Source organism: Xiphophorus hellerii, chromosome 13 (genome assembly GCF_003331165.1).
Source record: "Xiphophorus hellerii strain 12219 chromosome 13, Xiphophorus_hellerii-4.1, whole genome shotgun sequence".
Taxonomy (NCBI): Eukaryota; Metazoa; Chordata; class Actinopteri; order Cyprinodontiformes; family Poeciliidae; genus Xiphophorus; species Xiphophorus hellerii.
In genome coordinates, this window is record NC_045684.1 from 23,217,710 (window position 1) to 23,278,657 (window position 60,948).

The 60,948-nt window shown below is 40.2% G+C and overlaps 4 protein-coding genes across 8 annotated transcripts; 2 read left to right on the plus strand and 2 right to left on the minus strand.

Moving 5' to 3' along the window:
• Positions 1–9,348: 9,348 nt before the first annotated feature.
• Positions 9,349–32,313, minus strand: LOC116731729 (SNF-related serine/threonine-protein kinase-like). Of its 2 annotated transcripts, XM_032581560.1 has the most exons (9): positions 32,018–32,313; positions 31,760–31,898; positions 26,345–26,711; positions 25,670–25,888; positions 23,480–23,726; positions 15,989–16,130; positions 13,880–14,092; positions 13,480–13,617; positions 9,349–12,137 (listed from the first exon to the last, which is right to left on the minus strand). In XM_032581560.1, exons 3-9 carry the CDS (start codon positions 26,465–26,467, stop codon positions 10,814–10,816), a joined length of 2,406 nt encoding a protein of 801 aa, XP_032437451.1. In that variant the 5' UTR covers positions 26,468–26,711; positions 31,760–31,898; positions 32,018–32,313; the 3' UTR covers positions 9,349–10,813. The 2 variants fall into 2 exon arrangements, with proteins under 2 accessions (XP_032437451.1, XP_032437450.1); XM_032581559.1 differs by lacking the exon at positions 31,760–31,898.
• Positions 32,314–36,379: 4,066 nt separating this feature from the next.
• rpl14 (ribosomal protein L14) lies at positions 36,380–40,499 on the minus strand. 2 transcript variants are annotated; one of them, XM_032581565.1, is made up of 6 exons: positions 40,476–40,499; positions 39,172–39,273; positions 38,987–39,081; positions 38,472–38,571; positions 37,287–37,340; positions 36,380–36,475 (listed from the first exon to the last, which is right to left on the minus strand). In XM_032581565.1, exons 1-6 carry the CDS (start codon positions 40,482–40,484, stop codon positions 36,416–36,418), a joined length of 420 nt encoding a protein of 139 aa, XP_032437456.1. In that variant the 5' UTR covers positions 40,485–40,499; the 3' UTR covers positions 36,380–36,415. The 2 variants fall into 2 exon arrangements, with proteins under 2 accessions (XP_032437456.1, XP_032437458.1); XM_032581567.1 differs by lacking the exon at positions 40,476–40,499 and adding an exon at positions 39,783–39,876.
• On the plus strand, positions 40,253–45,856 carry LOC116731731 (uncharacterized). Of its 3 annotated transcripts, none has more exons than XM_032581564.1 (7): positions 40,253–40,385; positions 41,298–41,388; positions 41,924–41,949; positions 44,403–44,443; positions 44,520–44,896; positions 44,976–45,117; positions 45,403–45,856. In XM_032581564.1, the coding sequence occupies exons 3-7, from the start codon at positions 41,933–41,935 to the stop codon at positions 45,444–45,446; spliced, it is 621 nt and encodes a 206-aa protein (XP_032437455.1). In that variant the 5' UTR covers positions 40,253–40,385; positions 41,298–41,388; positions 41,924–41,932; the 3' UTR covers positions 45,447–45,856. The 3 variants fall into 3 exon arrangements, with proteins under 3 accessions (XP_032437455.1, XP_032437453.1, XP_032437454.1); XM_032581562.1 differs by having other exon boundaries at positions 44,976–45,104; positions 45,401–45,856; XM_032581563.1 differs by having other exon boundaries at positions 41,298–41,373; positions 44,976–45,104; positions 45,401–45,856.
• Positions 45,857–49,182: 3,326 nt separating this feature from the next.
• LOC116731730 (uncharacterized) lies at positions 49,183–52,928 on the plus strand. Its single transcript, XM_032581561.1, has 5 exons — positions 49,183–49,424; positions 49,582–49,601; positions 49,683–49,797; positions 49,900–50,076; positions 51,629–52,928. Exons 1-5 carry the CDS (start codon positions 49,422–49,424, stop codon positions 52,253–52,255), a joined length of 942 nt encoding a protein of 313 aa, XP_032437452.1. The 5' UTR covers positions 49,183–49,421; the 3' UTR covers positions 52,256–52,928.
• The last annotated feature ends 8,020 nt before the right edge of the window (positions 52,929–60,948 follow it).

A 60,948-nucleotide genomic window follows, 5' to 3' on the forward strand; every position in this document is an offset into this window, starting at 1 on the left:
ATGCATTTAATAATATTTTCAAATTTATTGATATTTTCAAATTTATTAATATTTGTTGATGCTCTCATTAAGCAAACAAAATTAACAATCCCACAGCAATACGGACAGTTTTGGGGGGTTTTGAACATCACTAATTGGACTTTGTCGTCACAACAATAAATCAAAATTCTTATCGTGGTAAGAAATTGATCACGACAAGTGATAAACGATACAATAAAGGCCAAACCCTATTCACACCGACTGAACTTTTCCACATTTTGGCATTAGTGTGCAGTTTGCTTTGCTTTGGCGCCCCTAAAATAAAATCTAGCGCAACCAGTTGCCTTTAAATCCCAACAAATTAGTACAATTACCTCCACTGCCGCATTTGTGTAAATCTCTCTGGTTTGGTAGAGCACATTAGTGAACCAACAACTTCAGCTGGACCAAAACAAACCATCTCATAGAAAGATGTGAAGTCATATTATTTAGCAACTTCCCAGCGTTGAGCGTCCCTCAGAGCTCTGGTCAATCCATCATCCAGCAATGGAATAATTAAAGCACAACCGCAAACCCACCGAGACGTGACCTTTGACCTTAACTAAACGGGCCGTGAAAGACGAACATTAATCAGAGGAGTGGTCAGGAGCCCCGTGACTTAGATGGAGGAATGTGTTGAAAGGGCAACTATTAGCTGTTCTACCCGCAGATTTTTCCTTTTATGCAATAAAAATTTGTACTTATGAGTTGTGCTGGAGAAGGTGGTGTACACAGATGAGAGCAAAACTGAACTCGCGAAGCGCTGCGTGTGGCAGAAGCACGGTGACACACGGCGGTGGCAGTATCATGGGGTGGAGATTTTCTTTAGCAGGAATTAAGAAACAAGTCGGATTTGATGGGAAGTAAGAAAAGTGACATCTAGACAGCATACCAGTTTGACACTCAGAAGAAAAAAAAATCAATAAGGCGACACCCCCAGCAGCTTTCAACTTTTTGTTTTACTTTGCCACAGCAAAACTCACGTGGACGTTCAGACCAATTCACAAATTGGCGCCAACAGCAAAAGGCCAAGCAGAAATTTCCCCCAACTAAGCATTTCTTCATTGGGAAATATCTTTTTTCCTTCCAAAACTAAATTGTTCTTTTATATATTTTTTTGTTGTTGAAGGGAACCATTTTTAGGATTCAACATTCCTTTTCCATTAATACCTTTCTGGAATTGTTTTACTTCCGAGTAGAAAAATCCCAAAGTTCATCACAGTGGATGGGCTAATGCTAATTTTACAATTTTTTTTAAAAAAGGCCCACACTGGTATCAGACACATACATGTGCATGACAATATCATTTTTTCTGTTTTGTTCATTCTAGTGTGTCACTTTGGCATTAAAACCAAGGATTTAAAGAGTTGAAAAATTTCCGCTTTTAGAGCAAACGGTCTGAATGGATTTTATTTAGCGCTTTCAGAGCGAAGGGGGCTGAATCAAAAGCATGCCACACTGTTCAGATTTTTTATTTTACACAACACTTTGATAGCCAATCCCTGTGAACTATGTAGCCATGTGACAAAATGTGAAAAACGTGCAAAGCCTTCCCATTTGTAAATTTGAGAGAGGAAATCATTTCATTTTATAAGAATGAGCGTGTTCCAAACTGTGCTTCTTTTTTGTTTTAAGATAAAAAAAAAAAAATGTGACAATCATTCAGTCAAAGAAGAATAAATCATTGCACTAGTTTGCCTGCGAGTCACTGACGATATCTACAGTCCAGACGTTTATTTTTTTAGCTTTTGCCTCACAAACGCAGCAATCAGAGCGACAGTTGCACAATATCAGAGACATCTGATGCACCAAGTCTTTTTTTTCCAGCCTGCATTTCCGATAAGTTCACTCATCACCACACCACAGATCAAATAGCAACAGAAGAAGAAGAAATGTTCTGGGATATTATGCAGCGAGGGCACTTCACAGCGCCGCGCTGCTCTCAAATTACACCAAAAGGCGACAGGCTCTCTTAATGATTGCAGCATTTAGATTCTGACTGAGTGCATCAGGAAAGGCTAAACAGCCCCCACTGCCTGCCAGCTGGCTGCTTGTTCTGCGCATGATGCACGGTGCAGAAAAAAAAAAGGGGGGGGGGGGGGTTTGGATGGCGATGATTTCTCTTCAGCTCGCGGGAGGAATGAAAAGAATCCGAGGAAGCGTCGACGCTTTTCTGTGCCGATTCATAAAGTCGAAAGTGCTGATTGGTGAAACCCTGCGGAGCTGCTAATTTCTACTCTCTCATCGCTGAAACTTGCAGATCTGACTTTGGCCCCCGAGCTACGCTTCCTTTCACCGGGCACATTTCCATGTTTGGCCTCGCTCGTCAGACCTCGCATGCTTTAATCGAAATTGTTTCAATGTCCAGTTGAAAGCTAAAAGACTGATCTGCCTGTTTGATACCTTTTCCCTCCTCTCTCAAGTGTTTGGGGGTGTTGCTGCGTAAAAGAAAAAAAAGAGCAGCATAACTTATAGGCGTTTTGGAGACAGAAAGGGCACAAATTCCTCCCAGAAAACATTTCACAGAGAAGAAAAGGAAGCCATTTTGACACAATTGCTACGTAACTCTACACAGAGGTTCGAAAAAGTTATTTTCCCCACATTTCCCTCCCACTTTACTCATTCATTGTGTATTTATGGGGACGCGACAAATTAATGGATGGATGGACGTTTTTAAGACATTTTTATAAATAAAGCTGAAAGGTGTGGTGTGCATTTTTCCATCAGTCTGACATTGAAAACTGGAAGTCAGTGCAGAGAGGAAGTTGATGGCTCTAATTGTGTGACTTCTGGAGGGAACTGGTTGCTCTAGGATTTATTCAGGAACATTGAAGTAACGGATGGAGCTCAATACAGGACAATCCTGACAAAGCAAACAAACAAACAAACAAACAGTTAGAGGCAGCGAAAGACTTGAGGCTGAGGTGGAAATTCGTCTTCAAGACGGACAATTAGTCCAAAAATACATGCAGAGCTGAATTGGAAAATTTGAGATCAAAGCAGAATTGTGTATAAGCACGGCCTAGTCAAAGTACAGAAGTAAATCCAGTTGAAATCCAGTAGCTAGCCTGTTAAACTATTGGTCACAGAATTGCTCCATCTAATCTCACTGAACTTGAACTTTAATTGAAAAACATCTGCCGCTTTAATTGAAATGAAAAAGCATCTAGAAAGGATTGGTACACCTGCACGCCGCACTTTTAAGATTTTCCTTGTAAAAATTGGTGAAAACTATGTTTTTCTTCTACTTCACTATTAGGAGTTACTTCGCGCTTCTCTGTCAAACCAAAAGCAAACGTCCTTCGTCAGCCGGGTTCTCGTTTTTTTCTGTTGTTAAATCTTCGCATATGCCCTGTGACTGAGTTTAAATGTTTTCCAAAAAAGAAAGAAAAAAAAAAGGTTTCAACAGCACTGTGTCTGGGATGAAATCATATGAGAATCTTAATTGCAGCTCACTGCTATTGATCCGTAGATGTGCGTTTTGCTAAAATAGCTTCATCTCTCTTTTTTAAAATGATTTAATAAACTCCCTCACATACCTGAAAAGTGTACGGTTTGCAAAACAAAAAGGTACAAAATGATGTTGCGTAACTATTTTTTCCTCCCCACTACATACAAATAAGTGAATAAATCTAATTTGAGAATAATCTCCTAACCTTAACAGGGTGTGTGTACATTTGGGATTACTAGTGTTTTGTTGCTTTTGGCACCTTTCTGCTTCGAAACTCAAACGCCTCACTCACCAAACATGTCCTCTGCTTACGAAACACAGTAAAACAACAGATATGCGTGTTTTTATCTTTTCTGTTTTCATAGCAACAGTTGCCTTTGCTATGTTAAATACTGAGCAATTAGACTGTGGCATCACTCTGCAGGCGCTTTCCTCTCACTCGGTTTGAGAATTCGCCAACATTTTCACATCTGAACACGGAACCTCATGAGCTCTGAGCGAGAGACGTCCGAACAGCAGCGGGACGTTTTCACATTAGTGGTCGTTAGCAGGAGCCTGTGGAAACGCAGCGCCTTGCAAAAGTCTACCCTTCATATTTCATCGTGCTAAAACCACAAAACCTCACTGTGTTGTTGTGGTTTTCATGGGATGGACCGCAAAGTATTGCATGAATGACGCTTCTTTTTCTTTTCAGTTTATTATGTAATTGTTTCCATTTTGGTCTGTTTTAATACTTGGCTGAATCACAAGATGGGATGAGCATCAATTATCCGGTCTGGTCACAGATTTTTTACACTGCACTTTGACTAGGCCATTAGTCATTTCATCTTGTGATTGCGGTATTAGGTAAGATCAACTTTTTTGAGCTCTACGTCATGTTATAATGTTGTTCCGTCGTTGTCGTGTTATTAAAAAGAGTGCGCTGAGTCAAACTGTATCATCGTTATTCAGGATCACCAAACGTGCAGCTGGGGCTTCATCACAACAATCAGAGTCACCTGGACTACCTGAGCCTGACGCGCTTTTATGATGTCATCACAGGTGGCCATTTGTAGTTTTTAACCATGCGTAACATTAACACCTCAATCGTCAACAACATAATTGTTGCCTTGATTGTTTCATGTGTGTTTGAAAAAATAGAGGTCCTTTAATCTCCATGGCAACCACTGAGCGGCACAAAAATGTCCCCTCCGAGGACGAAGCTCCTACTCGGAGATGCAGTTTCAGGGTTCCAAACTTCTGCCTCACAAAGCAGCCACTCCCCCACTGGGCTCCTTCAGACTAGCCAGCATCAATTAGCAAACGCCTGCTGGAACTGCGCATCGGCCGAACTCATTGCACGAGCTACTACAAAGTGAAACGCTGGTGAAAATGTTGTTAAAGTCATCATAGAGGAGCCATGTTGTGATGACTTGCTGAGGGCGGAGTTTCAGACAGAGCAGGAGTTTCTTAAAGAGACAGAGGCCCAATTTCAAGGTGTTAAATTAGGACGTCAAGTAGCACTTTTAGAGTTTCTTGATAGTGCCATTTTATAGCTCAAGGTGGCTATAAAATGCATAGCACTTCCCCTTTAAAAAATGATATTTGTTGCTGCTTCCCCTGTTTTTTGTTTCAGGTTGTGACATCTTTTTGTTTAAGAGATTCCATCTCTCGTTCTGGCTCGCGTCCGGGTCCCCGGCTCGCCCTTCTCTGGCAGATGCCGGGTTCTCATTGCGCGGCCCGAGCAAACAGAAACTTTGCGTTCCGCTCTGGCTAAACCCAAAGCACAAACAGACACGGACAGGCATCAACCACAGACACTTCGCACACCGAACGCCTGTCCTGGAGGAGATGAAGAAAAGTGCGTTGATGTGTGCGAGGCAGCTGCCTGGACACCAAAAGTCAGCCTTGCTAGCGTAAGAGATGACTGAGGGAGTGTTTCATCCGCAGCAGCGATGGCAGCCTGATGGCAGCTGTTAAGCCTCCACAATCAGCTCCACTGGCAGTCAGATTTAATGTCCCGCTGACAGACACACACTTCAAACTGGAGCCTAACCCACACACAGAACAAACACAGCGCATGCCGGCAAAACCGCCCTTCAGCAATCAAGTGGTGTAGCGCTGTTGTGAGGCGTTTCACAAAACAATGCAGCTATTTTCGTTGCAATTTGTCATGGAACCAATGAAAAACTTTAATGCTCGCTGGAGACATATGAGCTAATGCCCATGGGGGGGAAAAAAATCACCTAAAAGATTAAAGGACATGAGCTTCCTGAAGAAGATATTGCTGCATCTCCAGCCCACTCTATTGTCCCATTAACACAAACTGGATCCAACAGCTCCCTGTCTTCAGCCTGCAGAACCTGAAGCTATAGCTTTGGTAAAAGATTTGGGTTTGACAGGAACATTTCAGTAATATACAATGTTTTTGTCAATAAAAATAATCTACAGTTAACACCTGAAGCTGTTAATAAAAGGAAAGTATTCACAAGTCTTCAGCTTTCCTACATTTTGGGAAAGTATCCTCAATTTATTTGTTTAAAAAAAAAAAATAGCACATGCGAAATCTAAAACCGGGAATTGTGTGTGTCTGACATACACATTTCTCTTTTTATGAGTTTTGACAAAGGAAAGAACATGGATGTTTTGAGCTGAAAGCCTGATAAGTAAGAAAATGATCCCCTTAACCATCATTACAAAAACCTACAGTATTGCATAATGAACAGTACAATAAACAACATTTTTGAAATGCTAAAATCTGAAAATCTAATGTGTATACTGAGGTTTTTTGAAGATTCCATCAAAGCTGACAGGAAAGTAGATAAAGTGGAAAGGCTGTCATACAACTACCCATAAATTGTTATAAAATTGTGCAGTGGGAAGAGTTTATACTTTATATAAGCTTGGTTAACATAGCTGGGCTTCAGGTATTAACCTATAAATCACAGGTTAGTTCTTCAAACCATGAGAGCAGGTCTTGAACATTTTAAACTAGTTGAAATTATTAGTTTTACCTGTCAAACATGAAGGTCAAAAAAGGTACAACAAAGATGTCCACTATTTTGTAGTAGTTGCCAACTAGAGAACCAAAACATCCACAAGTCTGGACTTTCCAGGTATTGCTAGTGGCTCGTGGTTGATAGTAATTGTGTCTGATCAACTGGTGCATTATTAGGTTAAGGAAGCAGCAACCAAAATGTCTGACCAGAACGAACTAACAGGTGACTATAGCCCTCAGTATCAAAGACATTGAATATACGCCCATTCAGCTTGCCATACCGACCACCACACTAATGATAAGCCAGTTTGCAGGCTATTTGCCAGTTGACATGGCAAAAACCTGCTGAGATATATAAATCACGTGATTTTATAGATGCATGTGATAAAACGTCTGAATCTTTGTCGTGTACGAGGGGGGGAAAAAATCTCACTACTGGATTTTAATCTACTACTTCAGGAAAATACTATCATGAATTTGTAGACAAACAGCCTTTTTGTACATGCGGAAGACGTTTTCATTCCTTGTATTGTTTGCTCTTTTTTTTTTTTAGCTTTGTACACCTACATCTGGCTCCATAGTGGCTACATTGTCTCAATGTGCTTTGTCTGCAGTTTGTAAAGTGGATTTTTATGGGTTTTCCACTGAATGCAGCAGAAAGCTGCGGCCGAAAAGCTGCGATACGAGTGCAGCTTCCTAACTTATAGCTCAAGAGTCCAAAGCTTCATACATCAACCACAAAGGCTACGTTTGGCTCATTTAACCCCTTCAGGTCTCACGTCCACCGGAGTGGACATGGTTTATTTTGGAGCATCTTCAGACAAGAGAAGCATTTCTATGAAACTAGACAAGGGGAGGAGTAAGTGGCTATTTTCCATTAAAAATATCAATTCAGGTTCATGGTAGCCTAATGAAATTGCTCTCAATATAATTTAAAGTGTTTCCAGTGATAGTATCTGAAATTATTTTCTATTATCAAATAATATAGTTGTTTTTTTTTTTTACTAGAATGTCCGTCGGAATCAGGAGTTGGAATATTAGGGAGAAAGTATCTGTAAGCATTTTATAGCTTATTTGACAATTAATACAATTTTTTTTTTTTTTTTGTATGTTTTTCTTGATCTACTTGTAAAAAGTGCATTTTCTCTATATTTCGTCGCTGAAGGGGTGTACAAATGAGCAGGACAATTTTTTTATTGTTTTGCTCAGTAGAAAAAAATCAGGTATGACGGGATTAAAACTCTCTACTGTTAAAGGACGTCAACCGTAAAGTGTTTGTTGACGATAACGAACGTTAGCTAGCAAAAAAAAACAAAAAAAAAACCCCAGCACAGAACAAATGTATTTCCCCTTTGCAATCTAAACCGTAAATTACTGCCAAGACGTAAGACGGTTAGTGTCGAAAAGCGCCGTTTTTAGTGAAATATCCGGTAATTCTGTCGTGTTTTGCAGCTGCGAGACGCTTTTAGAACGATGGGACGATCCGAGTGCAGCACGTGCCTCGGTGCGCACGTAACATCCGGCCTCTGACACGGTTCCCTCCGTGCTCCATTCACAGGTTTGGAAGCCACCTGACAAATTTGTCGCCTGCGCACTTTGTGTGTATCCAAGTGTCTTTTTTGTGCCCCTGTTAATGTAGGGGTTGCGATTGCACTTGGCATCATGAGTCTGCGTGTGATTTGTGAGTGTGTGTGTGTGTGTGTGTGTGTAAGCCAGTTCGTCACATGGGTTCATAAAGCGGCCCGAGATCTCATCTGGTTTGATCTGATTTCCTCCCAGCTGGCTGATGTGGGACAGTAGCCCAGATGTTGGAGGGATTATGCTGCTCCCCTGTTTGAGGAGAGAAGCGCTGGAACCATTCAGGAAAAATAAACACACACAGATGTACTCATTCAATATGTTTTTTCTTCTCTCTCCCTGTTTAAGCGTTACGGCTTAATGTCTTCATGTGTTGTTACAATTAAAAAACAGCTTTTTTCAGTGTAATAATAGTTGGTGGCTAAAGCACGGCTGGTCCACGGTTGAATGAGGCCATGGGCAAATGTCTTTTGGGGCCCCTCTTTGAGATTTGGTGGCATCTGGGAGAGCAAACAAGAAAATGGGCTGCGATTAATTTTCATTGTGAAATGCAGAGTGGTATTTAAGTGTGGCACATTAATTTCAGTAACATCTGCTGACAAACTCTGATTTTACAGTAAACACGTTAGCAAGTTTAACAGCTTTTGTTTTTAGAATTTGAAACACATATGTAAAATGTGCAAAACGTGCAATCTATCAAATCAAATCAAAGATGCTTTTGAGCACCCCTTAGTGGTGTTGGGACCCTAAGCAGTTGTTTTTCTTGCATATGCCTTGAGCTGTCTCTCCCAGTGAGTGCCATGGTGGAAAAAATTGAACGTACACGCAGTACGCCAGCGTAAGTAGAACCTTAAAGCTTCATGTACCTTTTGAAAAATTTTTTATATATTTTCTAACATATTTGTTGAAATTGTCACTATGTCCTGACAAAAATTATTTTTAAAAATTCAAGCTACTCCCAGTGGTCCCACTGCCATTTGCAAAAATACACTGCTCCCGGTCAGAAACAGCCAATCAGAGCCAGAAGGAGTGTTATAGTAGTGTGAATCATGCTTGTGTATGCGCTGCTCACACCTTTACCTCACACAGCAGGTACCGCCGTTCAAGATCAAGATTGTCGGTGTGCTGCGGTTGTGCTAATGGCGGAGAAACAACCAAAAGTCAAAGGGAAACTGACGATTTCTTCAGTTCTCTGCTGAGGGGGAGGAGCTTTGGAAGGAAAAGGGGAGGAGCCTCGCTCAAATTTTCCACAGTTTTCTCAGAACCCCCTACTGCAGCTGTCAGGACTGAACTCTTATTTGAGGAAAAGCCAACAGCTCTTAGACATCATTCACATCATTTTTATTGTAATAGATCTCTATCATATACATACAGTACAATATGCTTGAGACAGATTTTTATGGCACATCCATTGTACATTTTGCAGTTGCTGGTATTGCTGTGAGGTTACAGTAAAGTGACCACTTCTATCCGTTTACTTAGGTAGAGACAACAGGTGGTTTTGACCTCGTGGGTGAGAAATGAGGGTTGCTACAGCAAAAACACATGCACTGTCATCGGTTTATATATTCCACTAGGGGTGGGTCGCACATTCAGTTACAGAGATCAACACTTGGGTGGGCGGGGTAGTGTTGTTGTGTTCTTGTAAAAACCCCCTTTTTCGTTGTAGTCTTGGAATACGCTACAGCAGTGGCTACTGTGCTCCTGGAGAAACTACAGGATGGACGCGGTCTGTGTCTGCACCCAGAGTTTGATTTTATTTTGTTGTTTGTTTGTTTTGTTTTTTGTCCCCTTCCTCACGCGATCGAGGGCCGCTTTTGAGTTTTCAGAGCTGCCTTTGCCAAGTTTAAATTTCGCTTAATGTTCTTTCTTTTTTTTTTTTGCGAGCGTGTAAAAAAAACCCCAACAGCTCTTGACGATGCAGTAGGAATGACAGGATAATGGCGTACAAGGATCTAGCATTCGGGTCTCTACTGCGATACGACTTTACCATTAATACTACGGGTACGGAGTACTGTCGGGCTATTCACATATGTACAAAATCTGCAGAGATTCAACAGCAAAAAAAAAAAAAACCCAATAAAAACACAAAAACCAAAGTGTGTGTTTTCTTTCTGCAGGCCATGTTCAAGATAAATAAAACATCTAACAATGATAAAAAATATATCGTGTGCCTCCATCATGCTCAAGTGCCGTTATCCGTTTTCGCCCTGTATTTTTCCCTCGTTCAAATGAAAACGGACGTTCGATATTACGATAATAAAAGATTGTCTAAAAAAACATTAAAAAAACATTTAAAAAAAACACAAATCATGATATGTAACACAATACTAAAGTTTGCCAGCTTTCAGTCGTCAGCTTATTTTAGTGATCTAGGTGCGAACACTGTGTACATACAGTAGAAGAAGAAGTGTGAAGAAGCGGAGCGGTTCGGAGCTCCTCCTCTATCTGCTTCTATTTTTAAAGACTCAGATTAAACACACCGTCAAGTCAAAACGTCCCCTTAGTGTTCTGTTTAATATTACTGAAAGTGCTTCACGTACCTACGCGCCGTCTCCTCCGTGGAGACTTTTTACGTCTCCAAATGTGCAATTTTGCCGTTTGGGTTCCCTCCCAGCGACCCACCGTTAGGTGTTAATCAACACCAAACAAGAACGAAAAAAAAAATAATCAAATTAAATCAGTGTGAACTCACGACAACCGGTCGTTGTAAGCTGAATAAAAAGCAGGAAGAGAAGTGATTTGAACGGGAGAAGGGGGTGGAGTGTGACTGACACAGCCGCGTGGGGCTATATGACCTGGCAGCAGCTGTGTGGGGTCGGGGTGCAGAGCAGGCCCTCCTTGGGGCCACGGTGAATGTTGACCGACAGCGTCTTCTCGTTCAGAGGCATCTGCAGCGCGCGGTTCTTTATGTTCCTGTGGTTCTCCCGGGCCAAGTCCAGCTCCCCCAGTCTCAGGGTTCCTGAGCAGGGTCCGTCCAGCAGGGGGTCCGCCAGCACGTCCCCCAGTGGCGGCTGGTGGTAGAAGTTCCCCTTTGGCGACGGCCCGCCGAGCAGCGACACTTTGTCCAGGCTGCCGGTGGAGCCGCCCATGCACATCCGCCACATGGGGCGCTCTTGGGAGTCGGCCCCAACGCTGCTGCTGACGCCGACGCTGCCGCCGGAGCCTCCACCGCCGCCTCCTCCTCCGCCTCCACCTCCGCCCGTCAGGTTGTGGAACTGAGAGCTCAGACACAGACTCATGAGTTTTAGGCTCTCCACCAGCCCACTGGCTGCTTTGGCCGTACCCTTCCCCTGTACTGACCCCGACCCCGGACTGGCACAGTTGGGCGGACTGCCCTGTCCTGCCCCTCTTTTTTCTCCGTCCCCTTTCCTGTCTTCCCTATCGTCCTCTTGTCCCACCACAGTCAATGCGTGAGGTTTAAAATGACTCTCTGTCTCTTCGTCACTCGTCTCTGAGCTGGGGGTAAAAGTGGCGTTTGTTGGCGTCTTAGGAGAGGATATTAGCGTTGATGGAGATGGAATTCTAGAGTTCAAATTGAGGCTAAGACTTGGTTTAGGAGGACCAAATCCACGTAATTCTCTACTTTCCTCCTCTTCGTCGTCTTCTTTGTCTTCCTCGTGGATCTGGTTTAGAACCGGAGCGCTCATTCGAGAAGTCATACGATTGCTAGAAGAAGACATGGAGGAAGAGGAGCAGGAGGCTTTGGAGCGAAGCACTACTTGCGAAGGCAGAGCAGAAGGGGGCAAGCATTTATCCTCCGCTCCTTCTTCTTCCTCGTCCTCTTCGACGCTGAACAGACTGGGACTTCGTGGTTTGCACGGTCCCACAGACCCCAGGGAGCCCAGCCTGAGGGGGTTGGAGTGGGGCTTCGCCAGGGGCCTCAAACTCTTCTCCTGATTTTGTCGTGCAGCCTGCGGTTGGCTGGAAGGTGGCGTCTGGATCTCCTGCCGCTGACTGAGGTCCAGCAGTGCGGTTTTAGGTCTAGGACCTTTGTGGAGGCTCTCAGCGCTGCGGGCGGGGGACTGGGGCCCTCCAGGGTGGGATATGGCAGGACCTCCAATCCCGTCACTGACTTCCTGGTGAACATCTACTCTGGTAGGCCAAGATTGCCTGTGAAGGATTGCACACAATAATGTTAGTGAAAAATACACAAGAAAGGTTATTTACGTTGATCTCAGATGAATAATTAAAGAGAATAAAATCTAATATCAGCTTAGCATGAGAGATGCTAGCAAAGAAAACACAAATGTTCCATGTTCAAAAGCTAAAAGACAGAACCAATAAAAAAAGCTAGCATATAAGTGCTTGTTCAAAGTAGTTAAAAAAAAAGAAAATAGAAAAATCATTTTACCTCAAGCAAAACCACAAATTTAACCTAAGAGGCAACTTCAAAGCATTTCCAGTCCTTTGACGTAGCCAAACAAATCCATTTTCTGGCTTGAGCTAGTGCATGCTAACAAGCTGTTAGCTTCTTTCAGAGAAAAACGTTTCTTTTCCTAACCTATTGTTCAGTAATATTAATAAAAGTTAACAGTTACATCCTATGTCGTTTATCTGAGAGGTTTATGGGCAAACTAGAAAACAGTTTCCTATTCACTATTACTATATAGTTTACATTGAACTATTCCTTAATAAGTGGTGCTGGACCAACAGCTGAGCCCAGCTCTTTATGCTAAGCTATGCCAGCTAGAGCTTAGCTTGCTCTCAGATAGAAATGATTTCACCAGCATATTCTTTAAGAGCATTAGTAAACAAATAGGCTAACAGAGTTCATTTTTATGAATACAGCTTAAAAATGTATATTTACAAAATATATTTTATATTTGCATTAGCTGATGTTTGAAAATGCAAAATAAGCACTGTTCCAGCACTAGCTCTTAGCTAACTCAAGAATACACATGGAAATGGGAAAGTTTCAGTTTGATGCTTGATGCTTTTTTTTAGCAATAATAATAATAATATACAGTACATAGTAATACTTATTTTTAAATACTAATCTTTAACATAGAGAATTACATTCAGCACCCGTGATTATTACTAAACTTTGCTAGGTAGCTGGTTAGCTGCTTCCAAGCTAATTTCACAAACACATCGATACTAATAAAAAAATGTAATGATTTCATTAATTAAGTTTGTATCATAATTTAAATGAAAATCTTTTCTGATTTAAGGTCAACGCTTCAACATGTCTTTCCCTCTAAATGAATAAACAGTGTTGCTTTTTCTTCTTCACTGTTTCTCTCGTCCGTCTGCTCTTCAATCCCCGCTCAGCAAACAGCTCTGCCTTTCCATCTTCTGTCGGATTTACTTTCTGGAGATTGACTGTACGCGACGTTGCAGAGACAGCTCCCTGTCCGCTTCAAGAAACGCGGACCTCCAATACGCGTGTGTACGTGTGTGTGGGCGTGTGCGTGTGTGCGTGTGTATGACGATGTGGGAAGTATGTATTTACCTGAACTGGGCCTTGCTTGGGCTGGGCGACCGCGTCTGGCTGTGCTGCTGCTCTTTCTCCTGCCTGTCCCTCAGCATCCTCTCCGCCAGCAGGAAGTAGGTAGCTGTGATGTGGTTGTATTGGTTCGACTCCAGAGCCCTGAGACAGTAGTTACAAAACCTAAATCAAGAATTCCCCTCGCATATCAACTTTTTCTTCTACTTTTCTGTTTTGTTGAACAACCACCATAACCCAAGAGGTCGGGGACGGCAAATGAGATTGAATTCAACATGGCGGCAACTCACAATTAGCGGCTTAGTTGCGTTTTAAACAGTTGATGACAGTCGATTGAGCTTTAGTGGAGATTATTTTTGCTACTTGTGTATGCATGTTTATGGTTCAATCGGTAGGAGATACGTACTCGGTTATGGCGTCTCTGTCGGCGATGCTCCCCAGCACCATGCGCTGAATGATGGAGCCGTGCTCCTCCTCCGATAGGCTGCGGTACGACACCAGAGGGGTGGACAGCTTGGTGGCCGGGGAGGGGTCGACGCCTTGGAGCCATTCGTGGCCCTCGATCTGCTCTAGCGTCGCTCGTTTCTTTGGGTCTCTCTGTAGCATGTGGCCTATAAGGCTGGAGGGAGGCAGGGTGGAGATTAGCATCATGGGGTTTCAATCGATGATTTCCAAATTTAAAAAATAAAGCGGCTCTTTTCTTCCCCCCTACTTGTAATGGTGTAAGGTTTTACACAATGTATGTTAAACAAAGATAATAACCATTTAACTGAGCAGTAGCAGCAGGCCAAATGGTGGTTAAAGTTTTATCACTCTGCTTGTGACTTCTTGCAATTAAACTCAACAGCTTCATTTCTATTTACATGTCTCTAAAGGACTACACGTCTTTCCTCTGTCCAGGTGAGGCTTTGCAGAGGCTTCAGTAGTTTCTGCGTCTCTGCTTTGGAGCCTTTAAGTCTTGAAAAATTTAAGAGTGAAACTTCTTATTAAACTTCTTCCCAACTTTATCCCTGAACCAATCTGGTGTGTTCTCTGACCTTGATGAAGCTTCATATTCTCTGACAAACATTTAAAGAAAAGATCCTCCATAAGATTAAACTAGGCTGGACAATAAATCAATAACAATATATATTGCGATAGACACGCAATAAATATCGATAGATAATACATCTGATAAAACATTCAATATTCATTCATATTCACTGAATTCTGATCCAGAACTGCACAGCATTCTGGGAGATATAGGCAGAAGAAAGGCTTTAGCCGCTGAACCTCTCACGGCAAATTAAGCCCTCTTTGGTTACCTAGCAACAATGTGTGTGAGTAACTCGCGCAGCAGCAGTTTCAGGTTCCTCACACTGCCTGGAAACTAGTTAAAAATGAAAAACAATGTTGTGGACTGAAAGTTGTGGATAAAACAGGAAATATCAGGCCACAAAAACGAATCAGTAATTTTTCAATTTTGACTGATATGAAACGCTTATATCGTGATAAGTTTTTCAGCCAGATTGTAAAGCCCTAAAAGAGGGGACAGAGTACACAAGAATGCCACACTTTTCAGATTTTTCCTTGTAAAACAAATGTTGAAAGCTACATGTTTGTCTTCCTTCCACCTTACAATTATGCAACAGCTTGTGTTGGTCTATCACATAAAATCCCAATTAGAGGGTTGTAATATAATAAAATGTTGGAAAGTGCAAGAAGCATACATACTTTTGCAAATAGTATTAAATTAAGGTTTCCAGAAATTTTGAAAATTTAGTACTTGGAAGCTCTAAACCATTAAAATTTAAGTCCTACCCAGGAGACACAAGAGGTATTGGAGTGTTCAAAAGTTTATGTATACAACAAATTACCAAATAAACTAACCTTTGAACCTTACTGTTTTAAGTCAGTTAATGCTAAGACTAATGTCATCCCAGCATTCTTTTACATTTGTGTTTTCTGCTCACCCGGTTTAAAACACGAAATCATACGCCCATCACCCCAGCAGATGTTCCCTGGCTAAATTGTTCAGTCACACAAGCAGAAGGAAGTCCTGTTCCCCCCCCCCCCCCCCCCGACTCCCCAAGGCCTCATTGGAAACCAGGGTAAGTGCCGCCGTTTGTAGCACTGTGTTCACGTCCACACAGAGTAATAGAGTCGAGGCCAAACACAACGCGCGTTCCGAGCTTCGGCTGCTCAAAATTCTTTCTTTCTGTCTGGATGCGACATTAAACCCTCGCTGTGCTCAAAGAAAGAAAGAAAGAAAGAAAGAGAGAAAAAAAACCCAACAAGACAGAAACGATTTGGAAGCGGGTGCATTAGTTCCACTTAACGCAGCGCCGCATCCCTGCTGGAGCAGCTCGCTGCAGCAGCTGGGTGGAAGAAAGCAGGACACAACGAAGAACGGCCACACCCTTCGCTCCTCTGCTCTCCTCTCCTCTCCTTCACACATCTCCAAACATGAAATATGCAGCACCTGCAGAGTGCTCCGTCCCTCTGTGTGGGTTTGCGTTGCCGGGGCATTACTCACTCTCTGCAGGCAGGGGAGACGTGCAGAGGCACCGTGTATCTACAGTCCATGATCATGGTGAGGGTCTCGCTGTCGTTGGCCTCCTGGAAGGGGGGCTGACCGCACACCAGCATGAAGAGGATCACCCCCAGACTCCAGATATCTGCACACACGGAGAGGGAACACCGTCAACGGTGAAGCAAGAAGGGCTAATTTTAAAAGGAAGAAAACACAAAGTGAGGCATGCATGTTTTCACTGGTTAGTGACCTAGATAAGATACAGATAGACACTGGGTGGTGCTAGAGCATCTACCCGGTTTCCTCTGAACAAAAGAAGTGACCTTCTGAAATTGTTTGTGTTTTGCTTTTTATTTACATCAGATAACATATGGCTATTATTACAGATGCCAGTTTTCTGGCCGATTCACTTTTTAAAAAAATTGATCGACAGCAGTTGCGTTTCCATTACAAATGTGCGCAAATCTTTGTCTATATTCCTCTAATGTCGAAACAACACAATTCTACAATTGCGGTGTTTCCATTAAATGACAAACACAATTAAAATCAGACGTGAATCAATAAGTCGTTAAAAAACATGCCGCACTATGATCATCCAACTACTTCCTGCCGTCTTCTTTGTGGTTTTCGCCAGTAGTAGCATCCTGTTGTTGATCACGTGACTGCATTTCCATTGCAGTTTTGCAAAATAAAAAAACCCATCTCATTGTTGTGACAAAAATATTTAGGCAAAAAACTTATTTATTTATTTATTTTTTTGTTATTTTTTAAAATCCATTAAGCAAATAAATTTTTTAAACGCCAAACTGCGCAAATGTATGGTCAATGGAATCGCAGGCTAATGTCGACAAAGTCTCCAATGCCACAGGAAAAAAAGTTGCTAGATTTGTGGCTGGTTGCGTTTTGCAAACAAATCTCGCTGCTGATGGATCCTCCATTTGGAAGAGGCAGATATACATGACGTTCAATCTGTGTCATAAATATCACACAAATAAGACTGCTGGCGGCTCCATGTGCTGCACAAAGTGGCCATTTTTTTCCACTTGCCCTCCAAAACATCATGCATATATATATATATATATATATATATATATATATATATATATATATATATATATGTACATATGAGCTGTCTCCTCCCTGGGTTAAAACGGAGCGTGAAGCACATTCGATCAGAAACCATTTCCATAAATACGTGCCGGCTCAGGATGCGTCTGTCTAAGCGAAGACGAGGCTCTGCACGGCTGCCTGCAGCCAGCGGCGCGCTCGCATGTCAACACACGCACACACACCCACGCACGCACACCCACATACACACACACACAGTCGACAGGAAAGTGGGTTAACGTGTTCATCCCTCAGAGCTTCATGCAAATGCTAATTTCATGGAACAGTTCTTTTAGTCTGATTATTTTTTTAAAAAGAAGAAAAAGAAGAAGCAGCAGCACAGCTTTCTGTGCTCAGGGCTGTCGCTGCTGCTCCGGTCAGCAGGATGCTCCACTGACACACATATCACACACTCGTACGCCGACTCCTGTAGAAGCGCACAATCAGTGACTTTTCGGCCCCTTCTCAGCAAAATCTGACTGATTTAAGGAGAGAGGGTTTCTTTTCTTCCTGCTTTAATTAACTAGAGTGCTACTTCTTAGGTTACTATTTAAACATAAAAAAAAAATCTATATGCCTATCAGCTGAAAGCCTGCTCAGATACATTCAGATTGCTGTGAAAGGCTTTCAGGTGATTGTGAATTAGGTCGCAGATTGGAACACGGTGTAAAACGCATTGACACGACCTCTGTCAGAATTAGACATTAAAGTAGCAACAATGTGAGCTCCAAAGAAACCAAGAAAGATTGAGACCGGGCAGCGGCCCAGGGCGGCTTCTCGTCGAGGGCGGCGTGAGCTTCGTTGTTTGCGGTTAGCAGCTTAGGACGACATATTTGACTTTCTGCCAAAAAAATATTACAGTTTTAAGATTTTAATTCTTCTGAAACTGAACTACAACATAGGAAAGTGAAACTAGAATTACTAACGGCAACGATCTTGTGATGTAACGCGGGTCATGTTAAATAGCCATTAGCTAAGAAGTGCTGCGTGGTCTTCAATTGTGGATATTATATTTACCAATATCACAGACATTACATGTATATTTTTTGTTTCATTCTCTGCTTCAGTCAAACAGCCCATACGCCTACACTGCGTCACACGTTCATGTTTTTCAGAAATTCTCAGAGTGTACGGGAATTTAAATGATGCGACATGGTTGGTTGAAAAAGCAGGGAGAAAAGGGAGGCGCTGAATGTTTTTCGCCCAGGGCGCCGAACAGACTAGGACCGCCCCTGGCTCACAGAGCACATTCATTTAATTCACGGTGAATGTTTTTAAAAATCTGCCGTGGTGCGTTTCTAAAGAACCTCCTGAAACAACTATGTACTGTTTTTTTTTTTTTTTTGTTGTTGTTGTTGTTCATTAAACGTGCTTCAGGGTGAAAATTAAAACCAAACAGAAGTGACAGCTCGCTTTTTAAGGAGAAGTTGATCCATCCCTAATCCCCCCTTGACAAAACGTGTGCTTTTGTAACTTGCAGCAGTCTGAATACGGAGGAGCCCCGGTGGATTTATCATCCTCGGACCCCCGGTGATTTATCTTTGCGTGTCTCCGCTTCGCTCCAGTTTGCCAGAACACGCCGGAGAATCCAATCTGTCGGAGTCAGAACGTGTTGCCCCGCCGTGAGCGGCGGCGTCTCATTCTGCTGATGGAGGGAGCGAAAGCTGCCGCGGCCGCCTCTTTACCCCCCACCCGTCAGCGGCGTAGCCTAGCAACGGCAAGCCCCGCTCCCTCATTTACTTACGTCAGCCGTCCGTTCGAACTTCCTGTCGTTAACTTTATTTATAAACCAGATGGTTGACAGACTGTAGCGTCGCACTGAATGAAGGCTGCTTGGTGTTGACGGCTCTCTCAGAGTGAACGTTCCTTTCTGCAGCCCAGAATATTGCTTTTTATATAACTGCTTCTCGAAATAAACAACAATAAGCAGTCCTTTGTGTGCTGATATTTTTTAACCCTGCGCCAAAATGAGCTAAACTCAGCCTGGCCCTGCTGATTGGGGAATAAATACGTTTGTTCCCCTTGGTTATGATTTATAAAACTCCTCCTGTAAAATTTTGATTTTATTGCAGGAGCAAAATCACACACCGAAAATATTCAGAGTACATTTATACTCCGTGAAAAAAAAAAAAATTGTACTATGTTGAGGAATATTTCTCTCTGTTTATGTTTCTTTCTTAAAAAAAAAAAAAATCAAACAAACTTCGCACGTCTATAACTGGAAACAGGTTCGTAGGATTAAAATGAGCCAAACCGAGACTGCGAAAAAAACAAAAACAAAAAAAAACAAAACGAACTCCGGCACATTGTTGAATTTGCCTAATCTTATTATGCAACAATTCAGCCTGAGACTTTAATTAGGCAAACACATTCAGAAGGTTGTGAGCTCTTTTAAAAGAGGAGCTAAACTCGGCTTTCTTAAAAGATCGGTAAACACTGATCGGCCTAAAGACCACAATCGGTGCACCCCTAACAGATACCCATCTAAAAAAAAAAAAATCATCATCTTGAACTCTTTGAAAGATCAAGAGCCTTTTCTATAGCCTAACAAAGACAGAAACTAATCTTTTTTTCCCCATTATCATGAAGCATGGTTCTCAAACTGTGGAGCAAGAACTACATGACGTTTGGTTGTACTCTGAAAATACAACATCTGCCAGGTAAACACAAACCGGCAAACTATAATGCTTACTCAATAAATGTTGACTTTATTTTAGGATTTCTTTTTTCTTTTTTTTTTTAATCATCTCTACCAATAGCGCCAATAAATATGCCTGGCACTGCATTATGCAACACACAATGACACAAAATACCCCCATTTTATACACAGACGCAGCTCTGAATGATGCATGCGCCTTGCTTGTGTTCTTTGGGAATGCTATTAGGTAAGTTATTATTTTTAAGAGCAGCTTGAGCTTTTTTGAAGAGGAGGAGCAGAGCTATATTTAACTTCCCATTTATTGGAGACAAAAAAGAAAGCCCACACAGCCGAGAACATCAGAGAAGAAAAAGCACTTATCAGTCCGACATCATACACTCCAAAAAAAAAAAAAATAAAACACCAAAATGCAAATCTCCGACATCCTTCGAGGTTTTCTTAGAAGAACAGAATTGCAAATGCTCTCATTTAATGACACAATCCTTCTCAAATACGAGCAGAATTATCAAGCAAATAAGCATAGATGTCAAAAAAAAAAAAAAAAAGGCTAATTAATAAAATAACGATGGAATAGATTCCACCGCCGCTAATAAAACAGAACGGCTCATGGCAGCAATCTGGCCACCAGCAGATGCGGCACAAAATTCACAACATTTTAAGCTTTTTAACAAAGTAATGACGAGGACCAAGAATCCTCATCAATGAGGCGAGAAACAACTAAAGTTCCCCAAATATTAGGTTTTGTCAAAAGGATTGGACAACGCCCCTGTTCGTCAGTACCTGCTACTTAACTGTGAGTCAACAAAAGCGGTCACATCATGACCCCTCGCTCCTCTTCCTGGCTCCTTCCACTAATTGGAGCAAGACCAAGTTTGCCTCCTGATGGGTATAAAAGCGCATCAGTCCCAATTTCCTTAAAGATCTCAGAATAAAAAAACAAAACAGAAAAAAAAAAAAAACATTGAGCACCAGGGAGGCTCTGCTCATTATGAGCTTTTTAAGAGATCAATTTATTTTGGCGCAGGTATGAGAGTGGAATCCTGCCAGAAAAATAAAGAGAGGATTCTCTGCAGGACTGGGGAGAAAAGATGAAGATAAATTAGAAAATAACCCGCCAAGCGTTTGCACAATTTTAAACTGCAGGGCATCAGAGTGATACGATTTTAAACGGATTTTTGTGAGTGGGAATTATTGCTGAATTTTTTTTTTTTCCAGCAATAAATTCAATAGAATGTAAATATGTCTTTTAAAAAAAAAAAAAACGTCTGAATTTTAATTAGATTTTCAAACTTCCTGGTATTTCAAAGACTTCCTGAGACCACACAGCTTAAGCAAAAATGTCCAGGTATTTTGAAAGGAAGAAAATAAATGGTTCTCGACAGTAGTAATTAAATAAATGAATCTGTTGCTATCACATCAAACCCACCTGAAATGTTTGTAGCTAGAAATGATTGACCAAAGCGGACAATTCCATTTAAAGTCCCAGTAAAGCTTAACCTGGTAAAAACTGGCCTCTTGTTCTACGCTTCGCGTCGTACAGAGGGTCTGGGCCCTCGGATGTTTAGAAACGATTGCTTGCCAGAGGCGTGGAGTTTGTTGAAGTTTCAAACAATCGTACTGGATTTTAGCCAGTCGCTAACATTTGGCCATGACGTATGTAATAAGCTACGACAGCCGTGGAGAAGCGACGCTATAAAGTTTATCGGAAATTATGCGCGGAGAAGTCAAAAAAAAAACAATACTCCCACTGCAGAGACTTTTGCAGAACCCCGATGGAGTAGAGCCATTTTTGCCAGTAATAAAATGTCTTAAACATTCCTCTTGCTCAGACTTTAATTGCTCAATATTTAGAAGCGTGGCCAACATGGACTGAATGGCTTTGTTCACTTCCTCTACTGCCATTGCCAATTAAATCCATGAGCAGGAAACGATTCAGAAGCAGAGCAGAAACTCTACGTCATCGCTCACAACTCCTCCTCCTCCTGCGCACTGATTGGCCTGGTTGAAGTTCTAGCGGAGAAATCCAACTCATTGGGAGAAATCCCAGAAGCAGCACTGAAGGGAGATGAGATTGCAATGGCGAGGTTAAGTAAAGCTGAACAAACTTTATGTTCCTCATTGCAGGACAGACTGAGCTATTTCCTACCCTGCATAGCTCAAGTCCAGTGGTTCTTATGGAGAATAGGTAACTGAAAAAAGCCAAGCTAGGCTGCATTTCTCCAACAGTGAGCTTCATAGTTTTTTTTTTCCAAGTTTGTTAATGAAAAACAATTATTTCTTAATGTGGCATTTCTTTCCCCTCAACTGATTAAATGCACTGAAATTAAAGGTTGGGGATTATCTTTGCGAAAGGGTGGCAGCAATTTTACTTGCGTCATTGCTTGTGCATGTAGCTTTTTCTTTTTTTATTGGAATCTTGAGCTGTGACTTATTAACCACTCTGTTACGTGAACTCCTGGTCGAATTATCTCGCGTTCTCAAGGACTTCCTTACGCGACCGACAACCTCCGAGCGAGCCCGGCTCGATAAAGCCCGGGTGTTAACAGCCTCTTTATCTCTGCTGCAAACTGGGCTCCGTGCCACTTGGCGTGACTTGAGAGGAACCTCGGCGTCCTGCGGATTCTGTCGGCGTTGTTGCTTGTAACCCACGAACAGGTAACCGGGAGCCTCTTAAATGTCAGGACCGCCGGCCTCCGTCCAGACTGCTCTGCATCAGGCTTTAGCCGCCGCTACGGCGGGGAACGATATTACATGCCGGCTGGGTGGATAATCCCAACAATCAAAACATCATCATCTCAGCCGAATGAACAATAACGCAGGGGCGATGCAGCTGCTCCACAGCACAGAACACACACACACACACATCCGTGCATTGACAGTATACACAAGCGAGTCCTCAGACAGAGCACACACATCCAACCAAAGAGCCCTATGATTACTCTACTTTTAGGAATATGGAAGATGCTCTGCAAAAAGGGAGAGAGAGAGAAAGACAGATGGAAATAGCCACAGCAAATCCACTCAGTCAGAAAAACAGACACTGCTTCTCTCTTGCTGCTGCCTTTTCTTTCCCCTGCATTTGCTCTGACGCAGTGGCCTCTGGGCAGACACAAGAACTGCTGACGCCTCTTCTCGCTCCGTCTACTTCCCTCTTGTTCCTTGCACCTCTTTCTCTCCCCCAGTAGAGAAAGAGGGGTCTGCGATGCCTCTGTTTTGATTTCTCATTACGATTTCATTTGATACCCAAATGCTTGTTGTCTTTGGGAGAGATGCGTCTTGCGGTGGAAACAAAGCATACGAAGCTGCTTCAGGCGCATGCAGAAGTACGGAACGACGAGGAAATCTGCTTTATCCCGATTAGGCAGATATATTGTTATCGGTAGAAGGGCCAATACTGTTAATTAAGGCAAAATACAAACAAAAATAGATCACAGGTGTAGGACTGCATTGTTGCTGATCACCTTGCTTTCTAAGCTGCAACTTGCACAATCTGGATATTGGACACCTTCGTCCCTTTTATCAGCTGGCTGATAAGCTGCCAGGAGGCCAAAGTAGTCAGCAGAGTCCATCCATAATGTGGAAAAGGTCAAACACTGTGGTCAACGCTATTACTCGGGGTCATTTTAGCAGAAAGACCATCGCTTTATTTTATTTTTTTGTAGCATCAGCAACAACTGATTCCAATGGCTGTTGGAATCAGGTTGGCGTCCTTCCCGCTGCGGACTTACCGACTGCCGGAGCGTCGTACTCGTCCCCCAGCAGTATTTCAGGAGCCGAGTAAGCCAGCGAGCCGCAGGACGTGTTCAGCGTCTTTCCGGGCTGGAAGCGGTTGCTGAAGCCGAAGTCGGTGAGCTTGACGACGCCCTGCCTCTCGAAGAAAACAACATTTTCAGGCTTCAGGTCCCTGTGAACCACGTGGAGCCGGTGGCAGTAGGAGATGGCGTGGACGATTTGGGCAAAGTAGCACTTGGCCACCTTGAAAAAGACGGGAGATGGGGGAGAAACACAGTCAGAGAGGTGGTTTCATGGATGCCTTTCGGTTTACCTGGTGGGTGATTTCAACCGCCCAAAATAAACTACAAAAACAGATAATAGCCATTAGCCGTTTAGCATGGTTAGGATGTACACTGCATGTCGCAGTCGCTATGCCTAAGCAGCATGATGGTGTGAAAAAAACAAAACAAGCTTTGGTTGAAAAATGAAGGTTGAGCGTTTAAATAATTAATTGTAAAATTTATCTCAGATACACGTCAGAACGGCTGAGTTTGATGTTTAAGCATTTCCCCCAACATTATTTGAAGCTAATGTCGGCTAGCAAAAGATTTCCTGTATAGTATTTCTTGCTCAGAAACAACATGTAAGAACAGAAAATGAAACACGCTAAGCAGCTAGCAATATTTAAGCAACAAACAGCTAATTAGTAAGAAAGTCAAGCTTCGTTTAAAAGCTGTTGAAAGTGGAAAACAGGGTCAAGAACATAATTTCATACTAACAAACGCTAAAGTTAGCGACATTCTGTATGTGAATTTGTAAAAAAACAGATTTGTTGTGTTCACGTTGCTGAAGTAGCTACAACATTTTGGTGGGAATCAAGCTAGCGCACGGTGAAACTGTGGTAGAAGTTACAAATAAATCTATGTAAATGAACTGATGTCTGAGAAAAACACAAGTGTGACATAATGTCAGACATTCAAATATTAAAAATCTGTTAACCTGCTGAAAAACAAACAGTACAAACAGAGAAAACCTGCTAACTAGCTATCAGCAAAAAGACAACTGTTAGCAAGCGAAACATTTTGACACGAATCTAAAACAGAATATTGTAATTGTACTTTTGGAAGTAATGTGAGCTATTCCAAATGGATAGTAAAGAAATAGCTCTCAGAATGTAGAGTTATCTGTAGAAACAAGTCATAGTTTTTATTACTTTGCTAAAATAGCAGAACATCTAGGTGAGAAACAACTAACCCAGTCCAAAGATAGCATGAGGAAAGTTTAGTAGAGGTTTTAAATGTCTTCATGCAATAAGAAAGTTTCCACCTCCCCAGATAAAAGTGTCAGGACTGCTTTAAGTATTAGGTTTACAGCTATTTTTTTTTTCCAACTTCATTCCGCGCTAATGTCAGCTAGTAAAGGAATTCTTTATATGGCCACAGACTCCGAGTACAGCATACCTGCAATGTAATGGGAGCACAGCTAACGGGGCTCTGTGGAGCACTGCAGCAGGCTTCTGGAAGTTAGCCAGTCGGAGGAAAGTGGGCTTAGTTGCCCGTAAAGAGGAAGAAGCTAAAACATGTTGCTTTATCAATAACATCAACTAAAAACTTATAACCGGCACATTATACCTTTGTAAAACCCAATTCATTTAACTCCAGACTCAGAGAAACAATAAAATGTACTTTTTAAACTGTAGCTGTATAATTTGCTTTCATCTGCCAAGAAAGCAAATTATTTCAAAATAGAATCAAGGCACTGGATACCTGAATAAGAAGAAACGGCTCAACTAAAGTCTATTAAAACTGAACAACTCGTCCCTTTCTATGCCCTGACTTGCAGTGCTTCACTGCTAAATGCCACAGACTTACCCCTGGGGGTCTTAAACTAATGAACTCCAAAGGATCTGTCTGCACAATAACATGAGCGCCAGACAAACATTGAACTCTGTTGCACTGCCTTCGACCAAAACATTGTTCTCACTTCAAACACGGGATTTTAATCCATCCAAATTCCCGTCTGCAGATTTTCATCCTGTCCCAAGATAATGAGTATTAATTTTGAATTTTTTTTTATCACTCTTAATTCTCTCGAGGCAAGTCCAAGGTCAGACGATGACATGAAAGACAAACAATGGCTAATAGGTCGACGAGCTCTTGGTGACCACTTAGTCCAACGCCGTCCATCCTCTCCCCCCCTCTCACCTCTTCACTGAGGCCTCCGTCGTGCTTCATGATGCAGTCGTACATGTCTCCCCCGTCGCCCAGCTCGAGAATGAGGTAGAGCTTGGTGGCCGTGTCGATGACCTCGTAAAGGCGCACCACGTTGGGGTGCTGGACCATTTTCATGCATCTGACCTCCTGGAAAAGGTGGCCCCGTGCCACCGGGTCCAGCTTGGTCTTGTCTATGACTTTCACTGCGACCTGGAGGAGAGCCAGAGGGAGAAGTCAAGAAACAAACTACCGTACTCGTGTGCAGGACAGACGACGACAGGAAGTATTAGGAGGGAGATGATGGTTTGTTTGTGTTGATGAATCCATAACTTTGGTCTAACATGGCCAACTACAATTTCGCCAAAACGCCGCATACGTCTTCGCTCCCGAGTAAAAGGGGCTTGTCGCCATGGCTGAATTACGGATATACATCATGTAACTGTTTGTCGTTGCCGTGACTTTTAGTGACTCACTGCATGAACAAGCTTATTCACGTGTGGTTTCAATTGCATTTATTATTTAATGGAAACACCACAATTGGGAAATTGGGTTTTTCCGACAAATATACTTGCACACATTTGTAATGGAAGCGCAGCTACGGTTTCCCTAAATGATGCTCTTTGGAACAAAGCGGTTCACCTTTATGTGCTTCATGTACAAGCGTACCTTCTCTCCGGTGAAGACATGTCGTGCCAACTTGACCACTGCGAAGTGTCCTCGGCCCAGTGTCTTATCGAGATCGTACAGCCCGGCGATCTTCCCGTCATGATGGCGCTTCAGCCCCGACATGTCTCGGGCGGACTGGTGGGAGGATCAGCCTTTTGTTGCCTGCTGGTCTTCAGCTGTCACTTCTCCATTTCCCCTGAGTCGGTTGACGTTAGATGAAGTTGTTTTGGGAGCTTTTATTTTGTTCCCGTGTCTTGAGGTAGTCGTACAGAGTCTAAGGATTGACAGGGATCTCCTCTGTCGCGCTAAACATTCAGGCTTGTGTTGTCATAGCACTCGGCTTAACTCGGTCCCATCAATTCGTGATCTGAGGATGAGGAAAGTGAAAAGGAAACGTATTAAAACGGACTTCACCCCAAATGCGACAGCAAGTGCCAGAACAAACGCGATCTAGCTAAGATCGTGATTTCTAATAATGAGTGATTTTTCACTCAAAGTATAGAAGTACAGCTATTCAACTGTAGCTAATCTGTTAAAAAATCACGTCTCACCATTTATTCACTGAAACTATAAAAGTTTAACTTTCTTGACCCGCATGTAGAAATAAAAATGTGTACTTAAAAATAAACGTTAGATTAAAATATATACTTAACCTTAGCTGAAGTTCACTTAATATGCAGATGACTCTGTACTATAAATGGGTTTTTGACATGTTAGGTATTTTTATAATAAGGTTTTATTCAAGAGCAGTAATAAATAAACACTGACTCTTTAATACCTGAGGAAACATTTCTTACGTTTTTTGTAATATGCATCTATCGCTGTGGTTACCAAACCAGGCCCTGGGTTCAGTGACATGGTTTAGTAAATTTAAACCACAGTCCAAACAACCCCAAATATTACCTGTTATTTATGCAAAATAATAATAAAAAATGTTTTGGCTTGAGGCAAAGTCTTCAAAAACTGGTTGTCCAGACCATGAAAGCCCCGTTAAAACACCGCGTAAAATCACCACATATATCAACTGGAAAACTCCAGATACGTTCATTTGAAGTTTAACTTCTTGACTGAATAAACGACACGTGAACTGGAAAACCAAAACACAAGCAATTATGAAAGGCAAGTGATATCTAGTGGTCAAGTTGGGGAAGGAAAGCAAAACTATAAATGCCTCAAATGTACCATTTGGTGAAAAATTTTTGCATTGGTGAGTGAATCTACATGGTACAAACATAGATTGTTTACCACTATTGCCTTTTTTCCACATGTTGTGATAAATTTGAACCTGTATGCTAAAACTCATCGGCAGATTCCACATCACCTCATTTCGGCACTTTTTTTCTCTGCTTTATCATCTGATGAGCTGCACTCTTCTGTAAACAGCCTTTTATGGGCGCAACAATGCTGCTGTGTCAAAGTCAAAGATCTACTGCCCACAGATATAAATAAGTCGTCCTAGTGTAACTCTAAAAAGGCTAAATTGAAATAATGAAGTGTTTAGCAATAATAAAACGGCTTTAAGAGAGTTGACACCAACTTACAGAGATGATTCCGATCCATTGTAATCTTCCAAGTCTACTTTTCTGGAAAACAACTCACACCGTTTTAATCGCGTGATAAATTAAAACAGACTCGGTTACTTCCATTGCCGTGATTTATCGTTTATCTATTTCTTTTTCTCTCTTTCTACCAAAAACTGGATGATAAAAGTCGTCAGTTTGGTGCTTTGGTCTCAACCAGCCATTTTTTTTTTTTAATTAAAGGACAATTTTATTTACAAAGACTTCAAAATTCATTTTATTTGTTGTTTTGTTTGTTTCTTTTGGATATTTAAAACGTCTTCCGGTTCCAGTGTCAAACGTTCATTAGAATTTTTCTGAACTTTGAGAATGTGCTCTTGCAATATTACTTTGCCATTACCATTATGTCACTTTAAAATGGTCTCAAAACAACAATATTGTGGTTTATCGCAAAAACGTCTGGAACAATTTATCGTCCAGAAAAAAATTTGTTATCGTGACACGCCTGATCTTTTTTTTTTTTTTTTCCATTTTTTTTCTCCAAAGAGTTTTTGCGGCGCTAGTGGCTCGTATTTTTTCAACAGTAGGCAGACAGGAAGGAGGGTGAGGAGAGAGGGGGAAGACATGTGGTAAAGGTCGTCGGGACCGGGAGTCGAACCCGTGATGTTCGCGTCGAGGACTAAGGCCTCCAAACGTGGGGCGTGCTAACCCCCTGCGCCATGCCCCTGACACGCCTGATCATTAATCCAATTGTTGCTCCTTTAAAAACAAGCAATCACCTCCATGACTCATCAACTGTTTTTCTTTCCCAAGTTGCATAAATGCATATTTCCTCCCAGCAATGACTCAACGCCGAGTTCTTTTGAGACGCTGCGTGCCTTGCTCACTTCTAACCTTTCGCTCGGTTCATTCATGCTCGCCGGTGATGAAGCATGTGGCTTCATCACTCTGATTGCAGAACAAAGAAAAAAAGAAAAACCCTGCAGGCAAGGATGCCATTCCACGTCCAGGAATTTACCTGCGTGCCAAGAACAAAACTTGCAGCACGAAACACAAAACGTGCCAGCGAGGAACATTCCAGGGAGGTGATGCTGTACCGAGGCGCGCCCCGTTTTTCGGCGGGCTCCGTGAAGACGACAACATGAAACTAAACAAAGGTTGCCAAGGAAGCACACCTATGGGCATGACTAGTGGTGATGTAGAAATATCTGCCGTCTGTGGTTATATGGAAACTTGTGGTTGCTCGAAGGAAACTATAAAAGGCTGGGGAAGCGTTTGGCCTGATCCAAAACGGGAAAAACTGTAACTGTGAGAAAAAGAGTTTGTCAGTTTTCCAACCAAACATCATGCAGACAAACACACCCTGAGAGAAAAGTTTAAAAAAAAACAAAACTCTTATATAGCCCCTCTCTCTCTTCGACATGGCCAATCAAAAGCGTGTTGATTTTTCCAGTAACCGAGGCGATGAAAGGACAAAACACACACACACACACAAACACACACTCAGAGTGCTGATGGTGGGGCAGGCCAGGTGAGATCAATGCTTGCTGCGGCGCGGCGCTCGGCGGCCGAGCTGGCCTGAGTCAAACCCGCTAATAATCCGCAAATGGCTGATCTGCCGGTCTAAATCCAGACTCCTTATTGGCCTAAACAGGGAGCGTTTAGGTGTTAGTGTTCAGTGTTTTAATCACTTGATTGGCTCAGAGCAACTGATTGACAAATCTGCAAACTAAGAATGAGGTTAGGAATTGTTAAATACGCACCCTCTGCTAGGCTTTTGCGACGCGTCTATCCACAGGCCGCACTCGCCTCAGAGTTGGTTGCATAACACGTTGGGAGTTAGCTGGTGGTGTATTGATTTACAAAGTAAGCTGTGTGTAAGTTGTGTGTGTGTGTGTGTGTGTTCAGGGAGATACTCGTATCTGCATCTGAGGTCAAAGGCCTGTTTTAATAGCTGCACCGTTCCCACAGCTCCCGATGAATCCCAGATAAGAGCGTGATCTGACTGTTGATTAGTTAGAAACTTTGACACCCAGGTGATGAAACATCCCAGACATGTCGCTTTCAGAGTAGCCAAGCAAAAACTGAAATATGGATCACTTGTCGCAACAGATAAATGCCTGGATGTGTACCTAAATAATTTGCCCTTCCTATGAATTAAACTCCTTTTAATGAGACATAACCCCTTACAGCGTAGATATTTTATGTCTTTTGTACGGTAAAGGTATAAGACCGCCAAAATATCAAACATGGTGGTCGATTTTAATGTGGACGACATGGCTCTCCGTCCAGGGCAGCAAGACTTGAGGGACGAGAGGTGATTAGGCCTCTTCCAATAAGCAATGAATCAATTAATCAATTGATCGCATGATAAATTAAAACTAGCTCCATAATTTCCATTTATTATTGTTTTTTCTTTTTTCTACCAAAACTGGTCTTCAGCCTGGTGCTTTTCTCTCAAATAGCCCATTTCTGAAGGACAATTTTGTCTACAGAGACGTCATAATTCATTTTATTTGTCATTTCTGATGTTTTGGTTATCTATTTTGGATAAATAGTTAAATGATCATTAGAATGTAAAGGTTATTGGCGTTTAAGAGTGTGTTCTTGCGTTATTACGCCAGTAGAATTATAATATTTGAAAATGGTCTCAAAGCGAGCATATTATCGTTTATCGCGATACCTTCTGGGACAATTTATCGTCCAGAAAATGTCATCGTGACAGGCCCAGAGGTGGTTGACGAAAAAAAAAAAAAAAGAAGAAAGAAAAGTTGAGATGTCAGTAGCAGTCATTTCTTTTTTATTGCTTCTTTTGTCTGCTCAATCAATGGTAGACGGAGTGAACAGTCAAACCTCTGAAGGAAAATATGGCTGCACACTCCAGGTGGCAGTTGGAAAACGCCCCGGGGGGGAATTTTAACGCAAGATAAAATGCGGCCTCGTTTTCTCTAGAAGCATGTTGCAACCTGGTGCGTACAGGCGCTTGTGTGGAATCGGCACGCTGTTCCATCGAATCTTACAAATCAGTTTTCTTGGTTTTTTTTAAGCTTCAGCTTATCGAGGTTTTAAAAAGTTACACTCTTCCAAAATGATGAACAACTATTCCTCATGTTATGCAGTTTGGAATCCCTTTTGGGGTTTTTTGTTACCAAAGAGGATGACAAAAATTTGATCAGTTTGGAGCAAAAAGCAATGCAGAGTTGCACATCCTCTACAGGCTGCTGCACACTGGCTGTCAGCTGGACGAAAGAAGAAATCTACTCTAAACGAAGAAGACTAATTTGACTTATGTCATGGGAGACACATGACTAGCATTGGGGTGGTAACATCCGTCTTCTTAAAGTAACTCCATTTTGAGACAGGCACCTGTTAAGACGCCAACTTCGGATTTGCTAATTCACCAGCTAATATCAAAATCGTTAAAATATTCTGCAGAATCAAATCAACAAGAAATTGTTTTAACGTTACACCGGAAGTAATCAATATGCTTAATTATTATAACGGAAGAAGGAATCGCTGCATCTTTTTGGTTTTAACCAGAACATTTTTTTTAAGCTTGGTTTAAGTGCTACTCAATTTTTTACAGATTTCTTAATGTCACTGTAGACATGAATGTTGCATCAGGATATTTTATGATCTGATATATGAGGTAAATGATATCTCCATAAGGGTAAAACACGACTTAGTGTGTCATGTTTTCCTTTACACACAGTACAACCTGAAATAACTGTGTATGATGACCTACATATTAATTTAATACAAGCATTTCCTGAACAATGTTGTCCTCGTTCTGCATGCAAGGCTGTAGTAAAGCTCCCTCAGCATAAATAGAGCGTCGTGTGTATGATTTATCTATAATAATGTGCATCCAGACTAGGTCAGTCTCCGGACTTACTTATACATTGAATGTAGAGTTTGTGGATGCACATGAAATCTGCTGCTGTCAACACGCCTGCTGGCTGCATCCACAACAACATGACAGCGCAGAGAGCAGCAGCAGCAGCAGCCTGCGCCAAACGGCTCATCGGGCAGCGCTGCAACATGATGCATGAAACAAACACACACAACCCATCAGAACCGCAACCCAACTTCACCACAAACACCCCGGATTCTACCTGCCCGCATTCTCCCACCAGGAACCAGCCCGACTTACCACAGAGGAATCCGAAGCAGCGCCAGGCGTCCTATCTGGTCCATTTCAATGCTGCGGGATTGATTGTGCGCGGCTCTCGGACGGTTTCCTTTTTTCCTTTCTCTCTTTTTCTTCTTCTTCTTCTTCTTTTTTAAAACCAGGTTGATATCCGTCACCGCTCAGTTCAACACACTGCTGCCGCTTACACTGAGAGAACCGGCGGAAGGTCGCTCCCAAACAGTCCAGAGTTAATCTGTCACACTGTCAACTCAAGCCCTCTGTTTCCCTTTCGCTCTGGCGCTATTAGCTGCGCCAAGTAAACACAGGTAGCAGGATGATGCGGAGCTCCAGGCTTTCAAAATAAAAGGATTCAGACTGTCGTTGTGGATGATTTGATTTAATTTAGCTGTCAGAAATGAAAATAAAATAATTAAAAAAACACACTAAGCATCTTAAATTTATGTCAGCAATTATCTCAGATCCGCGCGATTTTATCTTCAAACTCAAACTATTCTTAAAGCAGAGGCGGTTCTGTTATTATTGGTGCCCCGGGCAAACTACGTCTCTTCAGCCCCCTTCTCTCTTTCAACTGCACTAAACTAACAAGGCGCATTCTGCAAAAAAAAAGAAAGAAAAATATAAATATATTTAACAATAAAAACTTTTCAACAAGAAAGTTATCCAAATTATTCTATTTTGCAAACATCATTTTCTTTTTATTTCTTATTTTTTAAGCATTTCTTTTTCAGTTTTACAAGTAGAAATAAATAATGGAGGGAAAAAAAATCAGATACATTTTAAGTTCAACAGGTATTGTCATACTTGTACGTATAATGTCCACTGACAGAAAAAAACATTAGGATGAGAATGGGCTGGGTCAGACTTCAGCAACAGGGGCCGCAATTTGTCTTCTGGGTGTAGGGAGACAAAAAAAATTATTTTCCTTTTTTTATGAATTTGTGTTTTGAAAACATTGCGCTCTATATTAAACTCAAAGGCCCATATCTGATGTTAAATATTGTATTAATATTTAAGGATTTTCATAAATATAGACAATATTTCAGTATTTGAAAATGATGATGTGATGGTACGTTTTTGGGAACAGCATGGAGCTGAAGCCCAGGGAATCTATTGAACCCACCATGCATCAGTTGATAGCTGCTCATAAGACCACAAATCCATCAATCAGTGTTAATATTATGACCACTTGCCTAAGAATAGTGCCCCCTTCTTCCAGAACCAGCATCAACTTCATCAGCAGTATGGGTGACAGATCACCCATGGGTGTCATCTATTAGATCGGGTCTGCCTTTACTTCCTACACGCATCAATGAGCCTTGGCTTCCCACGACCCTGAGTCGCTGAGTCATCAGTGTTCCAGCCCTGGGTCACTTTTCATAGATATTGACCACAGCGGACTGGGAACACCAGCCCAATATCCTCAAAACAGCAAGAGCTGCAGTTCTGAAGACGCTCTGATCCAGTCATCTAACCGTCGCAATTTATCACCCGTCAAACTCACTCAACCAACCAATTATCTTGCCCATTCTGCCCACCTATGATGCAGTACAGTGACTTTTGAGGAAAAATCCTCACTGCCAAACAATCCCACACACTGACAGGTGCCATGATGAAACAATAATTAGAGTTTGTTAAAGTTACTAATTTCACCTGTTGCAGTGTTAAGCCTTATCTATAGATACATCTACAAGGTTGTTTAGGACTAATAATAAAGGGGGATAAACTGTCGAAAACAAACTAGCAAACATGCTAAGATGCTTTAAAGAAAAGTCAGTGAAATCACTTTTTTAAGTTATTACTAAACTAGAGGCAACGAATCAGACAAAATCTTTATAAAGTCTTCAGTCATTAGTCAGTCGTGGTAAACAGGCTTAAAATAAACTCAAAATTCAGCAATGGAATAGAAAGCTCATTAGGGCACATCTAATTGGACCCCTGAATGCTTAGGACGCCCCCTGCGTCATGCCACCCCTAGCAGAGAGCCATACCACTCATATTAAAAGCCGCCAATGTTTCAGACGAGCCTTTTACAAATTATTTAATTAATAAGTTGGACAAATGAAATGAATTGCATGTAATACTTAATGAACAATTATTACAATTAAAACTGTTTAATTGTAGGTATTAGAATTAAAGGGCATCGAAGTACAACCCAATTAGAACCGGATACAATGCTGACATGAAAACTGGTTTTCTCTTGTGTACTCAAACTGAAATAGATTCTGCGCTTTTATCTTGAAAGAATAATTGTTGCCGTTTCCGGTTTGGTGCCCATGAATGACAGCGCCGTAAGCTGAGACGTCAGAGCTACGCACGGAAAGCAGCGCGTTTACTTTATCTGCCCTGATAATTTACAGATTTAACTTTCGCCTACTTCTCTCCTCCTGACCTCTGTTCATTTAAGAGTCTGCCGTAACGCTATGAAACGCACCAACAGCGTGAAGGTGACATGAATTAAATCATAAATTAAATTGCTCAGGTGTATGAAAACACAGTGATCGGATTAAAACAGCCTCCGACCTCTCCGGTCAGTTCATCCTCTTAATTGTTTTTACGGAAGTCGACGGCTGGCTAACGGTGGTGACAGAGGGTGTGTGTGTGTGTGTGTGTGTGTGTGTGTGTGTTGGCAACGCTCTTTGTTCCTGTTCTCTTCACTCAACCAGCTGGGCCGTGTTCAAGTGTACCATTATGCAATATTTACCAGCTCCGCCTGAGATCTGAGCAGCAACCTGTTTGGCTGGTTGTGCTGTCTCTCAGCACGCGGGCCTGTTTCAGCCAGGACCCAGCTGACTGCAGGCTCTATAAAAAGACACCAAGATGGCTCCTTCCATCAGCAGCAGCGGATAGTAATTAAACACACACAAAAAAAGGACAACACACCGTCTCCGGACTTGGTTTAAAACAGCATTTTTTTTTTCTTCCTCTCTTCAAAGCTGAAATTTAAATAATTAAATATCTTGCTTTGTTTTCACCTCTATAGTGAATAAGCCGACACTGCTCCCTAGTGGACATTTAATAAAATTGCGCGGTGGTAAACTTCCTGGTTTTTGTCCGATTCATACGGAGTCCCTTGGGGGACAATTCTTTGCAATGAATTTGTAAATACACTGATATACAGTTACGGTATGAAAGTATCAATTTAAAAACTGCACTATGTACACCTTGGAAGTGTTTTAGTGAAAAGGTGTTCATGCATTATTTGGTGCGGGAAACAGGTTGTGTGTTCATGTTTGTGTAATATATCTTCCTACTACAAATAAAAAGTAGTAGGAGACGGGACTGCACATGAAAACGGGTCCATCATGAAGCATACTACCAACTCGAAAAACACACAACCAAAACTGCCAGCAGATGGCGGTATTAGCCATGAAAATAGCTCTAAAATAATTTGGGGGGCTCTTTTCGGTACCACTTCACAATAAGGTTCCCCTCATAGATGGCTAATAGATGCGTTATATATTCATCTATCATTAATTTTTTTTATGCATTAAGTAAGGGTGAGAAGGATAATATATGCTAAAAAAAAAAATTACATTTACAAATGCTTATTGTGCTCACAAAGTAGTCTGAAATGGAAAACAAATTTGGCAAGTTACCAGGAGATTGTACCTTCTCATCTTTAAATAATACGAAAACAGTTAATTTGTAAAATGCTTGGAGATAATTTGTATATCTTAACTATTTACTAGCCTTTTACAAGGGGAGCCTCATTTTAAAGCAGTAGCCTGTTTCCTGTTCATGTTTTGGAGTAGGGATGTAAAGCCCATGTTTGATCTGTCTTGCCTTCATTTTGTGGTCCGTTTTTGTCTTAAAGATATAAAACTTTAATATATATGTAAAGTCTTACAAAAACTTTATATTGTAGCAGAACGACTTTCAATATTCAAGGTAACTTATTCAAGGTAACTCATAGACTGGTAAATACATTATTATTCAGATGGAACAAAATTTTACAAGGACCCAATATTACAGGCACATGTATGTTGACATGTGACAAAATACTTTGCGTTAACCTCTGACATAACAGGGTGGAATTTTTTTTTGCTTAAATCTGCGTTAAACCCTGGTCACTCATGGGACACTGCCATGCAAGCTTTATGCATTTCACTGCTTTAAAAAAAAAGAAAACAAAAAGGAATGTTGCTATGGTAATCAATTCCTTTGAAAGGAGTCGATTGATGCAGGGAAACAGGTTGCATTGAACAAATGGACTCGCACACATCGACCCGTTAAAGTTCAAGGAAGTCTGTGCCCATTTGACAATTTGTTGCATGACGCAAAACTTTGGATGGCTGTAGTTACTATATATTCAATAGTGAGTTATATTAAAATTACAACAAATTAATACACAGAAGACAGTTGAATAACTGAACAGAGAATTTATTTTGTGAAAATTGTTCACTTCTTTGCCGCCTCCTTTTGGAGCTTCATCACCTCATGCTTGATGATCTTGTTTCTCTGCACAAAAAAAAATTAAAAAAAATAGTGCACTGATTAATGTGCTGCTTCAAAATTATTAACTTCCACTGCACACGTTCAAACTAATAACTCATAGGATGCTTTTGGCTACCATCGCACAAACCAAGTTGGCAGCTTGTAGAAACCATCTTCTTTACCCGTTTTAAATTACACAACAGTTTTAAAACGTTTAAACTCATGCTAAATGTAAGTTTGACAGTTTACATAAAAACACATTGACAATATCAAAATCTTAGTGGAAATATTTAAAATAAAATTGGAATTCTGCTTTCAGAAACCATCTGATAAAAGCATTTTTAACAGATCATATCTATTACGTTGGAACATTTTACCGTATTTATGTTCTGAGGTACAGATTAAAACCAACAACTTGCTCCAATTCTTCATCAATCACTGCTTATGGATTCGATCATGAATTTGAACAGCCTAAATATGTATGTAGTGGCAGTACAAGGCTTTGAAACCACAATCAGGTGAGACAATTCAAAATGAATTCTTTTTAGTCCGATTTCATCGTTTTTGATTGCATTCACGACTCTGCTGTTGACGGTTTCGGAAATCTGCGTACCCAGACTGAGAAGAATCAGTTGCTTAGTGGTAATTTGCATAAATAATCTGGTTTATGAGCCCAAAGTGGAAACAAGAAATGGACTAAGGTTCCAGAAAAGTTCCAGGAAGTTCTGTAGAAATAGCATTCAGGACCTCAGTGTGAAAATGTGAGTCTTGTTGGGCTTTGTGTCACTAATCAGAACGTCCTGATCGAGGTGGCTCCTGTGTCTGTTGTACTCACCATCCTTTTGGCCTTCATCACCTTGTAGCGGTCAAAGTCAGACATCTTGGCCCTCTGTGAACATGAAGATTCAGAGGTCAGAGACAGAAACTCATTCTTCATGTCAAAACGTTTCTCTTTTCAAACACTCAAATTTCTAGAGTTTTCCATTTTTTTAAAGTACATATTTTGGCTTTTAACATGGAACCTGGAGAATCCTCCAAATGGTGGAAGCTGATCAGCAACATCACCTCACTTTAGCATCGTTAAACAACTCAAACTGACAATGTTCACATCAGTGGGATTAAACAAAATGTTAGCAGTTATTAGCCTATAAATTCACAAGACATCGTTGTTGTGTTGGATGCAGTTTTTTCAGATTAGTGACTTGTTTCTCCAGGTTTGGCCTGCTGGTGTGTAGACCTGTTAGATCTGTGGTTATTGTTAGTTGGGCAACATCATAATAGATGGTGTGTTCCAGTGCTTTCCAGATCTCATCTCAGCAAACTCGCAGTGAGGTGGACTTGTATAGCACACACACACGTAAAGCTGTACGCCATTTTCCACCACCCAGAGGAGGTTTTTACTTTTCCCAGCAAGTCGATGTATTTTTCTAACTATAGATTAGGAACCATTACCGATAAATTTACAGAATATCTATTGGGAAAAAAATAAAATAAAAATCCAAATGAATACTTTAACAAAACACCTGAGATTAACTCACTGTTAACTTTGATTTGGTAAAAAAAAAAAAGGAATGATGGACAACATTTATCGTCACGATAAATTACAATTAATGCCACTGAAACCTGTCCGTATTGTCTTTACTGTTAATTTTACTATTTTATTTCTGCTTTGGTCAATGATACCATTGACCAAAGCAATGAGATACATTTGAAAATACGACTAAATGCAGTTTCTATGGCAGCCTGTCACACTGGTTTATATGACTGGTGTGCTAAAGAAGCGCATTACACGTTTGTGTGTTTCTCAACATCGGTATTTGTGACTGACGACAAACAGTCAGTCATACAGTTACCCAAAAAAAGTAGTAATAAAAATCATTATTACAATAGTACCACATAAAATCATGATAAAACTTCAAGTCCATATCGACCACCCCTAATAATATTAAAACAAAAACAAACTTAAAAAAAAAAAAACAACAACAAACAAACAAGAAACAGATTGTGACATGACTTTTACCTTCTGTCTCGCCTCGATCTTCTTGGCCCAGCTGCTCTGAGACCACTTCTCGTTGACTTGGGCCTTCTCCCAGGCTCGCCTCACAAACTTCTGCCGGGCGCTGGAAACCGTCACACACTCATTAGGACACGCACAGAGTCTTTCTACGTTAAAGCATGTCAGACAGTGAAAAGGGGCCCCAAAAGCTACCTAAATTTATTCGGATGCCAAACGACAACCTGCTGAAGTTCTCATGAAAGGGTGACAAATAGTGCAGCTTAAAACTATAAAGCGAGACATGTAGCGCTGGCGAAGGCGATCGCGATGTTTTCACGAAACAAACTTCTACCACGACATTCCCAGAGAAGCCCGCGGACACAGAACGTAAATGTCTGGTGGAAGACAAGTAAAGATGCAGTCACCGTAATCTCCTGCAGCCTTTGCAAAACAAAGCTGACATGTAGTCGAATCTCATTTTCCTCGGCACCTAAATGACCGAATCTTTTCATCTAAAGTAGAGAGGTGTCTGAGCTCACCTGTGAGGAACTTTGATGACGTAGTCAGTGAGCTGCATGCACTTGAAGGGCATGGCTTGCCTCTTCACTCCTGTGCAGGGACCGTCGACAAGCGCCTGGAAAGTGCAAAGGCAAGTTGCAGTTGATCAAACTCTAGCTCTGCTGCCCCCCCCCGGTCAATAATACAAAATCCAACAATTACTTACCCTGTTTTGGTCAATAACATCTATAATGGCCACCAGCTTGCCAGCATGGGGACCAAAAGATATGTAGGCGACACGGCCGATCTCTACAAAGCGTTTGAACACCTACAGAAAAAATAAGAAGGCAGACATAACTCAATCTGAGAGTAACCGGCTGCATGAAAATAAATCAACTTCTTATATCGTGACAAGCAGACAATGATATTAAAATGCGAGTATAACAGCACTGTACAGCTTAGCTGACGTCGCTAATGCATCGTTTCTAACGCTTAGCAAAATACAACTGAGAACCTTAAAATAAGTAACAACACAACACGAAAACACACGCTTAGTGAAACTGAAGTTATAAATGCATAAATAGTGTATTTCAGTCGATCACCGGGTAGCTTCGGGCCTACACGGCCTGACAGACCACGTTGTGTTGCGGCTAGTAGCCGACAACACGCTTCGACAAGGCAACAAAACCCACCACAAACTAACCAGGCTTTTTATAACGTGTCAATTTTAGGTTTATAAGGGTCTCAGTAAAGCGTGTGGAAACTTCAGCGATGTGAGGGCCTCTAAATGAGACGAAATTCAAGTTAAAATTTCTCCGACTCTCATGGCGAACTCACCATGGTGGCAGTCCGGGAGCAGAAAGGACGTCACAGCTTCCGCTCTGCGCTCATACGACTTCCCTTCGCTACACGCATGCGCAGTGAACTAATCACGAAGTCAGAGACAATAAAGCATTTATAAATATGTACACGCACCGTGACTGTCAACTATAATTGAAAATAGGAAACTAATAACAAAACTGTCATCTTGGTGAATTTAATATGTTATTTACGCCCTTGAACGGCTTAAACAACATATGGTTGCATAATACTTTTGTTGCCTTCATGGGATATAAGACGATTCCAACGTCAGCTAAAACTGCTGAACTCAAACCTAAATAGGGTGTTACAAACCAAGGGGTTGATGCCTACAGTGAAGTGGGGAATAGTTTCTAAGTCAAAGGGTTTCGTCAAAATAGCGAGCGTCTTCGCTAACACAACGTCAAATTGAACAAGAGTGTTGGTGTTTACAATATTCCGTCAGTCCCTAAAGGCAGCATGAAGGTGTGGCGAAACAGATAAAAGTCCGGAAGTTCATTTCCAGCAACAAGACGAACGAGGCAGCTGCTCTCAAGCTAACAAGTCTAATTTGTTGACATTCTTAACAACTACTTGTTAAAGGTATGTAGACGGTCTTATTTTAAACTCATTTGTGATTATTTTAATTCCGTTAAGCTACTGTTAAGTTACATTTCGAAATATTTTACTTACCGAAAACATAAGGAGGTGAAAAATAACATTTTTAAAGTAAGAATGCCCAAATGTGATGTTTTAGGTACATCTGAGATATATTGTTAAAAGAATAAAAGCGGAAAGTCGGAAGGTTTTTAAGGCTTCCAACTACAGAAAGTGAAAACAAAGATGGCGTTTTAAGGTTTGTTGCGCAGCTGAAATTTTCTAAGCGTTTTTTTTTCATACAGAATGTTTCCATATTATTGATAATGAAAAAAACATTTGTTCAAATATTTCATAATCAAACGCAGACACATTAAAGGTAGCTAAGATGGAATAAAAATTTTATTTTGTTTTTCCTCAACCCTCTTCACACTGTTTCATAATAAATGTAATTATAAATAAACGATAGAAGAAGAATATACTTGATACCTTTTTCTCCTATAATTTCCGGAAAAAATGGCTGCAAATACTTGTACATGTTGTTTTATCGTTATTTAATTCCCATAAAATGTATCTTGTATTTGCCGTGAGCGCTTGAAAGCCGCAGTCACATTCCTCTTACGCAGACAAATAAAGCTGATTAGGTTCAGAATCTTATGCTGTTAAAAAAGGACTTTTACTGTTTGTTAATTTTATATTTTCTCTGAAGAACTTTTTTTTGTTTGTGTTATTGTAGATTTGTTTCTACTGACTGTTACGATTTTATATAACACTTAAAAGTTAAATTTGCTAAGACTAACATGGCTACTTTCAGAGCTGTTTTAATTAGAATTGAAGTCACTCTGAGTTCATAATTTGATTAAGTTATTCTTCATTCTTAATGTATTTATGGTGTTTCTGTTTACAATGTTCCGTCAGCCCCTGAAAGCAGCACGAAGGTGTGGAGAAAGCGATCCCAGCGCTGAAGTTCATTTTCAGCAACAGGAAGATCGAGGTTGGTGCTCTCAAGGTAACAGGTTTAATTTATACAAACATGCCCAAATGGATTTATTACTCTTATTTCCATTAGTTTAAATCGATGCAGAAATACTGACAATAACACACTTACAAAATAAATCCAAAGTTTGTGTGTGTGTTTGAAATATGGTATTAAAGCCAGTGTTTCCCAACTCTGTTCCTCAAGGCACACTGCCCTGCATGTTTTAGGTATTTCCTTGCTTCAGTCCAGCTGATTTCAATTGATGACTGATTAACAGGCCTTTGTTGAACTGCAATCAGTTGAATCAGGCACATAAAGCAGGGAAACCTCTAAAGCATGTAGGACACTGTGCCTTGAGGACCAGTGTTGGGGAAACACTGATTAAAGCAAAAATACTCTTGTTTTTTGTTCAAAGATACTATCATTATGAAATAATTTTACAAAGTCTATTGAAATTGGCCTATTTTTTATTTTTATTTTTCATCAAATTATCTTTGTCTGTATTTTATGTATATCCATATTTGAAGAATATTTATTTATTTTTGTTTGTTGTTTAAATTGACAGAAAGCCAGAATGGCAGAGTGTAAAATGTAAGTACCAGTTTTCTCTTAAACTTGAGGCTTTGTAAACTGACATGAAAATCTGTCAGTGTGACTTTAGTGGTGAGTCTGAGTCAGTCTGAAAAATATTCCACCACAGCCGTCCCTGAGAGGTCATCAGGATTTATTTTAACATGTTACTTTTACAAATAACTTTTTCAAGATTCAGCAGTTATTTTTGTTATTTAGTTTATTTGGTGTAATGGGTTAAATCTTGTGAAAGGTAATTATTCAGTGTGTTTGCCTTTGGATAAATAAGTAGAAAAGTGAAAACACACTTTTTGGCACTAGATGATGTGTGGAGAATATCATGACAGTTGGCCGTTGATAGTATTGGAACAATAGACTCAAGTTTTAAGATTTCTTCTAAATGTGTTTTTGAATATGAATTGCGAAGAACTTATCTAGTGGAATTAGATTTACAGAGTAAGCTTGAAGGAGAAAGCCCAGAAATATGGCAGGAGTTCTGTGAGTAGAACCATGGTTCCTGTGTGTTGATGAAGTACGGCATTTAATTAGAAGCAGTCTTGGTTCTTCATTTGGAGATGTTCCGGGGACGTCAATCTGGAAAGAAGCCTCTTGCATAACTGATGACGAGAAACACGATCTGACCTGAATAAAGTCCTCAGGATAACCCCAGGATGGGATTGAAATAAATTCTGAAGATGATGCCAGACTGACCCCGTATCAGCTGGGACCTAACCCCGCTCTGGGAATCTGTTGCGCTTTTCATGGCTGAAATGTTGTGGACTCAAGTCGTTTTGGCTCTTCTTCTTCTACAAGGTACAGAGGTGAAATAAAAGGACCTACCGGCTCTTCACACCTGAAAGCTAAATGGATTTTGAATATTTGCACTACACTGTTCCAAAAATACAAGCCGATGACAGAGTGTCTGAAAAGTTAAAGAAGATAAGCGAATTCTTGTGCTGACAAGTTCTAGTGGATCACAAACCCTGGGTTTCATAAGGAGTGAGAAAATGTAAAGGATCAAGTGACAACATGAGGGATCAAACGATGGATCAGTCTCCTGGAGGATGAAGATGAATCAAATTCTTTTGGACTATGTACCATAAGGTCTGGCTCAGTTTGCTCATTTTCCATATCATAATTTTGCTCACTTACTGCAACTTGGATTAACATGTTCTTGTTTGTTGCAAAGACTTTAGCTAATATATATTGTACATGTATAGCAATAAAAAATTGATTTTGTTTGTTTTTTTATGGGTTTCACAGTTGCATTTTGTACTACGATTTTTAAAGTTGAACAGCGGAAAATAGTTTTTTTTTCCACAATAAAAAATCTATGGGGTATTGTTGAGGGAAGGATGAGTTACCAGGCCCAATAACATAGATGCACATTTTTAAAGTCTTGTTCAGGGACACATCGACCTACAATGGAAGGAATCTGGAATTGAACCAAAACCTTCAAATTTCAAGACGACTACTTTAGCCTCTGAACCAGGAGCATCAACCAAGTGTGCATAGAAATGAATATACTTTTGATAAGTCTAACATTTCTGTCTTAATTGGTCCCATGTGATATTCTTTTATAAGACATCATTTTGGGATTTCATTTTCATTAAATACTGGCAACCTTGGTCTCACCATGCTGTTGTGAGCATAATCAGTTTCTTTTTTAAACTGTAAAACTCCACTGATGGAACCTCATTGTTCTACAATGTGACAATAATAAAAATATTTGTATGTATATTTTTTTGTTTAGTAGTGGCTGCAACTCCATGTAGATATAAAATGTGGTAAATACTTATGATATTTTTCTATTGGACTTGAGAAGATCTCTTTTGGGATGGACATTTATTGGAACTGCTTTTACAAAGGCCAGCGTTGGACAAGCTATATGCAAGCACAAAATCACTGTCCTCAGAGCAACTTAAAGTGCCCAGCCAACCTACCCTAACATACATATTGGATGTTGGGAAGAAGCTGGAGTACCTGGTGAGAACCCACACATGGACTGGGAGAGCATGAAGACTCCATACAGGAAGGCCCCTTGCTTCAATAGTTGTTAAATAACCTTCAGAATGTGAATTAAGAAAGAAGCTGTGGAATTTCCTGGGATGATGATCCACTCATACAAAGCGGATGATGTTCGTCTAAGGACTCTGTTTCCACTGGAGCAGATGGAAGAAGAGAGAGAAGGATAAAACCCAAACTCCAGATGCCATTCCTGTGTTGTAGATTATCTCTGAATAAACTCATAGAATCTGAAGCCTAAGGGTCAAACATCATTTTTGGAAAAAAAAAAAAAAGTCTGTTAGTGATGCTACTTCTAAGCAGAACAGATAAAAATTAAAGTTGGTTTTTCATTATTTAAATTGAGAGAAAAAGTGTGAAATGTATAATACAGACTCAAACAAGATGCTTTGATGAGGCTGGTTGTGTTATTTGTAACATGTTTTTTGAGGGATTTTTTTGTATCTCAGATTAAAATCGCCCAATCTCCAACGACGCCACGGAGAAAGAGGTAGGGCTCTACTGTATTTGAAAATGATTTTTTTTTTTTTTCTTCACAAATTCCTGATGTCTGTGATGTCCTTCAGTTCCAGGTTATCTGACAGGGTCACAGATTGTGTCTGAAAATAGAGGCAAAGAAATGCCTCTGCCTTGTCCAGTTGGAGCCAAACTGACCGTTGGACCAGTGGAGGACACAGAGTACAATGACAGCCCTGAAGTGGTGAACGCATGGGGAAAGTTTTATCTTCCCGAAATAACAAAGATGGAGGTTATCGGCTATGTGGAGGGAACAGCATACCCATGTGACCAGCTTGTCCTGATGACCTGTGAGGACCAGAAGGTGTACGGCTTTGATGGAGACGAGCTGCATCTGGTGGCTTTATCCCTGAGAGAGGTGTTAGAAGAGGGAGTAAACTATCCTGCATTACAAAGTTATTACTATGGGGAGCCTTTTGAGGACATGGTGAGTGATTGACTGTGAATGTGTGAACATTTATCCTGAATGCCAGCCTGGGATCCCTAACGATGTGTTTTATGCTCAGACCACAGAGGACTGGGCGGAGGTTGAGCAGGGCCCTCTGGGGAAGAAGTTGGAAGAGGAGCATCGTAAACTGGTGGCTTCTCACAAATCCGCTTTCCTGAAGAATCTCAAAAACATCAGCCAGAGTTCGGTGTCCGTTCAAGGTGGGCGTAAGAATAAGTGGTGAAACATGAAATATTTTCATATATTTAAAACTTGGAGCTGTCTTTCTTTAGTTAGCCCAACTTGAGGCATGAAAGTACTGTGTGTTGCATCTCTAAATACGACCAACAGTCTTAGACTGAAACTGACCAGTAAATGATACTGGACCCTCCTACAGATGTGAGACCGACTTTTAGGTTCAGTTGGATTCATAAAAAGCAGTGGAGCTCTTCATAGTACTGGGGTAAGCCCAGCATAGTGATTATTTTCTATTCTCTTCCCTGCAGGTGCCATCAGCACAATGGCAACATCCTCCCCAAAAGCAACATGACTCAGTTGCAGAAAGGTGGAACGTGACTAAGTTTTTGTCATTCATGCAATGACAAAAATTGTTCCTACTCTATGGAACAATCTACTTTTCCAAATTAGATCTGCCCACAACCTGGATCATTTTAAATCGCTTCTTAAAACTCATTTTTATTCTTTGGCATTTATTTGAAGTAGTGTTTTGATACTCTGTTTTTACCAATTTGTGTTGTTCTTGTAAAGCACTTTGGAGCAGTTTTACACCTGTTTTTAAAGTGCTATATAAATAAATTTAATAAATTTGACATTGACATTGCAGCTCAAGGTTTCAAAACACAACTAAGCGTTTGAAGTTATTTTGTTCCTCTATGGATGTCTTGCATGATTTTGAGAATTATGGCATGTGTTATTAAATAATAAATAACATAAACCTTCTGGTGTTTTCTTCCTCTCAGCAGAACAGCTGGGAACCAATCAGATATGTCTAGTGAATAAATTATCTGCACAATCTAAGACTGTAATTATTCCTGCCTGACTCAGGCAGAGCTGCTACAGTCCTGTCTGTAATAATTTTGCCTAAGTGATTACCTCGATCAATTAGGTAATCTGATCTGGAACCTGCAATTACATCATCTGCTCAGGAACCAGCTGGTAATTGTTTATAATATTGCAGTATAATACAGTATTGCGATCTTAGACGCTAAATAATTTTTCAGAAACACCTCAACATTAACCCTAATTTATTTAGTTTAGTTTATTCTTAAACACATTTAAACAGTTTTGAGGCTTAAAACCTGGCTGTTAAATTTATGTTAATTTTTAGCGCACCTCAGAAACTGTTGTCATATAGACTGAAACTTGTTTTTAAAACTTGTTTTAACGGCATCAGCTGTCAATGTGAAAATACCAATTCAAGTATGAAAAAGGGGAATTTCTGTATGAGGATTTGTAGTGGTGTGAAAAAGTGTTTGCACACTTACTGATTTCCTTTTTTTTTCAGGATTATCACATCTTTTTTTCATATCAAATATTAAAAACAACATAAACACAAAATGCAGTTGTCAAATTATGGTGTTTATTGTTGAAGATAGAAATCTGAACCCACATGGCCCTGTGTGAAAAAGTGATTGCCCCCCACTGTTAAAACATGACTGTGGTTTATCACACCAAAGCATAATTATTGCCACACCTGTTCTCAATCACATCACTTGAAAGGGACCTGTCTGATAAAGTGAAGTACAGTGATCCCTCGTTTTTCGTAGGAGTTACGTTGCAAAATGAACCCGTGATAAGCGAAATCCGCGAAGTAGGAACCTTTATTTTTTTAACAATTATACAATGAAATACTCCATAATACATTTTAAACAAAGAACAAAACCTTTTTCTTACAGGGCCAAGCATTTTTTTTAACAAATCAAAGTACTGTATACACGTTTTTCTTTTACAAATAACTACTATAGCCTACTGAAAAATAATTTTAATCATCAATACGAAGTGAAGGCTTCAAATTGCGGAGATCAGCGCCGCCCCACCGCGACCCGAGTCATTGGATTAGAACGGGGGAAAAAATCATTATGAAAAAAAAATGCAAAGTGCAGTTGGACAAATAGTGACTCACCTGTATTTCACTGCTCCTCCTGACTCCGCGCTGTCGCGTTTTTGTCTTCTAAAGCCCGCGGTGCAGGTGTGTTTGTTGAGAAGAACATAGTTATCGGTAGTTGTTGTCGCTTTTTTTTTCTTCTGGGCAAAACGATTCTTGAAATTGCAAGAGAATTTGCAAACTTAAATTTGGCAAACTGTTTTAAGTACGTGTACATATTAAACCGCAACGTTGTAGACGCACAGGTAAAGAAGAAGCGGAGAGACTGTTTAGCCAATCAGAATGCAGAACACAATGCACGATGCAAATCCGTGAAGCAGCGAGACCGTGAAAGGTGAACTGCGAAATAGCGAGGGTTCACTGTACACCAAAAGATCGACTTCATGAAATTTAGACATTCTGAAGAAATTCAGCAACAATGAGGAATAAAGAAATTGAGATTGATCAGTTTGGAAAGGGTTATAAAGTGATTTCTAAAGCTGTGAGACTCCAGCGAATCACAGCGACGGTTCATTATCCACAAGTGGCGAAAACATGGAGCAGTGGTGAACTTCCTAGGAGGGACTGACCAACCAAAATTACCCCAAGAGCTCAGCGATGACTCATCTAAAACATCAGAAAACATGCCACAACAACATCCAAGGAACAGCAGGCTTCACGTAAGGTCAGAGGTCATGCCTAGGCAATAAGAAAGAGGCTGGGTCTCAGTATTCCCAGAGCACATCTTGATAATCCCGAAAATATTCCATGAACTGACCAGACAAAAGATGCGAGTCTCCTTTTACACCTGGAAAAGGTGTAAAAGGAGACTCCCCTCAAGGGCCTAGATTGCCCACTCCTGACCTGGAGGAAAATATCTAGCCATCTGTTCGTGACCTCAAGCTGAAACAAAGTTGGATTCTGCAGCAGGACATTGATCCAAAACACACCAGCAAGTCCACCTCTGAATGGCTGAAGAAAAACAAAGACATTAGAGTGGCCCAGTCAAAGTCCTGAAATAAAGAAGGGGGAAACATTTCTTCACACCTATCAATGGGCAGTCAATGAATGAGTGACCATTGAAAGACATTTCTTGTATATCAATGGACTCATTGATGATGGACAATAAATTTTGCATTAGAGTTCATGGAAATCAAACTCAGGGATTTTAGTTGATGTAAAACGTTGTTGAACAGCAACTTCTTGCTAACGTTTGTCTAAATATATGAAGGAAAAATGAGTCTGTAAGTTTTTTTTTTTTGTTTGTTTTTTTTAAAAAAAGGCATATTGAAGAGATTTCCACAGAACATAACATTTTTGGCTGCTATGTTTCCACTCTATTTCCACATGAAATGAAGAGCTCCACATACCGTATTTTCCGTACTATAAAGTGTGCCTAAAAACCTTCAATTTTCTCAAAAGCCGACAGTGAGCCTTATAATCCGGTGCACCTTATAGTGCAGAAAATACAGTAATTGGATTGCCAACATAGACTAGCTTGTTGGCAAAACAGGTCTCGCAACTACGGTAAAGGTTTTCTCATTTAGTTACAAAAAGTGGTGTTGGAGCGGCCATAAGTAGGTGTGATCTAGAACCTTTTGGGTTGCTGAATATTTTTTTCTGTTCTTTGGTCTTCAGTTTTCTACTTTAGCTTTGTTTGCACAATACAACACAAAAACATTCTCTTTCCATCCACATCGTACACCGACGTCTCGAATGAGGTTACCAATATGTTTGAAATTCAAGTTGTACTTGAAGTTTGATTCAATAAAAGTTTTTAAAGATGTTTTACACAGTCTTTCCCTTTAGGTTCGAGCTGAGATGCAGATCAAATTCAAAGTTTGCAATAAACACCAACAAAAATGCAGTTCTGGTCAGAAATTTTGCAGCCAGTCTAGAAAATGGAGATTTGTATTTTTTTAGGACTTTTAATTCTCTATTATAACTATTCTTTATCAGGGATGGAACGATTATGTTGTAGAGCAAATAACTTAAATACAAGGATTCTGTGCACAAGTTTAACTTTTAGTGAATTCTCCCTAATTCAAACATGGTCAAGATATGTTAAACATTTATTTAATTCTGTGGGCATAAGTGTGGTCCTGTGTGCATTAGGAACGAAAAGATAAACTTCTTATAGTCATTCAACCCTGGAACAAGAAGAGTTCATAATAAAATCATTAGAGCAACATCAAATTCTAACATCATATTTGTGTGTATGCAAACTTTGATCAAATACTTTCTGTTTACTCATGAACAGACATGCCTGTGGTGAAGCCTTCATGCTTCTTCCTCTTTAAAACCAGATGGGTTGGTCACACAAACATAGTCTGATTTTACGTCACACAAAGGAAACTAGATCTGTTGAGTCAAGGGGAAGGGCTTAACTTTTCTGTCAGTTTCATTTACTTGGAAGCTACGATGGTAAGCAGATGTACTTGTGTGTGATTATTTTTGCTGTTACCATTAGATTTATCTTTAACATATATTTATAGATCTTAATACATTTCTAGTCGTAGTAATCATCAATAAAATGTGCTTTTTAATGTAACATATTAATTCAATTGTTTCACATTTACAGGATCCTGAGGAGCAACGGAGGTAAGTCAGTTTATAGAAATACAAGAACTGATCCCTGATTTTTCATATTTCTTAATTGTATTCTGCTTATTATTAATGTAGAGCGCAATTTCAGGCCAACATAAGAGCAGAGTTCAAAAGAAATGCTTTCCTACTTATTAATGAAATGGTGGAAATGGCTTCACACAATCAAGACACTTCACAACTAGTGGATGAGGTGTGTATGATTGTGGTATGATGCTTCACACACATTCACTTAGTGTTTCTCATGCATGTACTAAATTAACTTTTTTATGTTTTTCTTTTTTTCACTCTCTAGATTCTTCATAGCATCTTCTTTTTGGGGGAAATTAACCGTCCAAAGATTTCTCCCAGAGAAATTTTTGATGCTGATGTTGACATGGTTGATGACTTACAGAAAAAGTATCCGGAGCCTTTCACACGTTATTCCTCTCGTCTACCAAGACGGAGTCCATTTTCATGTGTGCTGGACATGGTGAGATATATTTATTTGGTACAATCATTCATACACTGTGTCATTGTACAACACCTCCCCCCACTTCCCTCTCTTCTCTCTCAGTCTCTACTTCCTCTTCTGAGAGGGTAGATGTACTATCCACCATATTGGTGCGTTTGCATTGGCTAGCACTATTGCTGTGCTTGTTTCATTGGTTTAAGTTTAAGTTGTTCAACAATCTATCTCCAAAAAAGGCATTGATCATCTCTGCTCTCCTGTTAGTTCCCCCCTTTTCACCTAACCTTTCACCTACCATCTACCTCCAACACAACCAGTGATCTTTAATTGCAGTTACATGTTTTACACCATTTCAAGTTAAATGTTAAAATCACATCCATGCCCTTTTTTAGTTTCTTTGATTTAGCATGAATTTATAATTTTATCATAACCATAACTTATTAGTTACTCTTATTACAATCTTAATGCGAGTTATTACAGATGTTTTCTGAAAAGAAACCAAGAATAATCTATTATTGTAATCATTTGATACCAAAGTTACAGTTACTTGTTTTCCTTTTATGTGTTCCCACAAGTGTGAGTGTAAGTATTCTTGCAACTAAACCAATATTAATAGAAGTATTTTACTTTGAATCTTATCCAAATACTCAAAATGTTTAGACTTCATTCTTTAAAACTTTAATGTTTTGTAATAAGGAATAGTCTCAACTATTTTTATACATCTGCAGGCTGGAAACTTACTTCCTCATTTTTCAGGAAACCTGCTCTTCCTGTTTCATGACTCTCTCTCTCTGACTATGATTTCTTATGATTAGATAGAAAAAAGAAGTAGAATTAAAGCAAAGTTTGCAGGAAACAAAATCAACACACACAACCAGATTGATTTTATTGAGGTTTAAGTCTACCGTTGGGTCTAGATGTCACTTGTGTGATTAATTTTAAAGGTAACTTTATTTATTGTTACTGTTAATTCAAATCTCCAGCATGGGGATGTGGGATGATTTTCTTGACAAATGCTTTGCAAAATAATTTATGCCCCTACAATTTTTCAAGGTTTTGTGATTTTACAGCCACAGAGGTCAATGTGACAGACTGACAGTGAGTGGTGAACAATTGTGAAGTGGAATAAAAATGACATGAAAGAACCATTTTTACAATGAAACATGAAGGTTTTAGTGCGTGTTTGTACTCTGGCCCCTTTACTCTCCTATTGTTTGTGTTTTGAAGTATGATGATGACATGTTAATAGTTTTTTACAGTACAGGTAGAGGTGCAGCAAACATGTGAAAGAAGCTGCCACAGTCACCAAAATCGATTTTTTTTCACAAATAGAAATCTATCAAAGTTCAATCTATCAACCAATCAAGTTTATTTGTATAACACATTTCAGCAGTAAGGCGGTTCAAAGTGCTTTAAATTATATAAACACAAAGATTTAGAATAATTTAAAGGAACTTAGTGTTTACTGTTTTGAGCTCACATTTATTGAAAAGTGAACTCAATGTATCCTCAAAAATGATCCTACTGGAGAAATAATTTCAGCTTTTGTCTCATTATGCTTGTTTTATCGCAGGTTGTTCATCTGAAAGGTCAAGAACATGAGGATGATATTAGAGAAACCCTGCAGAAACTCGTCCAAGAGTTGAAGCCGAGGCGCAGACGTCGCAAACCGATGTTGTGTTCCTCTTCAATCTGCATCTCTGCTGGCAAAAGAACAAATTCAGTGAGACACTATGGAGTCTCCATGTCCACCACTGATTCTAATAGCAAAATCATGATTGCTGCATCCTGCCTTAGCTTCTGGGAGGCACATGTAGCTCATGCAGTGAGCTCATGCTACTATCCTGTAGAAAATAGTACAGCAGACTTTGATGTAACCATCCAACTTTCAGATGTCATATGTAAAGCCTTTGACCTTATAAGCAGAGGAGAAAAAAGTCCCTGCCTTTTTTGTAGAAATATGTTTGGCTTGACCTCAGATACACAGGACTTACAGACACCGAAATGGCCTTATGGCAACTGCGCCGAAGCTGAAAGTTTGAGTAACTTGCTTAGAGAGGAAGAAGTTAGAATACAAAGAAATGGAAACTGGACAGAAGAAAACCAGGAAAGGGTTAAAAATGGTGTTAGGAATGAGCTTGGAAGACAACTGAACCACCTTCACTTTGAATGGGACAACCAGTTCTACAAAGAGCAATAGCTGAAAATGATGGTGAGGAAGAACCTCTGCCGGAATAGGCTTTTACAAGACGAAGAGCAGATATTAACAATGACTCAACTGTAAAGTCGCAAACATCTGAGAGAGGTCAACAGTTGGGAACGGGAAATCATTTTTAATCTTTTCTGCAAATTGCAAAGCATAAAATCTTTGGGGAAAAACAATTATTGTGGTTAAAAATGTCATTTAGTGTGCCTTCCATGCTGTTGGAATAATTTTAAGCTTTATTATCATTTATTTGTTTTACATTGTCTTATTTTATCATCTTTTTATTTACCTTTGTATTTACATTTTAATGGTGCGCTTTAAGTGTTTTGAAGTGTTTGCAGAAAAGGAAGCTGTGAGAAGCAGCCTGCTGAGGAGTGAAAAAGAGGGTGCGATGAACGAGACGTTCCAGAGCTCATTATCCAGAGGAACTGCAAACTGATATTCTTATCTTATGAAATATGCTTTTGAAGGTTGTATAGTTAAGTTCTGTGCATTTGAGTGTGCAGCTGTGCTTTGCTCCCCATACCTTTAGAGCTGCATGCTGTGATGTAACGAGGGCGTTCCTAATTATAATAAAAGCAGGAAGGGGGCTCAGTTGAAGCTTCAGAACATAGGCCAAAATCTGTAACTGGGTTTTGACTGTGTCCTCCCTGCAGGTAAAACCAAATTCTGACTCTTGTTCTCTTCTTTGTGTCTGTGTTCAGGTATGGAAACCTAATACATGCTTTGCCTCTCATTATGGCAAATCACTTTCAATGGCCATGTCTCTCTGAGCCACATTTATCTTTTTGCTGTATGGCTCTTCACTGTATAATCAAGTTGTGTCTCTGCACTGTTACTTGTATTTCGTACACTGTGTCAAGTTATCTTTTCATGTATTTCCTTTGATTTATTCTGTCCTAAAGCACTTTGGAACAATGTTATTGTAAGAAGAGCTTTGTTGGTTAGTAATAACTATTTATGTGGCAAAGTCATGCATATTATTAAAAATCCAAGAAATGTTTTACAATTCAGTTCTTTGGTCTCATAATCAATGCTACAGTGACTCCATGCTATGTATGGAGTGAAAATAGTCTCAAATTACCTGCGCGTGTGTGTAAAAATATCAGTGCGTGCGTAATACTGGATTTCTAACTCTTGTAAGCGTCTTTGTGTGTAACTTTGGATAGTTGTAGCTGTGAAACATGATTTGTAAACCGTGAAAAGAAAATTTGTGCGGAACTCCGGGTTTTTGTAAATATGTGGTCACAAATATGAAAAAAATTACAAATACAAAATAAAAGTTCACACACAATTACAATTTCTACAAAAGTTCAATTTCTGCACACAAACTTTAACTACAACCTCACAAGCCTTCTCCAATGCCTACAAATGTTAAATAAGTACACACAAGTTGCCTGGTACACACACATAAAACTGCATTTACGGAAAGTGAAGAGGGAAAATTGGAAAATGGTAAATGAATGAGGAAAATAAGGAAATTAAAAAAGAACCGGCAGAAATGTCCCCTCCATTTTGTGGTGATGGCGGTAGTCTTTGAGATTTGGCTGTTACCACTAGGGCTGAAACGATTCCTCAAATAATTCGAGTATCGGTACCTCAAATATTAAAATTCCTCGAGGAAAATGTACCTGACTCGAAGCTTCATTAATTTATGTTTTATTATTTTGCGCACCGTGTTCCTGTCAGGAAGTGGTGTAGAGGTGGTGAGGCAGACTCTTTAGTCCCAGGTAAAGATGAAAATGATGGTGGTTTAATAAAGAAAATCCAAAACTCCAAACATAAACAGTCCTACAACCAGGCGGCACAGAAGAGCGGAAGCCAGGGCCCAACGCCGGTAGCAACTGGCAACACAAAAGGACAAAGAAGATGAACTAAGGACACACTGACAGATGAAACGCCAAAATGAGACGAGGACCCGACGAGGGACACAGGTGGGATTAAATACACAAGAGGAAATGAGACACACCGGGAATCAATCAAGGAGAAGATAGGACAACAAGGAGACTCAGGGACAAAGAAAAACTCAAATCATGACAGTTCCGGCCGGGACATTACTTGTGTTGCACTGAGCTCTGACTTCCGCCTCTGAGTTGCTAAGTGTTAGCAGCGTAACGTCCAATTTTCAAGTTCGGCCCATGGGGATTTTATTGATTGATGATAATGCCTGGGTTTTCATCATTTTGGGGGACCAATAAGCATCCTTAAAATGACTGGCGCGATGCCTGGAGTACGGCAGCCTTTCACCTGTGGGAGCTGCTGGGCGGGAAGAGCGAAGAGCTGTGGGAGTATTTATACAGGATAGACTGAACACGGCGGACAGCTGAGTAGCTGATGCTTACAGTGTAAGTGTAGCTTTACGGACGAACTGCACAATAAATTTTATATCATCCCGGTCTCAACAAACAGGTGGCGAAAATCATTGTGGTGGTACATTGCTGGTAGATGAGTGTCTGACTGTGGCAAATGAAGGTGCCGTAAATATCCTGGACTGCTCCCCCCGTTCTTACTTTTGTCTGTCCCCTGGTCTATTTCCTCCCCTCCACCCCCATCTTACGTTCGTTCGTTCACCTGCCCCCCACCACCACCCCAAGACCCCCCACTCCAGGGGCAAGGTGAGAGTTCATCTATTAAACTGACTGAAGATGAATACATAAACTAAAAGCTGGAGCACAGACATTTTGTATAAGTGTATTTGTGAGCCTGCCTCTTTATTGTTAAATTGAATATAATTTAAGATTTTTGTATTACTTCAGGTTAACTTAGAAAGTGAGCTATTATTGTTACAGGTCAGTTTACCAAATTACAAAAAAGTAACTGTTAGAGATGCTCAAAATTGAAAAATTGGACTGATATTGATATCCGATAGTAAAACCGGTGTTATGCCAAATTTACTAGTATTTTATTTTATTTTTTATTCGATTACTCGATTAATTGTAAGAATAATTGATAGATTACTCAATTACTAAAATATTCGTTTACAACAGCCCTAGTTACCACTGAGTTAGAGGTTCATTAAACTTTGTCCCTGGTTGAGATATTGACCACTGAAATAGTGGAAAATATCTCTTCCTTTTAGTTTTTGATATATTTGTGTACTTGGTTTTAGTTATTTATTTGTTATTTATTTATTAATAAAGGTTATAGTCTTTAACTGGTGGTGCCTTCACCATGGCGGTTACCCAGGCCGGCATGCGGAGGCACCACAGTGTTCGCTTTTTACCTTGTTCATCTAGGACACAAGATTGAGAATGATATTTAAAAAATCCTGCAGGAACATGTCGAAGAAAGACTTCTGTGTTGGAATCCACCATCTCATGGCAACAATAAAGTTACAGTGAGGCACAGTGGAGTAATGTGACGATCCCCTCCTGTCCAGTAGGTGTCTCTAGTCCACTACATGTTTTTTCTTTTGTTTCGTTTCAGGAAGCAGGTAGATGGGCTGTTTGCATCTCAGCTTCCGCGTTCAGGGAAAAGCGGCTCAATTGTTTCCGATCTATTGAAAATGTCATTGTACACTGGGTGTTTGCAGGGTTTGTCCAAGGTAACAATTAATGATGTACATCGATCCGAAGCCCCAACAAGTAAGCTGGAGAAAGGTTTTAAGATGTTCGCCTCATTATACATTCAGAGATACGAAGGTGAGTTTTACTTTCTTTAAACTTTGTGGCTAACATTAGCTTTAGCTTATGCTAGTAGGCAATATTCTCGGACATTTTCTTGTAAAAATGTGCTATTTAAGTATCTAAACATTTTTCATCTATTCTAACGGACAATGTTTTTACCTTGTTTTCAAGTATATTACGTGCGTTTATTGTCGTTAGTGTCAGAGACCAAGTAACGGGGGATTTTACGGTTCAGGCTTTTTGCTTCAGAAGCCTGACAACAAGCCCATAGCTTAACAGTAGAGCAGCTCTGGTTCAGCTGACTGTTCAGGTTCAGAGTAGTTGCTTTTAGAAAAATATGGTCGTGTTCATTAAGGTCTCTGTCTTATTTTGTCTTATTAGTTTAGCATGCTTCTTGTGAAGCAGGACGGTGTTTACAGCAGCGTGTAAAGGCGGATCAGTTGCTCAGCTGTCTGGCTCTGGTCTGCTCTCTCGTTCCCGCACTGGGCAGCTGATAAATACTAACATTCAGTCTGTCACTGGCCTGCTTGGTTGGACTTCGGACCAAAGAGGTCTCGAGGACCGACTTTGGGCGCCCCTGTTGTAGAGCGTTGACACTTACTGATTTAGGATTTTAATTTGACAGGCTAAATGACGAAGCTGAAGTTGGTTTCCGATTGCAGCTTTTGATTCGGGAAATGGCGATACCACCTAATTTTTCACTGCCTTCTGCATCTTTCATCTACTATAGCTAAAAATATGCAACACAGAGTCTATTCAAACCTGGACCAGATTGTTCTTAGCCAATAGCAGAATAAACCTCGTTCATACTTAGGACCCACCGAAGATGTCATTGTTCTCAGCAATCAAAACTGAGCTAAAATAAATCAGGAAGCATAACCAAAGATTGAGAATTGTAACCAAAGATTTATGATATGCACAAAAAAAGTTTATGTTTTGCAATTAACTTTTTTCCGCCATGAGAAAAAAAAGTTTTTAGACAGAACGTTTACATGTGAAAAAATATTTCATTACGTTTCCAAAAGACTTTTTTTTGTTTGTTTGATTGAAAAACATTGAGATAAATTGACCTCCATATATTTCTATGCTTAACTCAGGGGTAACTTGACTCACAATTCAGTTATCTGGTTGATATTTCCTGTCCTGAAACCAAAAACCTCCAGGATTACAGAGTCAGGTGGTTTAGAATAAATGTTTTCTACTCAGAACTTTTTAACTCTGCTCTTTGAAATGGGGCCCAGCAGTCTGGTCAAGGTTTCACAAAGAAAGCTGCCTTTGTGAAACCTGCGATGTCTTTGCATCACAGGTACAAAGCTGCAGATGCAGCTTCCTTTGTGAACCGCAGTTTGACTCACATCACTCAGAGCATCTGTCTTTAAATGTTTGTGCATTATTCCTGAAAAATAACCATTGAGGTTAAAGTACTGTAGAAGACATTCCGCAATTTTTCAGCATAACTTAATGTGTCAATTTACTCATACAAATCGACTCCAATAATGTATTTATTTATTGACGATATTTTGGAAAAGGTTAGCATTTCTAGTAGCTGTTAGTAGTTTTGTATCTTAAACTTCTGGTACCATCTGCCACAGGATGTTTGGCATCAATCATGCAGGACTTCCTACCTGCCCAGTGGAGATTTTATACTTTATTCATTACATCATGTGGTTTAGTTATCCCTGATACTGAGTCTTTTGTAACATGTCTCAAAATGTCTGTGTCTAGAAGAAATTAGGGATGCAACATTATAACAATTTGGGTCAATATTGATAACCGATATAATAATGCTGCTATGGTAGATAACAGGTATTGGTGCATATCTCCAGCGTCATCAGGCCAAGGTGGGATACACGTTGGACAGGTCACCAGTCCATCACAGGACAACACAGAGACAGAAAGGACAAACAACCACACATCCACACTCATATTGAATTTAGAGAGACCAATTAATGTAACAGCCATCAGGTTAATTGGTTCCAATGGACCAACTAAACAAATTTAAAAACATCACTCTGTGTTTGCAGCCTGATCTTTGTGCCTATTAATAGTTTGCAGCCTCACAGTAACTGCCACTTCAGCTTATCTTTTGGTTATTTTGGTTTGTTTTCCATAGTGGAAGAAGTAAGACCATTAAAATCTGTCATTTGCTCAGATTCTAGTTCTTCATTAGTCAGTTTGCAAAATAATCAGTCAGACAGTGAACCAGATATATTAATTGAAATACAACAAACACTTTATAGAATCAATATGATGGGGCTAACAGTAAATTTCATATGGGTTCCACCACATCATAAAATTACGGGAAATGATTTCTAAGGAGAGTACCAATCAGGTAAAGATAGATGTTAATGTTAGTTTTAGTATAACAGAAATAAAGGGTATAATTAAACAAAAAACAAAACAGAGGTGGTAAAAGTTATGGGTACAAGAAAAGAAAGGAACACGGTTTTAAATAATCCAAAAGAGAATTGGACAAATGAAAAGAACGGAAAAAAACAGGAGAGAAGAGATAATTATTTCATGACTTCGAATCGGACACACTGGATTGAATAGATCATTATTTTTGATAGGGAAACATCAGACAGGGAAATATGACTGCAGGAAAGATGAGACAATAGAACATGTTATTTTGTGTTATAGAGAAACAAGTTAATTAGGAACTTTAGTAATATGAAAATGAAATTTGACATTGTTGATTTACTGCAAAAGGATTCAGGAAACAGAGGATACCAGGCTATATTTTATTTTTTAAAACAGTGTAAGTTGTATAAAAGGGTATAGGGTTGTTTTATGTCATGTGATCCACACTTCTTACCGGTTAGTGGTGGTAATGCTCACCTAACGTTTCTTGTCAACCGCTAATAAATTTCAAGAAGAAGCCAAAACTCCAAGCATTTTGCAGACTGAACTGTCTTTTAAAAGTAAATTATTCTAACCTTTTCTTTAATGTTTTTCTAAAAATACTTTTGTGGTTTTAATTTAGGTGACAAAGACTGAGGATGGCAGTGGCTACATTCAGCACGAGGAAAAAATGTCTTGATTTTGTCTAAGTAAATCTTTTCTCTGCTGTTTGCTCTGCAGATACTGGCTAATGTTGTAGGGGCTCCTAAGCAGAACATAATTTAGGGGCCCCTGTATAGAAGTATATATTTCATAAATGTAATGCCTATGAATAGAAAGTTTGCAGCTTCATAATAACACTACCGGTGCTGCTAATTTTGTAAATATTTTCGGTTTCTTTTCTCTTTTCTTGTGTGCCACAAGCCAGTCGATAAGCTCAAGTTACAGGAGTGCTTGACAGCAAAAGGTTATCCGAATCTTTACCATAAATAATGTTATTTCTTGGCTGTACCCCTATTAGTTTTATTATAAACATGTCCTCTACATCTTATCCATTTATACTGCAAACTCCAAATACTTGGGTAAGGTATCAGAGTTTGTTGATAACAGAAACCAGCGTTCTTCCTTAATGAAGCCACCTGGTTCCATTCTGAGGATATGAATTCTTGAAGACACAGAGATAAACCTGAAGAGGTGGAAGGTTGGGGGATGTTTTACCTCCCTGAGGAGGTGAACATGAAGATACGTCATGTCCGTCCAACGAGCAATATTGATGACGTGCGAGGACAGAAAGTTGTACGCCTACGATGGAGAGGAGCTACATGTCGTGGCCCTAAACCTGCAGACGCTGGAATATGGGGAAATCAAGTATCCGTCAACAGAGAGCTACTACAATGGTCAGGCCTTTGAAGACATGGTGAGAAGAGGTTTTCTGACAATCTGCTGCTGATTTACTGACAGTTTCTGGTTCTCGCTTTGTTTATTTCCCATTTTTCTTGCAGACTGAGGAGGACTGGGTCAAGGTTAAGAAGGGAGATGTGGGGGCGTACAGGTTAGCGCGACCCATGTTTGGAGGCCTTGAGTCCTCGACGTGGGCGTCGCGGGTTCGACTCCTGGACCCGGCGACATTTGCCACGTCTTCCCCCCTCTCCTGTCAGCCTACTTTTGTATAAGGGACACTAGAGGCCACAAAAAGACACCCTGGAGGGGAAATAAATAAATAAAAAATTAAAAAAAAAAAAAAGAAGGGAGATGTGGGGAGAAAGTTGGATCAAGAGCATAAGAAACTGGTGGAAGCAAACAAGGCATTGTTCTTGGAGAGCCTAAAAATCACAAAAATAAGTATTTATCCAAAGGTGGATACATATGAAGATTCCAGCTAATGAATGAAGTCTCCCTGTATCAAAAATGAGAGGTTATGCTTTTTAAATTCATGCTGGAGCCAAATAATGATCATCTGTCATGTCAAGTATAGGTGTTACATCCCCAAGGCAGTCTAGGAGTATCGGAGGGGGGCTGTAACAATAGATAAACCAGGGGAAATGAAGAGACAAAACCAGGAGGGTACAGTTAAAGTTTTATTCTTCGAGAATAATCTGAAGAAGTCTTAAAGGCCCTCTCTTCTACCAAGAGGGAGTCTATTTTCATGTGTGCTGGACATGGTGAGATATTCGTATTTATTTGGTACAGTCTTTTATACACTGTGTCATTGTGCTACACCTCCCCCCACTTCCCTCTCTACTCTCTCAGTCTCTACTTCCTCTTCTGAGAGGGTAGATGTACTAGCCACCCTATTGGTTGTTCAACAATCTATCTCCAAATAAGGCATTGATCATCTCTGCTCTCCTGTTAGTTCCCCCCTTTTCACCTAACCTTTCACCTACCATCTACCTCCAACACAACCAGTGATCTTTAATTGCAGTTACATGTTTTACATCATTTCAAGTTAAAATCACATCCATACCTTTTTTTAGTGTCTTTGATTTAGCATGCATTTATAACTTTATCATAACCATAACTTATTAGTTACTCTTATCATAATCGTAATGTGAGTTATTACAGATGTTTTCTGAAAAGAAACCAAGAATAATCTATTATTGTAATCATTTGATACCAAAGTTACAGTTACTTGTTTTCCTTTTATGTGTTCCCACAAGTGTGAGTGTAAGTATTCTTGCAAGTAAACCAATATTAATAGAAGTATTTTACTTTGAATCTTAT

Bases quoted from the DNA above. Each gene is read 5' to 3' on its own strand.
- rpl14 (XM_032581565.1), bottom strand. The intron at 39,082-39,171 runs GTAAGTAATTGT...TGCACTTTCCAG, and splicing joins ATGTTATTGACCAAAACAGG to GCGCTTGTCGACGGTCCCTG. The intron at 38,572-38,986 runs GTGAGCTCAGAC...GACGGTTTCCAG, and splicing joins GTCATCAAAGTTCCTCACAG to CGCCCGGCAGAAGTTTGTGA.
- LOC116731731 (XM_032581562.1), top strand. The intron at 44,444-44,519 runs GTAGGGCTCTAC...GATGTCCTTCAG, and splicing joins ACGACGCCACGGAGAAAGAG to TTCCAGGTTATCTGACAGGG. The intron at 45,105-45,400 runs GTGTCCGTTCAA...TCTCTTCCCTGC, and splicing joins AAAACATCAGCCAGAGTTCG to AGGTGCCATCAGCACAATGG.
- LOC116731730 (XM_032581561.1), top strand. The intron at 49,602-49,682 runs GTAAGTCAGTTT...TTATTAATGTAG, and splicing joins GATCCTGAGGAGCAACGGAG to AGCGCAATTTCAGGCCAACA. The intron at 49,798-49,899 runs GTGTGTATGATT...TTCACTCTCTAG, and splicing joins CTTCACAACTAGTGGATGAG to ATTCTTCATAGCATCTTCTT.
- LOC116731729 (XM_032581559.1), bottom strand. From the start codon at position 26,467: ATGTCGGGGCTGAAGCGCCATCATGACGGGAAGATCGCCGGGCTGTAC. The intron at 16,131-23,479 runs GTAAGTCCGCAG...CCGTGTGTGCAG, and splicing joins GTACGACGCTCCGGCAGTCG to ATATCTGGAGTCTGGGGGTG. The intron at 14,093-15,988 runs GTGAGTAATGCC...GCCTCCCTCCAG, and splicing joins GTCTCCCCTGCCTGCAGAGA to CCTTATAGGCCACATGCTAC.